This window comes from Pseudophryne corroboree, unplaced genomic scaffold (genome assembly GCF_028390025.1).
Source record: "Pseudophryne corroboree isolate aPseCor3 unplaced genomic scaffold, aPseCor3.hap2 scaffold_607, whole genome shotgun sequence".
In the NCBI taxonomy this organism is placed as follows: domain Eukaryota; kingdom Metazoa; phylum Chordata; class Amphibia; order Anura; family Myobatrachidae; genus Pseudophryne; species Pseudophryne corroboree.
Genome location: NW_026970203.1, coordinates 84,381 through 156,469, shown reverse-complemented (window position 1 = coordinate 156,469; position 72,089 = coordinate 84,381). Strand labels below are relative to the sequence as shown.

Sequence of the window (72,089 nt, the reverse complement as noted above, 5' to 3'; positions counted from 1 at the left end):
GCCACGTCCCCCGTCCCGGACACCAGGCGCGGGGCGCGTCGCCACCAATCATCAGGGGTGCGCTGGCCTCCCTGATGTAATTTGGCAGTGTGCTGTCCTGAACTGTCCCAGGGACAGCGGGAGGCGCTACCCGCTGCCCTGGGCTCATATCACTCTGCACATTAAACCCCACCTCCCCCCCCCCGCAGCTCTGCTGCGGCGGTCCTGTGCCACCAGGACGCCGCCGGGAGCCACGAGCGAGGGTGGAGGAAGGGAGCCGTCCGCGGTGCCAGGCTGAGGGTGAGTGAACGAACTTGCCGCCGGAAGCGCCGGGTCACGCGGCCCAGCCGGGTCGCGCGCACCCGCGCCCTGTGACATGCGGCTGCTGGTGGGGGACGGAGGGGGACTGGAAGAGACCGGAGCTGGAGGGCGGGGAGAGGCCCGTCCTGCTGCAAGCGCCGGGGTGCGCGGCTCGGCCGAGCCGCGCGCCCCGGAACCACGTGACGAGCGGCCGCTGGCCGCCCGTCTCCGTGCGGCAGGGGAGCGGGCTGTAACTGCCCGCCCCCGCCGCCTGTCCGCAGCAGGGGAAAGCCCACTCTGGGGAGCGACGCTCGGAGAGCGGGAGCGGAGGGCACTCCCTGCCTCCACGAGGCGCCTGGGAGGGGGAGCAGAGCGACGAGGACGAGGCATGACAGGAGGGTGAGGGGACAGTCTGCACCACAATCAAAGCACACAGCAACAGAGATAAGGCTGTTAAATAATGCCCAGTGAAGGCAACTAAAACTCACAAATATATAGCAAAGAAAAGACAAGCAGTGTGATACTTATCCTTCCTGGGCAAAACTGAAGGCAAGAGGAAGTCTGGCAAAATGGCCACCCCTTATATACTAAACTGAGACCCTCCTCTCCATCCTGATGCACAACCCTCTAATCCAATAGGAAAAAACCCAACTGGGAAACTGATCTGCCTAGCAACTGCTTAGTCATTTAACAACCAATCACAAAAAGTTGATCGCTTATATTGCCTCAGGCTTATGCAGCCTTCAGCTTATCTTCTAATGGAGAGGACGCCAGACACGTCCTCTCCCTATCAATCTCAATGCACGAGTGAAAATGGCGGCGACGCGCGGCTCCTTATATAGAATCCGAGTCTCGCGATAGAATCCGAGCCTCGCGAGAATCCGACAGCGTCATGATGACGTTCGGGCGCGCTCGGGTTAACCGAGCAAGGCGGGAAGATCCGAGTCGCTCGGACCCGTGGAAAAAAAAGTGAAGTTCGTGCGGGTTCGGATTCAAAGAAACCGAACCCGCTCATCTCTAAGTGAGTGTGGAGGGATAGGTGGTTCAGTAAAATGTAACAGCTCAAACTGCGATCATTCACTGATAAATTGATTTATAGCTCTCCCTTTTTAACCATTGCAGTCATAAAAGCAATGTTTTTTAAACTTTTAAATAAAGCTTGTTAGCATCCCCAGCACACTGTATATGCTGGGAGATGTAGTTCTCAATATGAAAACATTTAATTACTGTATGAACTCTAATTCCCCAACTGAAACCTCTCACAAACACACACTCCTAAATCTAGTACACACACACACACACACATTTCCCCAGTACTGACAACTCTCATCACTTCCACACACTGACAACTCCCTCCTGCTCCTCTCCCCACTGACACTGACAGCTCCCTCACAGTCACACACATCCTCCACCCCCCCCCCACACACACTGATAGCACACATGCACAAATCCCCCCCTCCTCGACACTAACTGTCACGGACTGCTTGGGCAGCAGGGGGCAGGCTCTGACTTGAAGTGCTGAAATTCAACAGCTCTCTCGAACTTGCAAGGCATGGCTGTGCAGCTGTCTCCAGCCATCTCCTTGCCCACTGTGTAATTTGTGGCGTTCTCTGATGTTCCCCGCTCTGCCTCTACAACCGGCACATAATGTACAGCAGTGGTGACTCCTGAGTATGGGCCTGGAGAACTCCGCCTACCGGGGGGTAGGGATTAATAATTTCAAAGGGGCAGAGCTAGGAGTGAAGCAGTGGACAGCAGTTGAGGGGCGTTTCAAACTGTAACAGGGTTGGGACAATTTCAGTATCCTTCCCTCACCGTCTAATTGGTCAGTCCCACGCTGATTGCCATAGCGCCCTTTCGAGACTGCAGAACTCTATCCCTTAGCCACGGTTGGCACAGCTGGATGGTGCCCCTGGCAAGTGCCATCCTGGCCAAGGGGTAGATACGCCCCTGAGGGTCAGGGCCAGCAACAGAAATCTCGGGGCCCAGTACACTGATATCTCTGGGGCCCCCTCAACCCCCCCTTAACTTGGCAGAGGGATCTTTAAAAAAAAATGGAGCCTTTGACTCGGACCGTCAGTTAGGCCGGCAGGTGGTTTTCATACTGGGCTATCCAGCTCTTCGGTGGCGGTGGCAGGGACATTCAGAAAAGGGCCAGCACAGCAACATGCATAATAATGGCAATACAGTATGGACCACAGGGACTGGACAAAGTGATGGGGTAAAAGGAGGGGGGAGGATTTAGTTGGCCTGTTAATTGTTTTCCTTCTTAAATTGAGCAGTTGGTGGATACACTTTAAAAAGCAATATTGGCACTGTGGCCCCATTATTTCTGTTCTTAATACTTGGAGCCCTGAACAAGTGTCCCCTTTGTCCCCCCTGTCACCGGGCCTGTTCAGGCGTTACCTATGGAGAAGCTGCGACATGACATCCTAGGACACGATACTGCACCATGCATCACCATTATATTTCAGTGTGCCTTGTCAATATTTAAATCTTGTTCTGTGTGACGTGAGTTGTAAATGGTTGAAAATCTCTGTGCTACAGTATCGTCACCATGTAGTTATAACAACACCGCAAAACCACCAAAAGACGTGTTTTGGTAGAGGGACTGCTGGAGGGGCCCATTGGGGCCCCCAGTTTGCTACCCCACCCCAGTATACCTGTGCTGTAGCCAGTGGAAGGGGCACTATCTTCCCGGTGATCTCTTCGGGAAGATGGTGCCGCACATAGAAAGCAAAGACTCTGGCTGCACTCTCCTGCCCTCGCTCTAAGCAAGGTGATCGGGCCACAAAAGGACCCCTGTCGGACCCCGGCCTGTGGGCCACAAAAGGATGCATTGGGGGCGGCATGCGGCCCATGGGTTTGACACCCCTGCCCTAGAGTATCACAATTTGTTTCACGGCACCCCTAGGCCAAAGTTTTTTTTATTGAGAAATTCAGAAAAAAATATAAAATTAAGTAAATTGTGTTTATAGCATGTCATCCTCAGGTTCAGTTATGTTGTGAGGGAATGGTTTTGCCAATTTAATAAAGTATAAATAATTTTAATTGGTCCTGGACCACCAAACTATGCTACCAGTGCAAGAACCCCAGTTTGGAAACTACTGCCATAAAATAAACCTTTTTTGTTTTTTTTAAACTACATGTAATACACCTTAGATCTCAGTTCCTAAAAGGTTTTAAACCTTTGCATACAGTAAACTACACATATTTAAAAATCCTACACCGGGCACAAGTGCTCACGGGCCAATTTCATGGCAGTCTCGGATAGGAGGGCATTGTGGATTCACCAAGGGAATGCTGATGCTGACTCCAAGAAGAAAGGGAGTCTCTTCCCTATGAAGGTGAAGCCTTGTTTGGTGACGGCCTAGTTAATTTGATCTCGGCAGCTCCCGCAGGTAAGTCATCCTTCTTGCCCTATGTTCCCTCTCAACGGATGAAGACGCATCATTATCTGACGCAGTCATTTCGGCCCAATAGATATGCAAGAAGTTAAGATTCCCCTTTCTTTGCAGGTAGAGGAAGGAAAAGAGGGAAGAGGTCTGTAGCCTCTTCAAGATCGCAGGAGCAGAGATCGTCCTCTGCTTTTGCCAAATCCACTGCATGACGCTGGGGCTCTCTTGCAGGAGCCCGCACCAGTGGGGGGCACGTCTAAAACTCTTCAGTCAGTTCTGGATTCATTCGGACCTGGACTCGTGGGCTTTACAAATAGTGTCCCAAAGGTACAAACTGGGGTTTTAAGACGTTCCCCCTCACCGATTGTTCAAATCAGCCTTAGTCAGCAGGGAGAAGGTTTTTATTCAAGCCTCTTCGTGGTCCCAAGCCGGACGGCTCAGTCAGACCAATCTTAAATCTGAAATCCCTTAATTTCTACCTAAAGAAATTCAATTTCAAGATGGAATCTCTCAGGGTAGTGATCTCCAGTCCGGGGGATAAAGGAGATTTCATGGTTTTGGTAGACATAAAGGATGCCTACTTATATGTTCCCATTTAGCCACTGCATCAAGCTACCTGAGGTTTGCAATTCAGGATTGTCATTACCAATTTCAGACGTTGCCGTTTGGTCTGTCCACGGCTCCGAGGATTTTCACCAGGGTGATGGCGGAAATGATGGTTCTCCTTCGCAAGCAAGGAGTCACAATTATCCCGTACTTGGATGATCTCCTGATAAAGGCGAGATCCAGGGACCAGTTGGTGCAAAACATCTACTCTCCCTGACAGTTCTTCAACAACATGGTTGGCTCCTAAACTTGCCAAAATCGCAGTTGGTCCCAATGACGCGGTTGTTGTTTTTGGGAGTGATACTGGACACAGAAGAGGTTTTCTTCTAGTGGAAAGGCTCTGGAGATCCAGAGTCTGGTCAAACAAATTCTGAAACCAGCAAGAGTGTTAATCCATCAATGCATTCAGTTGCTGGGGAAGATGGTTGCGGCCTACGAGGCCATTCAGTTTGGCAGGTTCCATGCCAGAGTGTTCCAGTGGGACCTGTTGGACAAGTGGTCCGGATCCCACCTACACATGCACCGGAGGATAATCCTGTCTTCCAAGACCAGAATCTCACTCCATTGGAGGCTGCATAGTTCTCACCACCTAGAGGGGCGATGGTTCGGGATCCAGGACGGGATCCTAGGGACCACGGATGCAACCCTCTGAGGCTGGAGAGCAGTCACACAGGGGGAAAACATCCAAGGAAGATGGTCAAGTCTTCCTTGGATGTTTTCATCTCCACATAAATGTTCTGGAGTTAAGGGCCATTTAATAACTGCAGACACAGTACGCACTGGGACGGGTGCCCAGCATCCTCTACGGACTAAGAGAAAAGGATTTACCGGTAGGTATTAAAATCCTATTTTCTCTAACGTCCTAGAGGATGCTGGGGACTCCGTAAGGACCATGGGGATAGACGGGCTCCGCAGGAGACATGGGCACTTTAAGAAAGACTTTAGTTCTGGGTGTGCACTGGCTCCTCCCTCTATGCCCCTCCTCCAGACCTCAGTTTGATACTGTACCCAGTGGAGACTGGGTGCTTTTCAGGAGCTCTCCTGAGCTTTCTGACAGAAAGTATTTTGTTAGGTTTTTAATTTTCAGGGAGCACTGCTGGCAACAGACTCCCTCATCGAGGGACTGAGGGGAGAGAAGCAGCCCTACTCTCTGAGTTGCAAGGTCCTGCTTCTTAGGCTACTGGACACCATTAGCTCCAGTGGGATTGGTACTCAGGATCTCACCCTCGCCGTCCGTCCCAGAGCCGCGCCGCCGTCCCCCTCGCAGAGCCGGAAGATAGAAGCCGGGTGAGTATGAGAAGAAAAGAAGACTTCAGAGGCGGCAGAAGACTTCATGATCTTCACTGAGGTAACGCACAGCACTGCAGCTGTGCGCCTTTGCTCCCATACACCTCACATACACCGGTCACTGTAAGGGTGCAGGGCGCAGGGGGGGCGCCCTGGGCAGCAATATAAACCTCTTTCGCAAAAATATAACATATATACAGCTGGGCACTTTATATATGTATAAGCCCCCACCAATTTTACAGTTTAAGCGGGACAGAAGCCCGCCTCCGAGGGGGCGGGGCTTCTCCCTCAGCACTCACCAGCGCCATTTTTTCTCCACAGCACCGCTGAGAGGAAGCTCCCCGGACTCTACCCTGCTTATACCACGTTAGACAAGAGGGTTGAAAAGAGGGGGGGGGGGCACATAATTCGCAAATTACATACAGCAGCACTACTGGGCAAACATTAAGTTACTGTTTTATTCCTGGGTTATATAGCGCTGGGGGGTGTGCTGGCATACTCTCTCTCTGTCTCTCCAAAGGGCCTTGTGGGGAAACTGTCTTCAGAAAAAGCATTCCCTGTGTGTGAAGTGTGTCGGTACACGTGTGTCGACATGTCTGAGGAAGAAGGCTATATTAGAGAGGAGCGGGAGCAAATGAATGTGGTGTCTCCGCCGACAGCTGATTGGATGGATATGTGGAATGTTTTAAATGCTAGTGTAAACTCATTGCACAAAAGATTAGACAAGGCAGAAGCTTTGGGACAGTCAGGGTTTCAACCCATGCCTGATCCTATGTTGCAGGGACTGTCAGGGTCTCATAAGCGCCCACTATCCCAGATTGTTGACACAGATACCGACACGGATTCTGACTCCAGTGTCGATTACGATGATGCAAAGTTACAGCCAAAATTGGCAAAATCCATTCGATTTATGATTATGGCAATAAAAGATGTTTTGCACATCACAGAGGAACCCCCTGTCGCTGACAAGAGGGTACATATGTACAAGGGAAAGAAGCCTGAGGTAACCTTTCCCCCCTCACACGAGCTGAACGAGTTATGTGAAAAAGCTTGGGAATCTCCAGATAAAAGACTGCAGATTTCCAAAAGGATTCTTATGGCGTATCCTTTCCCATCAACGGATAGGTTACGATGGGAATCCTCCCCTAGGGTGGACAAAGCATTAACACGCTTATCCAAGAAGATAGCCGTCCCGTCCCAGGATACGGCTACCCTCAAAGAGTGTGCTGACCGCAAACAGGAGATTACCCTGAAGTCCATTTATACACATTCAGGTACCTTACTCAGACCGGCAATTGCGTCGGCCTGGGTGTGTAGTGCTGTAGCGGCATGGACAAATACCTTATCTGAGGGGATGGATAGCCTAGACAAGGATACTATTTTATTGACCCTGGGGCATATAAGAGATGCTGTCCTATATATGTGTGTATGCAAACTACAGGTGGTGCTGCAGGGCCCACACCCTTTTACTTGTCTTGTAGAGCAGCTCTGAAGCTGTTACAGTGCCCAGCTGCTGCAAGAAATCAGCTTGAATGCTTCAGGGGCTTGGGCATGGCCAACATGAGCCCCACACCGAAGGAGGGTGGGGGTGTTTAATGCAAACTTGGGGTTATCCAAGCGCCGCAAAAGGCCGCCATGCCCTGCATGCCCCTTTTCTCTTTTCATATACAGATGAGGGTTCCAGCCAACTTTGGCCCACTGCTTGGATGACATCACCGTCTGCTGCAGACCTTCCCCCAGGAATGCTTGCAATAGTTGTTGCATATGGTTTAATGTCTGAGGGTGCTTCAGTATTAGGCAGCCTTCCGCCCTCCCATGTTCATCTGAAAAGATGTGGTCTCCCTGCAGTTGTTGTCCCCAGACGAGAGTTCCCTTGTGCTTCCTCAGTTAAATCTCCTTAACTTGACGGGGGTGTGCCCGAGCAGCCGCCCTCCCCAGCCCTATCCCAACACATACTTATCTTGCATATGAGATCTCTTGATCATGAAGATAGTTCTCACAGGTTGAGGTTCATCCTGGCCCCGCTCCCCGCTGGAGAGCGCTGATGGGGACAGCAGCGGGGCTTCAGCAGAAGGGTGAGTACGTGTGGCCAGAGACCTCCCTTCCCATGTGCAGGCCTGCAGAGTCTGCCGCGCAGGATGGTGCATGTGGCACTCTCCCTCCCAGGGGCTCTTCCAGATGTAGCTCCTCAGCAGTATTTTTCCCGGGCTGCGCGGCGCTCTCCCCGACTGGCATCCGCCCTGGAACACTGCCTTCCTCAACGCAACATCAGCAGGGGGCCCTGGCCTCATCACCATCCCAGGTCTTTCTCATGTATGTATCATGTATGTGTGTGTGATATATGTATGAATCATATATGTTTGTGATATATCTATCTATCTATCGTATGTGTGTGTATATATATGTATCTATCATGTATGTATGTATGTATCTATCTTGTATGTATGTGTTCTATCTATCTATCTATCTATCTATCTATCTATCTATCTATCTATCGTGTGTGTGATATATGTATGTATCTATCATGTATGTGTTATATGTATGTATCACACCTTCCTCTATACACATACATACATACATACATACATACACACACACACCTATATCTGTACGTACACTGACATACACACACCAACATCTATACATTAACACGCTGACCCCTAAACGTACACCAACGTACCCACACCTGCATCTATACCTACACATGCTGACACGTGGACGTACACCGGTTTACCCACATGTGAATCTATACATACATGTGCTGACACCTGGACATACACTGATGTACCCACACCTAACATCTATACATACACATGCTAACACCTGGACGTATACAGACGTACCCACATTTGCATCCATGCATATATAGATGTAGGTGTGTGTACGTCAGTGTACGTCCAGGTGTCAACGCGTGTATGTATAGATGCAGGTGTGGGTACGTCTGTGTATGTCCAGGTGTCAGAATGTGTATGTATAGATGCAGGTGTGGGAAGGTCAGTGTAGGTTCAGGTGTCAGCGCGTGTATGTATAGATGCAGGTGCTTGTATGTCCAGATGTCAGTGCATGTATGTATAGATGCAAGTGTGGGTACGTCGGTGTATGTCCATTTGTCAGCGCGTGTATATATAGATGCAGGTGCTTGTATGTTGGTGTATGTCCAGGTGTCAGCATGTGTATGTATAGATGCAGGTGTGGGAATGTTGGTGTATGTCCAGGTGTCAGGGCGTGTATGTATGGATATTAGGTGTGGGTACATCAGTGTATGTCCAGGTGTTAGCGCATGTATGTATAGATGTGTATATATACACACACATACGATAGATAGATAGATAGATAGATAGATAGATAGATAGATAGATAGATATTATAAGGGCACGGTCGTGCCCTTATATTAAGGCTGAATCGAACAAACGGAATTCTCCCATAGGGAACTTCTGAGATGGGGGCATGGTGTTTGAGGGGCTACACCTCAAAACTGATTGGACGTACTGAGCTGAAATTTGGCATGGGCGTGTAGAATCGTCACCCGGTGCTGCATGCCAAATTTCAGGGCAAAATAATAAAAAATGAGGAATTGGGAGTAACCTAAAGTTCCAACTGTCAGTTTTTTTCTGTGACTTCCTTTGTGGCTTTTTGACACCGTTTTCCTATAGAGTGAATTAGATATTTTTTGGGAAGGCATAACTCCGGATAGAGGACGAATTAAGACTTGGGGTTTGTTTTACTAGATAGAGTATGCCCCAGTGTAGTGCCTTTTGGGGTTGTGGTTTTTCAGAAAGTTATAGGGTTTTTTTAATTAAGAGAAATATGCCCCATTATAGAGATAAGGCTTTTCAATTTGTTGCGGCTGCGCAGTGGCCGCCAGGAGAGCGAGAGTGAGTGAGGGAAGGGGTCTCGTGCAGGCTGAGGTTATAAAAGTAGCTGCTGGCAGCGGGAGGAGAGCCAGCGGTTCCTGGGTGTGTGCACCTGCGGTCCCTTACAGACTGCAGCGACCCATTAGGACTGTGGAGGAGAGGGGTAGCGGCATAGCAGCCGCAGGCTTACCGAAAGTGCTCACTACTGAGCAATATGGTCCCCTTACCCGAAGTGGGAGCCGCAGCGGGAGGAATAGCTGGAGTTGCGCCGCAGGAGAAAGTCAGAGGACATCCAGAAGAGACATCCGGTGCAGCGCTGACTCCTGACTGACAGCGCTTGCCTACTGAGCGGTGTGGTACCCCCACACCTGAAGCGGGTGCGGGAGCGGCAGCCGGAGAAGACAGCTGTGCTGCACGGAAGAAGTCAGGCAGCAGCAGCACCAGCGGGCTGAGGTGGGGAGGATCAGTATGGTCCCTTACGTGCGGCTCACATTCAGATCCATCCGGCTCCCTTCCCCTCCTCCCCTGCACCCTTAGCAGCCTGCCCCCACATCTCATTCACCCACCGCCGCAGACTCCTCCCCCACACGGTTATTATAATAAGGCCACCCCCCTACCCCCTTCCCTCCCTGCTGTGTGTCCAGCCACCCCCCCCCCTCACCTGCTGTGTGTCCGGCCTACCCCCACCCCCCCTCACCTGCTGTGTGTCCAGCCCCCCCCCTCACCTGCTGTGTGTCCAGCCCCCCCCCCTCACCTGCTGTGTGTCCAGCCCCCCCCCCCCTCACCTGCTGTGTGTCCGGCCTACCCCCCCTCCCTGCTGTGTGTCCAGCCACCCCCCCCCTCACCTGCTGTGTGTCCGGCCTACCCCCCCCCTGCTGTGTGTCCAGCCCCCCCCCCCTCCCTGCTGTGTGTCCGGCCTACCCCCCCCCTCCCTGCTGTTTGTCCGGCCTACCCCCACCCCTCCCTGCTGTGTGTCCAGACCCCCCACCTCACCTGCTGTGTGTCCAGCCACCCCCCCCCTCACCTGCTGTGTGTCCGGCCTACCCCCCCCTCCCTGCTGTTTGTCCGGCCACCCTCCCCTCCCCTGCTGTGTGTCCGCGGCGGCCTACCCCCCCCCCCTCCCTGCTGTGTGTCCGGCCTACCCCCCCTCACCTGCTGTGTGTACAGCCCCCCCCCCCTCACCTGCTGTGTGTCCAGCCCCCCCCCCCTCCTCCCCTGCTGTGTGTCCGGCCTACCCCTCCCCCCTCCCTGCTGTTTGTCCGGCCACCCTCCCCTCCCCTGCTGTGTGTCTGGCCACCCTCCCCTCCCCTGCTGTGTGTCCGGCCACCCTCCCCTCCCCTGCTGTGTGTCCGGCCTACCCCCCCCTCCCCTGCTGCGTGTCCAGCCCCCCCCTCACCTGCTGCGTGTCCAGCCCCCCCCCCTCACCTGCTGTGTGTCCAGCCCCCCCATCACCTGCTGTGTGTCCAGCCCCCCCCCCCCTCACCTGCTGTGTGTCCAGCCCCCCCCCCCTCACCTGCTGTGTGTCCAGCCCCCCCCCCCCTCACCTGCTGTGTGTCCAGCACCCCCCCCCCTCACCTGCTGTGTGTCCAGCCCCCCCCCTCACCTGCTGTGTGTCCAGCCCCCCCCCCCCTCACCTGCTGTGTGTCCAGCCCCCCCCCCTCACCTGCTGTGTGTCCAGCCCCCCCCCCTCACCTGCTGTGTGTCCAGCCCCCCCCCCCTCACCTGCTGTGTGTCCAGCCCCCCCCTCACCTGCTGTGTGTCCAGCCACCCCCCCCTCCCCTGCTGTGTGTCCGGCCTACCCCCCCCCTCCCTGCTGTTTTTCCGGCCACCCTCCCCTCCCCTGCTGTGTGTCCTGCCTACCCCCCCTCCCTGCTGTGTGTCCAGCCACCCCCCCCCTCACCTGCTGTGTGTCCGGCCTACCCTCCCCTCCCCTGCTGTTTGTCTGGCCACCATCCCCTCCCCTCCCCTGCTGTGTGTTCGGCAACTCCCCCCTCTTCCTGCTGTGTTCGGCCACCCCCTACCCCCTCCCCTCCCTGCCGTGTGTCCGGTCACCCTCCCCTCTCTGCTGTGTGTCCGGCCACCCCCCCCAGACACGCAGCACCTGACACACACAGACATGCAACGCCTGACACGCATACGCATATGCAGCGCCTGACACACACGCACACACACAGCACCTGACACACACACACACACACAGCACCTGACACACACGCACACACACAGCACCTGACACACACACACACAGCACCTGACACTCACACGGACCTGACACACGCGCACACACACTCACACGCAGCACCTGACACACACGCAGCACCTGACACACGCACACACAGACGCAGCACCTGACACTCACACGGACCTGACACACACGCACACACTCACAAGCGGCGCCTGACGCACATAGAAATGCGGCGCCTGACGCACACGCGGCGCCTGACGCACACGCGGCGCCTGACGCACACGCGGCGCCAGACAGACACGCGGCGCCTGACAGACACGCGGCGCCTGACAGACACGCGGAGCCTGACAGACACGCGGCGCCTGACACGCGCGGCGCCTGACACACACGCACAGGCAGCGCCTGGCACACATGCACAGGCAGCGCCTGGCACACACGCACAGGCAGCGCCTGACACACACGCAGCGCCTGACACACACAGACACGCAGCGCCTGACACACACAGACACGCAGCGCCTGACACACACAGACACGCAGCGCCTGACGCACAGGCAGCGCCTGACACACACGCACACGCACAGGCAGCGCCTGACACACGCAGCGCCTGACACACACACGCACCTGACACTCACATGCTCCTGACACACGCAGCACCTGACATACTCACACGCAGCACCTGACACACACGCAGACACGCAGCATCTGACACACACACACGCAGCACCTGACACACACACGCAGCACCTGACACACAAACACGCAGACACGCAGCGCCTGACACACACGCAGACACGCAGCGCCTGACACACACACACACACGCAGCGCCTGACACACACGCAGCGCCTGACACACACGCAGCGCCTGACACACACGCAGCGCCTGACACACACGCAGACACGCAGCGCCTGACACACACGCAGACACGCAGCGCCTGACACACACGCAGACACGCAGCGCCTGACAGACACGCAGCGCCTGACACACACGCAGACACGCAGCGCCTGACAGACACGCAGCGCCTGACACACACGCAGACACGCAGCGCCTGACAGACACGCAGCGCCTGACACACACGCAGACACGCAGCGCCTGACACACACGCAGACACGCAGCGCCTGACACACACGCAGACACGCAGCGCCTGACACACACGCAGACACGCAGCGCCTGACACACACGCAGACACGCAGCGCCTGACACACACGCAGACACGCAGCACCTGACAGACACGCGCACACACACACACACACACACACACACACAGCACCTGACACAGATATGCAGCGCCTGACACACACACGCAGACATACTGCGCCTGACACACACACACTCAGACATGCAGCACCTGACACACACATGCAGCACCTGACAGACACACACACACACACACAGACATGCAGCACCTGACACACCCACACACACCCACACACACAGACATGCATCACCTGACACACCCACACACATATACAGACATGCAGCACCTGACACACACACACACACACACACAGACATGCAGCGCCTGACACACACACATACAGACATGCAGCACCTGACACACACACACACACATACAAACATGCAGCACCTGACACACACACACACACACACACGCAGCACCTGACACACATATATACATGTGGCATTTAACGCACACACGCACAGCACCTGACACACAATCATATACACTCAGAGCACCTAACACACACATACACTCGCAGCACCTCACACACAATCGTATACACACGCAGCACCTGCCACTCACACATATATACACATGCAGCACCTGCCACTCCCACATACATGAACAGCACCTGACACACACATACACGCGCAGCACCTGACAGTCACACACATACAGATGCGACAGCTGACACAAACACATACACGCTCAACACCTGACACCCACGTGGCAGCTGACGCATACAAATGCAGCACCTGAAATACACACATATACACGTGCAGCACCTGAGACACACACATACACGTACAGCACCTGAGACACACACACACACACACACATGTATGTACACGCGCGGCTCCAGGCACACACATACGTACGTACACACGCGGCACTTGACACACACACGTACACGCGCGGCACCTGACACACACACGTACGTACGTACTTACGTACGTACGTACATGTGTGGCACCTGACACACACACGTATGCACACGTGTGGCTCCTGACACACACGCGCGTTGCTCCTGACACACACACATGTACGTACACGCTCGGCTCCTGACACACACACGTATGTATACGCGCGGCACCTGAAACCTACACGTATGTACGTATACGCGCGGCTCCTGACACCCTCACGCATGTACACGCGTGGCTCCTGGCACACACACACACACGTACACGCGCGGCACCTGACACATACACGCGTGTACGTACACACATGCACAGCACCTGACATACACACATGTAGGTACGCGCCACCTGACACACACACACACACACGTACACGCACGACACCTGACACACATGTACGTACGTACGTACGTACGTACGTACGTACACGGCACCTGACACACACGTACATACTAGTGATGAGTGGTTTCGGTTCGTCGGAATCCGGACCCTCCGAACTTCACCCATTTTACATGGGTCCGAGGCAGTTTCGAACCTTCCCGCCTTGCTCGGCTAACCCGAACGCGCCCGAACGTCATCATCCCGCTGTCGGATTCCCGCGAGATTCGGATGTCTGCATTCGTGGAAAGGGGTCCCATGTGTAAACATGGGACCCCTTTCAGTCCGTCTGGTCCGGGTGTTCGGTTTGTTGTTTTGCCAAGTACGTGGATTTAATCTGGAACCTGGATCAGGTGAGTATAATTATCTTTTATTTTCAGGTACCCGTGGATTCTACTTGGAGAAGAGGACCGACTGCTTCGTGTCAACATAGGTAAGTATGTGTGTGTCGGCAGGTGTGAAATAAAGTTATACTTTCACGGTGTCTGTGTCCTGTTTTTATTTGGGTATTTTTTCCCCAGTAGAACTACAGGTACCAGCGGGCCCGTTTTTCTCCCGCATGCTGGTACTTGTGGTTCTCAAAGTACCAGATTGCGGGGGAGGCTTGCTGGGACTTGTAGTACTACTGGAAAAAACAATATTCTTTCAATTTTCTCAAGGCTATCAGCCTCCCATCCGCAGCCCTTGGATGGGGGGACAGCCTCGGGCTTCACCCCTGGCCCTTGGGTGGCTGGGGGGGGGACCCCTTGATTGAAGGGGTCCCCACTCCCCCAGGGTACCCCGGCCAGGGGTGACTAGTTGGATATTTAATGCCACTGTATAAAAGTGACCCCCGGCTGTGGCATTATCTGTCCAGCTAGTGGAGCCCGATGCTGGTGTAAAAATAATGGGGGACCCTACTCTTTTTGTCCCCCGTATTTTTTGCACCAGCACCAGGCGCAGAGCCCGGAGCTGGTTTTAAAAATACGGGGGATCCCCTGTCCGTTTTTCCCCCGGATTTTTAGAACCAGGACCGGCTCGAAGAGCCCGAGGCTGGTTATGCTTTGGAGGGGGGACCCCACGCAATTTTTCTTTTCCGGGTTTTTCACATTCCATTTAAAAAAAAAATAATAATAATCTTTTAAAAAATATATAAATAATACTTGTGCCTCCAAAAAAGACAAACCAAGTACCTAATCCCTTCTAATATAAATAGATATGCTATTACCCCAAAAAAAACATGTTTTAAATTTTTTTTATTAGATTCCGCCTGCAAAGTGTGGCGGATTGAAAATGACGAATTTACTGTTTAAAAGCACTGTTGTCGAATTTACAAACTTCAATTGAATATACTTTTGTTGAATTGCCGCATTTGTACCATTGCAGAAAAGTCGAATTTGTCAAATGTCGAATTTTAAAAAGTCGAATTTTGAAAGGATGCAAGAATAGGCCCCGCCCCCTTCTTCACATCAGCCGTCCCCGCCGTCCCCTTCTACCCCTGTACCTTGCTCTCTCCTGTCTGTGCTCTCTCCCGTCTGTAGGACTAGGCCCCGCCCCCTTCTTACCCTCCAGTGACTGCTCTCTCCTGACAAGTGGACCAGGCCTGCCCCCTACACACTGCTGGTGTCTTCATTGTTACTTGGTCTGGAGCTCCGTTGGGGAGAGAACTCACGTGAGCTCATTAAGAATGAGGAACTGGGATGTTTTAATTTTATTGTGAGTAGTGTAGTGTGGTGATGTAGTATGTTGTATGGGGGGTATAGTGTAACTATGAAGTGCAGCATATGGGAGGGCTATAGCATAGTGATGTAGTGTGGCATATGGGGGGTGGTAGCGCATAGGCGTGCGTACAGGGGGTGCCTGGTGCGCACAGGCACTCCCTAATGTCCAGCACCGCTGCACGCCACGCTTGCTGTGGCACAGTGATCGCTGAGTGTGTGATCGGTGGAGCCTAGCCTGTAGCTCATTTCCGTACCTCCCACCACCGCTGCGCCCGCCCCCCCTCTGCCTGCTGCTAATACTATGCTGAGTGCATTCGTCGGCGGCCTCACTGGGGGGACTGGTGTCACCTTGCAATGTGACGTGGTGATGTCCGCCTATGCTCTCCTCCCGCCCACCCGTGCTTTCCTCCCGCTGCGGTCTCTCAGTCCTAGTTTGCCGCGGCTGCCACACCACTGGCAGTGTTCCTCTAGGGGGGACTGGGAGCCGCCGGCAGACACATTCTGCTGAGACTTACTTGTCAGTGCGGGTTCCGGATGGCAGGCGGCGGGTGGGAGGGCAGACGGGGAGCAGGTGTCACAAGGAGTGTGTGGGTAACTAATTCACAATACTTCCGCTCAACGTGGCACTGCTGGTCCTTCATCTCCCATGTCTCTTCACCAGGTGGCGGGCGGCCCGGAAATTAAGTGATGTGTTGTGCAGCAGTCAGTGTGAAGTGACTGTGAGTAACACTGATGGTGCTGATGATGCTGCTGCAGAATCGGGAAGCAATTAATTCATAAATATAATGTACTCTATCAGTGTATTATACATACATAAACATGTACATACGTGTATTTGTGTATACATGTATATACATGTGTGTGTGTGTGCATATATATATATATATACAGCCAGTTCCCAGGAACAAAAGTCCTCCCCCGCTTCCGCTAAGTCCAAAGCATGACGCTGGGGCTCCACTGGTGGAGCCAGGTGCGGTGGGGGCCCGTCTCAAGTGCTTCAGCAATCAGTGGGCTTGCTCACAGGTGGATCCCTGGATTCTACAAGTAGTGTCTCAGGGATTCAAGCTGGAATTCGAGACGTCTCCCCCTCGCCGTTTCCTAAAATCTGCCTTGCCAACATCTCCCTTGGACAGGGAGGCTGTGATAGAGGCAAATTCACAAGCTGTATTTGCAGCAGGTGATAGTCAAGGTACCCCTCCTTCAACAAGGAAGGGGTTACTATTCCACAATGTTTGTGGTACCGAAACCGGACGGTTCGGTGAGACCCATTTTAAATTTTAAATCTTTGAACACGTATATAAAACGGTTCAAGTTCAAGATGGAATCGCTCAGGGCGGTTATCTCAAGCCTGGAGGAAGGGGATTACATGGTATCACTGGACATCAAGGATGCTTACCTGCATGTCCCCATTTACTCTCCTCACCAGGAGTACATCAGATTTGTGGTACAGGACTGTCATTACCAATTCCAGACGCTGCCGTTTGGTCTGTCCACGGCACCGAGGGTGTTTACCAAGGTAATGGCCGAGATGATGATACTCCTGCGAAAAAAGGGAGTTATAATTATCCCGTACTTGGACGATCTCCTGATAAAGGCGAGGTCCAAGGAACAGTTGTTGATCGGAGTAGCACTTGCTCGGCAGGTGCTACAACAGCACGGCTGGATCCTGAATATTCCAAAGTCGCAGCTGGTTCCTGCAACACGTCTATTGTTCCTGGGGATGGTTCTGGACACAGAACAGAAAAGGGTGTTTCTCCCGGAGGAGAAGGACAAGGAGTTGTCATCGCTAGTCAGAGACCTCCTAAGACCAAAACAGGTGTCGGTGCACCACTGCACGCGAGTCCTGGGAAAGATGGTAGCTTCTTACGAAGCAATTCCGTTCGGAAGGTTCCATGCACGGATCTTTCAGTGGGATCTGTTGGACAAGTGGTCCGGATCGCATCTTCAGATGCATCAGAGGATAACCCTGTCTGCAAGGACCAGGGTGTCTCTACTGTGGTGGCTGCAGAGTGCTCATCTTCTGGAGGGCCGCAGATTCGGCATACAGGACTGGGTCCTGGTAACCACGGACGCCAGCCTTCGAGGCTGGGGAGCAGTCACACAGGGAAGAAATTTCCAGGGACTATGGTCAAGCCAGGAAATGTCCCTACACATAAATATTCTGGAACTAAGAGCTATTTACAATGCCCTAAGTCAGGCAAGACCCCTGCTTCAAAGTCAGCCAGTACTGATTCAGTCAGACAACATCACGGCGGTCGCCCATGTAAACCGACAAGGCGGGACGAGAAGCAGGATGGCGATGGCAGAAGCCACGAAGATTCTCCGATGGGCGGAAAATCACGTGTTAGCACTGTCGGCAGTGTTTATTCCAGGAGTGGACAACTGGGAAGCAGACTTCCTCAGCAGATACGACCTCCACCCGGGAGAGTGGGGACTTCATCCAGAAGTCTTCCGGCTGATTACAAACCGATGGGAATGGCCACAGGTGGACATGATGGCGTCCCGCCTCAACAAAAAGCTAGAAAACTATTGCGCCAGGTCAAGGGACCCTCAGGCGATAGCGTTGGACGCTCTAGTGACACCGTGGGTGTACCGGTCGGTTTATGTGTTTCCTCCTCTTCCTCTCATACCAAGGGTGCTGAGGATAATAAGAAGGAGAAGAGTAAGAACTATACTCATTATTCCGGATTGGCCAAGAAGAGCTTGGTACCCAGAACTTCAAGAAATGATCTCGGAGGACCCATGGCCTCTACCGCTCAGACAAGACCTGCTGCAGCAGGGGCCTTGTCTGTTCCAAGACTTACCGCGGCTGCGTTTGACGGCATGGCTGTTGAACACCGGATCCTGAAGGAAAAGGGCATTCCGGAGGAAGTCATTCCTACGCTGATCAAAGCCAGGAAGGACGTGACCGCAAAACATTATCACCACATATGGCGAAAATATGTTGCTTGGTGTGAGGACAGGAAGGCCCCAACGGAGGAATTTCAACTGGGTCGATTCCTGCACTTCCTACAGTCAGGGGTGAATATGGGCCTCAAATTGGGGTCCATTAAGGTCCAGATTTCGGCTCTGTCGATTTTCTTCCAAAAAGAACTGGCTTCCCTGCCGGAAGTTCTGCAGCTTGTCACTAAAAAACATTGTTGCAATTTTAGCTGGGAGCTGCAATAATTACTCTAATACATAACACAGCCAACACTTCTATATTCACACAATATACTGCATGGTGAATATAGAAGTGGTGCTTGCTAAACAGCACCTCCTACTGCATTCCACATCACCGCTGGTCACACTCATATCAGGCCCATAATGCTGTCTACTATGCCATAGTGGTGCTTACTATATAACACCAGGTGCTGTGCAGTGGTCAAAACACACTAACTGGTCCCATGCTGTTGTTGAACTAAAGGCCTATACACACGATGAGATTCGGTCTATGCTAATAGGTTTAAAAAGGTTACATAAAAGCTACTTTATGTATTTATTCATTAAAATTTTTAAGTTGTATTTTACAACCATACAATGATATGATATATAATGTATCGTATAATCATTACATAATGTTGATGGCATTGAATTGTCTCTGCCTTGACTAGTGGCAGCAGCTTCAGCACTAGGTGGAAGTGGATCTTGATCTTTCCCTATTTTACCCTCCACCTTTTTGTTCTCCATTTTTTAATGTGTGGAATTATATGCCAGTAATATATCTGGAATTAGACGGTGGTAATGTCTGGAATTAGATACCACTAGATAGATACCAGATATCACTGTGACTGGAATGATGACATATGCACAGTGACAGGACACTACCACAGCACCCTACAGCAGCCATATGCGGCACAAGACACTGGAGTATTAGTAATGTACTGTAGTATACTGAGCACCACAAGACAATGAGCAGTGATACGGAGCACTGATGAGATTACTAGAACTGACACTGAGCAGCCAGATGCAGCACTGGACTATTAGTAATGTTCTGTAGTATACTGAGCACCACAATGCAGCACAAGACAATGAGCAGTGATACTGAGCACTGATGAGGATACTAGAGATGAGCGGGTTCGGTTTCTCTGAATCCGAACCCGCACGAACTTCATGTTTTTTTCACGGGTCCGAGCAGACTCGGATCCTCCCGCCTTGCTCGGTTAACCCGAGCGCGCCCGAACGTCATCATGACGCTGTCGGATTCTCGCGAGACTCGGATTCTATATAAGGAGCCGCGCGCCGCCGCCATTTTCACACGTGCATTGAGATTGATAGGGAGAGGACGTGGCTGGCGTCCTCTCCATTTAGATTAGGGTTGAGAGAGAGAGAGAGAGATTGACCTGAGGCTGTGATACTGTAGAAGAGAGTGCAGAGTTTAGTGACTGACGACCACAGTGACCACCAGACAGTGCAGTTGTTTGTTTTATTTAATATATCCGTTCTCTGCCTGAAAAAAACGATACACACAGTGACTCAGTCACATACCATATCTGTGTGCACTGCTCAGCCCAGTGTGCTGCATCAATGTATATATATATCTGACTGTGCTCAGCTCACACAGCTTATAATTGTGGGGGAGACTGGGGAGCACTGCAGTGCCAGTTATAGGTTATAGCAGGAGCCAGGAGTACATAATATTACAGGTTGAGTATCCCATATCCAAATATTCCGAAATACGGAATATTCTGAATTACGGACTTTTTTGAGTGAGAGTGAGATAGTGAAACCTTTGTTTTTTGATTGCTCAATGTACACAATCTTTGTTTAATACACAAACTTATTAAAAATATTGTATTGTATGACCTTCAGGCTGTGTGTATAAGGTGTATATGAAACATAAATGAATTGTGTGAATGTAGACACACTTTGTTTAATACACAAAGTTATTAAAAATATTGTATTAAATCACCTTCAGGCTGCGTGTATAAGGTGTATATGAAACATAAATGCATTCTGTGCTTAGATTTAGGTCCCATCACCATGATGTCTCATTATGGTATGCAATTATTCCAAAATACGGAAAAATCCGATATCCAAAATACCTCTGGTCCCAAGCATTTTGGATAAGGGATACTCAACCTGTATATTAAAATTAAACAGTGCACACTTTTGCTGCAGGAGTGCCACTGCCAGTGTGACTAGTGACCAGTGACCTGACCACCAGTATATATAATATTAGTAGTATACTATCTCTTTATCAACCAGTCTATATTAGCAGCAGACACAGTACAGTGCGGTAGTTCACGGCTGTGGCTACCTCTGTGTCGGCACTCGGCAGCCCGTCCATAATTGTATATACCACCTAACCGTGGTTTTTTTTTCTTTCTTTATAGTCATACTAGTTACGAGTATACTATCTCTTTATCAACCAGTCTATATTAGCAGCAGACACAGTACAGTGCGGTAGTTCACGGCTGTGGCTACCTCTGTGTCGGCACTCGGCAGCCCGTCCATAATTGTATATACCACCTAACCGTGGTTTTTTTTTCTTTCTTTATACATACATACTAGTTACGAGTATACTATCTCTTTATCAACCAGTCTATATTAGCAGCAGACACAGTACAGTGCGGTAGTTCACGGCTGTGGCTACCTCTGTGTCGGCACTCGGCAGCCCGTCCATAATTGTATATACCACCTAACCGTGGTTTTTCTTTCTTTCTTTATACATACATACTAGTTACGAGTATACTATCTCTTTATCAACCAGTCTATATATTAGCAGCAGACACAGTACAGTGCGGTAGTTCACGGCTGTGGCTACCTCTGTGTCGGCACTCGGCAGCCCGTCCATAATTGTATATACCACCTAACCGTGGTTTTTTTTTTCTTTCTTTATACATACATACTAGTTACGAGTATACTATCTCTTTATCAACCAGTCTATATATTAGCAGCAGACACAGTACAGTGCGGTAGTTCACGGCTGTGGCTACCTCTGTGTCGGCACTCGGCAGCCCGTCCATAATTGTATATACCACCTAACCGTGGTTTTTTTTTCTTTCTTTATACATACATACTAGTTACGAGTATACTATCTCTTTATCAACCAGTCTATATATTAGCAGCAGACACAGTACAGTGCGGTAGTTCACGGCTGTGGCTACCTCTGTGTCGGCACTCGGCAGCCCGTCCATAATTGTATATACCACCTAACCGTGGTTTTTTTTTCTTTCTTTATAGTCATACTAGTTACGAGTATACTATCTCTTTATCAACCAGTCTATATTAGCAGCAGACACAGTACAGTGCGGTAGTTCACGGCTGTGGCTACCTCTGTGTCGGCACTCGGCAGCCCGTCCATAATTGTATATACCACCTAACCGTGGTTTTTTTTTCTTTCTTTATACATACATACTAGTTACGAGTATACTATCTCTTTATCAACCAGTCTATATTAGCAGCAGACACAGTACAGTGCGGTAGTTCACGGCTGTGGCTACCTCTGTGTCGGCACTCGGCAGCCCGTCCATAATTGTATATACCACCTAACCGTGGTTTTTTTTTCTTTCTTTATACATACATACTAGTTACGAGTATACTATCTCTTTATCAACCAGTCTATATATTAGCAGCAGACACAGTACAGTGCGGTAGTTCACGGCTGTGGCTACCTCTGTGTCGGTACTCGGCAGCCCGTCCATAATTGTATATACCACCTAACCGTGGTTTTTCTTTCTTTCTTTATACATACATACTAGTTACGAGTATACTATCTCTTTATCAACCAGTCTATATTAGCAGCAGACACAGTACAGTACGGTAGTTCACGGCTGTGGCTACCTCTGTGTCTGCACTCGGCAGGCAGTCCATAATTGTATACTAGTATCCATCTCCATTGTTTACCTGAGGTGCCTTTTAGTTGTGCCTATTAAAATATGGAGAACAAAAATGTTGAGGTTCCAAAATTAGGGAAAGATCAAGATCCACTTCCACCTCGTGCTGAAGCTGCTGCCACTAGTCATGGCCGAGACGATGAAATGCCAGCAACGTCGTCTGCCAAGGCCGATGCCCAATGTCATAGTACAGAGCATGTCAAATCCAAAACACCAAATATCAGAAAAAAAAGGACTCCAAAACCTAAAATAAAATTGTCGGAGGAGAAGCGTAAACTTGCCAATATGCCATTTACCACACGGAGTGGCAAGGAACGGCTGAGGCCCTGGCCTATGTTCATGGCTAGTGGTTCAGCTTCACATGAGGATGGAAGCACTCAGCCTCTCGCTAGAAAAATGAAAAGACTCAAGCTGGCAAAAGCAGCACAGCAAAGAACTGTGCATTCTTCGAAATCCCAAATCCACAAGGAGAGTCCAATTGTGTCGGTTGCGATGCCTGACCTTCCCAACACTGGACGTGAAGAGCATGCGCCTTCCACCATTTGCACGCCCCCTGCAAGTGCTGGAAGGAGCACCCGCAGTCCAGTTCCTGATAGTCAGATTGAAGATGTCAGTGTTGAAGTACACCAGGATGAGGAGGATATGGGTGTTGCTGGCGCTGGGGAGGAAATTGACCAGGAGGATTCTGATGGTGAGGTGGTTTGTTTAAGTCAGGCACCCGGGGAGACACCTGTTGTCCGTGGGAGGAATATGGCCGTTGACATGCCAGGTGAAAATACCAAAAAAATCAGCTCTTCGGTGTGGAGGTATTTCACCAGAAATGCGGACAACAGGTGTCAAGCCGTGTGTTCCCTTTGTCAAGCTGTAATAAGTAGGGGTAAGGACGTTAACCACCTCGGAACATCCTCCCTTATACGTCACCTGCAGCGCATTCATAATAAGTCAGTGACAAGTTCAAAAACTTTGGGTGACAGCGGAAGCAGTCCACTGACCAGTAAATCCCTTCCTCTTGTAACCAAGCTCACGCAAACCACCCCACCAACTCCCTCAGTGTCAATTTCCTCCTTCCCCAGGAATGCCAATAGTCCTGCAGGCCATGTCACTGGCAATTCTGACGAGTCCTCTCCTGCCTGGGATTCCTCCGATGCATCCTTGCATGTAACGCCTACTGCTGCTGGCGCTGCTGTTGTTGCCGCTGGGAGTCGATGGTCATCCCAGAGGGGAAGTCGTAAGCCCACTTGTACTACTTCCAGTAAGCAATTGACTGTTCAACAGTCCTTTGCGAGGAAGATGAAATATCACAGCAGTCATCCTACTGCAAAGCGGATAACTGAGGCCTTGACAACTATGTTGGTGTTAGACGTGCGTCCGGTATCCGCCGTTAGTTCACAGGGAACTAGACAATTTATTGAGGCAGTGTGCCCCCGTTACCAAATACCATCTAGGTTCCACTTCTCTAGGCAGGCGATACAGAGAATGTACACGGACGTCAGAAAAAGACTCACCAGTGTCCTAAAAAATGCAGTTGTACCCAATGTCCACTTAACCACGGACATGTGGACAAGTGGAGCAGGGCAGGGTCAGGACTATATGACTGTGACAGCCCACTGGGTAGATGTATGGACTCCCGCCGCAAGAACAGCAGCGGCGGCACCAGTAGCAGCATCTCGCAAACGCCAACTCTTTCCTAGGCAGGCTACGCTTTGTATCACCGCTTTCCAGAATACGCACACAGCTGAAAACCTCTTACGGCAACTGAGGAAGATCATCGCGGAATGGCTTACCCCAATTGGACTCTCCTGTGGATTTGTGGCATCGGACAACGCCAGCAATATTGTGTGTGCATTAAATATGGGCAAATTCCAGCACGTCCCATGTTTTGCACATACCTTGAATTTGGTGGTGCAGAATTTTTTAAAAAACGACAGGGGCGTGCAAGAGATGCTGTCGGTGGCCAGAAGAATTGCGGGACACTTTCGGCGTACAGGCACCACGTACAGAAGACTGGAGCACCACCAAAAACTACTGAACCTGCCCTGCCATCATCTGAAGCAAGAAGTGGTAACGAGGTGGAATTCAACCCTCTATATGCTTCAGAGGTTGGAGGAGCAGCAAAAGGCCATTCAAGCCTATACAATTGAGCACGATATAGTAGGTGGAATGCACCTGTCTCAAGCGCAGTGGAGAATGATTTCAACGTTGTGCAAGGTTCTGATGCCCTTTGAACTTGCCACACGTGAAGTCAGTTCAGACACTGCCAGCCTGAGTCAGGTCATTCCCCTCATCAGGCTTTTGCAGAAGAAGCTGGAGACATTGAAGGAGGAGCTAACACGGAGCGATTCCGCTAGGCATGTGGGACTTGTGGATGGAGCCCTTAATTCGCTTAACAAGGATTCACGGGTGGTCAATCTGTTGAAATCAGAGCACTACATTTTGGCCACCGTGCTCGATCCTAGATTTAAAGCCTACCTTGGATCTCTCTTTCCGGCAGACACAAGTCTGCTGGGGTTGAAAGACCTGCTGGTGACAAAATTGTCAAGTCAAGCGGAACGCGACCTGTCAACATCTCCTCCTTCACATTCTCCCGCAACTGGGGGTGCGAGGAAAAGGCTCAGAATTCCGAGCCCACCCGCTGGCGGTGATGCAGGGCAGTCTGGAGCGACTGCTGTTGCTGACATCTGGTCCGGACTGAAGGACCTGACAACGATTACGGACATGTCGTCTACTGTCACTGCATATGATTCTCTCAACATTGATAGAATGGTGGAGGATTATATGAGTGACCGCATCCAAGTAGGCACGTCACACAGTCCGTACTTATACTGGCAGGAAAAAGAGGCAATTTGGAGGCCCTTGCACAAACTGGCTTTATTCTACCTAAGTTGCCCTCCCACAAGTGTGTACTCCGAAAGAGTGTTTAGTGCCGCCGCTCACCTTGTCAGCAATCGGCGTACGAGGTTACATCCAGAAAATGTGGAGAAGATGATGTTCATTAAAATGAATTATAATCAATTCCTCCGCGGAGACATTGACCAGCAGCAATTGCCTCCACAAAGTACACAGGGAGCTGAGATGGTGGATTCCAGTGGGGACGAATTGATAATCTGTGAGGAGGGGGATGTACACGGTGATATATCGGAGGGTGATGATGAGGTGGACATCTTGCCTCTGTAGAGCCAGTTTGTGCAAGGAGAGATTAATTGCTTCTTTTTTGGGGGGGTCCAAACCAACCCGTCATATCAGTCACAGTCGTGTGGCAGACCCTGTCACTGAAATGATGGGTTGGTTAAAGTGTGCATGTCCTGTTTTGTTTATACAACATAAGGGTGGGTGGGAGGGCCCAAGGACAATTCCATCTTGCACCTCTTTTTTCTTTTCTTTTTCTTTGCATCATGTGCTGATTGGGGAGGGTTTTTTGGAAGGGACATCCTGCGTGACACTGCAGTGCCACTCCTAAATGGGCCCGGTGTTTGTGTCGGCCACTAGGGTCGCTAATCTTACTCACACAGTCAGCTACCTCATTGCGCCTCTTTTTTTCTTTGCGTCATGTGCTGTTTGGGGAGGGTTTTTTGGAAGGGACATCCTGCGTGACACTGCAGTACCACTCCTAGATGGGCCCGGTGTTTGTGTCGGCCACTAGGGTCGCTAATCTTACTCACACAGCTACCTCATTGCGCCTCTTTTTTTCTTTGCGTCATGTGCTGTTTGGGGAGGGTTTTTTGGAAGGGACATCCTGCGTGACACTGCAGTGCCACTCCTAGATGGGCCCGGTGTTTGTGTCGGCCACTAGGGTCGCTAATCTTACTCACACAGCTACCTCATTGCGCCTCTTTTTTTCTTTGCGTCATGTGCTGTTTGGGGAGGGTTTTTTGGAAGGGCCATCCTGCGTGACACTGCAGTGCCACTCCTAGATGGGCCCGGTGTTTGTGTCGGCCACTAGGGTCGCTAATCTTACTCACACAGCTACCTCATTGCGCCTCTTTTTTTCTTTGCGTCATGTGCTGTTTGGGGAGGGTTTTTTGGAAGGGACATCCTGCGTGACACTGCAGTGCCACTCCTAGATGGGCCCGGTGTTTGTGTCGGCCACTAGGGTCGCTTATCTTACTCACACAGCGACCTCGGTGCAAATTTTAGGACTAAAAATAATATTGTGAGGTGTGAGGTATTCAGAATAGACTGAAAATGAGTGTAAATTATGGTTTTTGAGGTTAATAATACTTTGGGATCAAAATGACCCCCAAATTCTATGATTTAAGCTGTTTTTTAGTGTTTTTTGAAAAAAACACCCGAATCCAAAACACACCCGAATCCGACAAAAAAAATTCGGTGAGGTTTTGCCAAAACGCGTTCGAACCCAAAACACGGCCGCGGAACCGAACCCAAAACCAAAACACAAAACCCGAAAAATTTCAGGCGCTCATCTCTAGAGGATACTAGAACTGACACTGAGCAGCAAGATGCAGCACTGGACTATTAGTAATGTACTCTAGTATACTGAGCACCACATTGCAGCACAAGACAATGAGCAGTGATACTGAGCACTGATGAGGATACTACTGAGAACTGACACTGAGCAGGAGAGACACACTACAATTTCATCTTGCGCCTCTTTTTTTATTTATCTTTGCATCATGTGCTGTTTGGGGCTATTTTTTTAAGTGCCATCCTGTCTGACACTGCAGTGCCACTCCTAGATGGGCCAGGTGTTTGTGCTGCCCACTTGGGTCGCTTAGCTTAGTCATCCAGGGACCTTGGTGCAAATTTTAGGACTAAAAATAATATTGGGAGGTGTGAGGTGTTCAGAATAGACTGGAAAGGAGTAGAAATTATGGTTATTGAGCTTAATACTATAGGATCAAAATTACCCCCAAATTCTATGATTTTAGCTGTTTGAGGTTTTAAAAAAAAATCACCCGAATACAAAACCCGAAAGGGTGGTTTTGCCAAAACGCGTCCGTATCCAAAACACAACTGCGGATCCGAAACCAAAACCAAAACATGAAACACGAAAAATGCCCGCTGCACATCTCTAGTTAGGGGAGAAGCATGTAGCCTTGTAGACTATGCACAGCTATATCTAGAAAAATATACGATCTAATCTTTAACCAACCAATGCAAGAAAGTATTTAATGTGAAAATACGAAACACTAGACTAATTGGAGGTGCGCCCTAAAGCAAATTACAATGTTAGGATTAGGGGGTTCGGAAAGACCTCTAGTGTAAACACTACTATATACATTTTAAGATAGGAAGGTACAAATTACATATTCACATTGCATCTATGGGCTGGATTCAAATGTCCCTTTCCTCCCTCAATCGTGCCCGTCAGCAGCTATTCTAATGTTGCTGCCAACGGGTGCGACATGTTTATTTCAGCTCGCTACCCCCAGGGGAAACAAGCTGAAATGTGTGCAAAGAGACCCATTTGGGCAACCAAACGGTGTCTTTTCATGATCGCGCCCATTACTTTATTCAGGTTTAGGTGCTTTGTGCACCTAAACCAGAGTGTAATGGGCGCAATAATTGAGGGCATTTGAATTTCCCTTATATGTGTGTGTGTGTGTGTGTGATATACACACAGACACACATACTGTATTTCTTTATATAATGGACACCTCAGTTTCTATTCATTCATGTCCTGCCCCCTACTCTGTCAGACCCCTTCCCCTCTACTTTTCTGACCCCAAACGCCACTCATTCTTGTTGAGTGCTGGTGGGCCCATTCAGAATTTTGCTATGGGGCCCACAAAGGTCTAGTTACGCCACTGGGCAGGGTTGTAGAGGAGGCGGTGCAAGGCATCCTGGGAACAGTCAAAGCTTTAGCCTGTTGGTGCCTTGGATCAAGATCCAACTCTACACCCCGATGTTAGTGTAGTGCCTTTTGGGGTTAAGGTTTTACAGAAAGTTACAGGTTTTTTTAATTTAGTAAAATATGCCCCATTTTAAAGATAGGGCATTTACATTTGTTGCACCTATGCAGTACATAGCAGCCTGCAGGGCATGTACAGTGGCTTCATTTGGGTGCACATACATTGCCGGCTCCTGGTCGCAAACTGAAATTATTGTGTGTAAGTGGAATTAGCGGTGTTTATGTCATACAGGGGGTGGGGGAGGTTTGTGGTTGGTGGGGGGCACGCTGTGTGATTATTATCCTGCATCTATACATACATGCGCTAACACCTGGACATACACTGATGTACCCACACCTAATATCCATACATACACGCCCTGACACCTGGACATACACCAACATTCCCACACCTGCATCTATACATACACATGCTGACACCTGGACATACACCAACATACAAGCACCTGCATCTATATATACACGCGCTGACAAATGGACATACACTGACGTACTCACACTTGCATCTATACATACATGCACTGACATCTGGACATACAAGCACCTGCATCTATACATACACGCGCTGACACCTGAACCTACACTGACGTTCCCACACCTGCATCTATACATACACATTCTGACACCTGGACATACACAGACGTACCCACACCTGCATCTATACATACACGCGTTGACACCTGGACGTACACTGACGTACACACACCTACATCTATATATGCATGGATGCAAATGTGGGTACGTCTGTATTAGAGATGAGCGGGTTCGGTTTCTCTGAATCCGAACCCGCCAGAACTTCATGTTTTTTTTCACGGGTCCGAGCGACTCGGATCTTCCCGCCTTGCTCGGTTAACCCGAGCGCGCCCGAACGTCATCATGACGCTGTCGGATTCTCGCGAGGCTCGGATTCTATCGCGAGACTCGGATTCTATATAAGGAGCCGCGCGTCGCCGCCATTTTCACACGTGCATTGAGATTGATAGGGAGAGGACGTGGCTGGCGTCCTCTCCGTTTAGAATAGATTAGAGAGACACTTGATTTACTAATTTTGGGGAGCATTAGGAGTACTCAGTACAGTGCAGAGTTTTGCTGATAGTGACCACCAGTTTTATTTATAATCCGTTCTCTGCCTGAAAAAAGCGATACACAGCACACAGTGACTCAGTCACATACCATATCTGTGTGCACTGCTCAGGCTCAGGCCAGTGTGCTGCATCATCTATTATCTATATATAATATTATATATATCTGTCTGACTGCTCAGCTCACACAGCTTATAATTGTGGGGGAGACTGGGGAGCACTACTGCAGTGCCAGTTATAGGTTATAGCAGGAGCCAGGAGTACATAATATATTATATAGTGAGTGACCACCAGACACACAGTGCAGTTTATTTAATATATCCGTTCTCTGCCTGAAAAAAGCGATACACACAGTGACTCAGTCAGTCACATACCATATCTGTGTGCACTGCTCAGGCTCAGGCCAGTGTGCTGCATCATCTATATATATTATATATCTGTCTGACTGCTCAGCTCACACAGCTTATAATTGTGGGGGAGACTGGGGAGCACTACTGCAGTGCCAGTTATAGGTTATAGCAGGAGCCAGGAGTACATAATATTATATTAAAATTAAACAGTGCACACTTTTGCTGCAGGAGTGCCACTGCAAGTGTGACTAGTGACCAGTGACCTGACCACCAGTATATATAATATTAGTAGTATACTATCTCTTTATCAACCAGTCTATATTAGCAGCAGACACAGTACAGTGCGGTAGTTCACGGCTGTGGCTACCTCTGTGTCGGCACTCGGCAGCCCGTCCATAATTGTATATACCACCTAACCGTGGTTTTTTTTTCTTTCTTTATACATACATACTAGTTACGAGTATACTATCTCTTTATCAACCAGTCTATATATTAGCAGCAGACACAGTACAGTGCGGTAGTTCACGGCTGTGGCTACCTCTGTGTCGGCACTCGGCAGCCCGTCCATAATTGTATATACCACCTAACCGTGGTTTTTTTTTCTTTCTTTATACATACATACTAGTTACGAGTATACTATCTCTTTATCAACCAGTCTATATTAGCAGCAGACACAGTACAGTGCGGTAGTTCACGGCTGTGACTACCTCTGTGTCGGCACTCGACAGCCCGTCCATAATTGTATATACCACCTAACCGTGGTTTTTTTTTTTTTCTTTCTTTATACATACATGCTAGTTACGAGTATACTATCTCTTTATCAACCAGTCTATATATTAGCAGCAGACACAGTACAGTGCGGTAGTTCACGGCTGTGGCTACCTCTGTGTCGGCACTCGGCAGCCCGTCCATAATTGTATATACCACCTAACCGTGGTTTTTTTTTCTTTCTTTATACATACATACTAGTTACGAGTATACTATCTCTTTATCAACCAGTCTATATATTAGCAGCAGACACAGTACAGTGCGGTAGTTCACGGCTGTGGCTACCTCTGTGTCGGCACTCGGCAGCCCGTCCATAATTGTATATACCACCTAACCGTGGTTTTTTTTTCTTTCTTTATACATACATACTAGTTACGAGTATACTATCTCTTTATCAACCAGTCTATATATTAGCAGCAGACACAGTACAGTGCGGTAGTTCACGGCTGTGGCTACCTCTGTGTCGGCACTCGGCAGCCCGTCCATAATTGTATACTAGTATCCAATCCATCCATCTCCATTGTTTACCTGAGGTGCCTTTTAGTTGTGCCTATTAAAATATGGAGAACAAAAATGTTGAGGTTCCAAAATTAGGGAAAGATCAAGATCCACTTCCACCTCGTGCTGAAGCTGCTGCCACTAGTCATGGCCGAGACGATGAAATGCCAGCAACGTCGTCTGCCAAGGCCGATGCCCAATGTCATAGTACAGAGCATGTCAAATCCAAAACACCAAATATCAGTAAAAAAAGGACTCCAAAACCTAAAATAAAATTGTCGGAGGAGAAGCGTAAACTTGCCAATATGCCATTTACCACACGGAGTGGCAAGGAACGGCTGAGGCCCTGGTCTATGTTCATGGCTAGTGGTTCAGCTTCACATGAGGATGGAAGCACTCAGCCTCTCGCTAGAAAAATGAAAAGACTCAAGCTGGCAAAAGCAGCACAGCAAAGAACTGTGCATTCTTCGAAATCCCAAATCCACAAGGAGAGTCCAATTGTGTCGGTTGCGATGCCTGACCTTCCCAACACTGGACGTGAAGAGCATGCGCCTTCCACCATTTGCACGCCCCCTGCAAGTGCTGGAAGGAGCACCCGCAGTCCAGTTCCTGATAGTCAGATTGAAGATGTCAGTGTTGAAGTACACCAGGATGAGGAGGATATGGGTGTTGCTGGCGCTGGGGAGGAAATTGACCAGGAGGATTCTGATGGTGAGGTGGTTTGTTTAAGTCAGGCACCCGGGGAGACACCTGGCCGTTGACATGCCAGGTGAAAATACCAAAAAAATCAGCTCTTCGGTGTGGAGGTATTTCACCAGAAATGCGGACAACAGGTGTCAAGCCGTGTGTTCCCTTTGTCAAGCTGTAATAAGTAGGGGTAAGGACGTTAACCACCTCGGAACATCCTCCCTTATACGTCACCTGCAGCGCATTCATAATAAGTCAGTGACAAGTTCAAAAACTTTGGGTGACAGCGGAAGCAGTCCACTGACCAGTAAATCCCTTCCTCTTGTAACCAAGCTCACGCAAACCACCCCACCAACTCCCTCAGTGTCAATTTCCTCCTTCCCCAGGAATGCCAATAGTCCTGCAGGCCATGTCACTGGCAATTCTGACGAGTCCTCTCCTGCCTGGGATTCCTCCGATGCATCCTTGCGTGTAACGCCTACTGCTGCTGGCGCTGCTGTTGTTGCCGCTGGGAGTCGATGGTCATCCCAGAGGGGAAGTCGTAAGCCCACTTGTACTACTTCCAGTAAGCAATTGACTGTTCAACAGTCCTTTGCGAGGAAGATGAAATATCACAGCAGTCATCCTACTGCAAAGCGGATAACTGAGTCCTTGACAACTATGTTGGTGTTAGACGTGCGTCCGGTATCCGCCGTTAGTTCACAGGGAACTAGACAATTTATTGAGGCAGTGTGCCCCCGTTACCAAATACCATCTAGGTTCCACTTCTCTAGGCAGGCGATACAGAGAATGTACACGGGCCTTGTTCTTCTTTCGAGAGTTCCCTTGTGCTGCCTCAGTTGGATCTCCTTCACTTGACAGGGGGGTGCCCGAGCAGCGACCCTCCCCAGCTCTAGCCCAACTCCTACTTACCTGCCAGGTGAGATACGATGATCATGTAGGTGCTTCTCCCAGGGCAAGCCTCACCCATTGCACTCTGGGTGTGCTGCCCCTTTGATTTCCCCAAATGTGGGAAACTTGACTGCATAATTTGTGTTTCCCCTGGTCGGCTCTCATATAATTCAGATCTCTTTGTCTCAGGTCTCTCTTCAGCCTAGTTTGCTGTCTGTTTCCACTTCTCTTTTCTTGAGCCGCTCCCTTCTATGCCCTTGCGCACTATCCTGACTTCTCCCATCTGCTTACTTTGTGCCTTCCAACGCACAATGCGAACTACAGGTAGTGCTGCAGGGCCCACACCCTTTTACTTGCCTTACAGAGCAGCTCTGGAGCTGTTACAGTGCCCAGCTGCTGCAAGAAATCAGCTTGAATGCTTCAGGGGCTGGGGCATAGCCAACATGAGCCCCACACCGAAGGAGGGTGGAGGTGTTTAATGCGAACTAGGGGTCATCCAAGCGCCGCAAAAGGCCGCCATGCCCTGCACGCCCCTTTTCTCTTTTCATATGCAGACGAGGGTTGAAGCCAACTTTGACCCACTGCTTGGATGGCATTACCATATGCAAATCAATCTGCTGCAGGCCTTCCCCCAGGAATGCTTGCACTAGTTGTTGCATTTGGTTTGTTGTTTGGGGGTGCTTCAGTATTAGGCAGCCTTCTGCCCTCCCATGTTCATCTGAAAATATGTGTTCTCCCTGCAGTTGTTGTCCCCAGATGAGAGTTCCCTTGTGCTGCCTCAGTTGAATCTCCTTTACTTGACAGAGATGTGCCTGAGCAGCGGCCCTCCCCAGCCCTATCCCAAATCATACTTATTTTGCATAGGAGATACCATGGTCATGAAGATTGTTCTCCCAGGGTGAGGTTCATTCATTGCATTCTGGGTATGCTGACCCCTGTGATTTCCCCAAATGTGGGAAACTCGACTGCATTATTTGTGGTAGTGGGGGACTGTGTTTGTGCTTTCCTCTGGTCAGCTCTGGTAAAAGTCAGATTTCTTTGTCTCAGATCTTCCTCTAGCCTTGTTCTTCTTTCGAGAGTTCCCTTGTGCTGCCTCAGTTGGATCTCCTTCACTTGACAGGGGGGTGCACGAGCAGCGACCCTCCCCAGCTCTAGCCCAACTCCTATTTACCTGCCAGGTGAGATACTATGATCAGGAAGGTGCTTCTCCCAGGGCAAGGCTCACCCATTGCACTCTGGGTGTGCTGCTCCTGCGATTTCCCCAAATGTGGGACACTTGACTGCATAATTTGTGTTTCCTCTGGTCGGCTCTCATATAATTCAGATCTCTTTGTCTCAGGTCTTTCTCCAGCCTAGTTTGCTGTCTGTTTCCACTTCTCTTTTCTTGAGCCGCTCCCTTCTATGCCCTTGCGCACTATCCTGACCTCTCCCGTCTGCTTACTTTGTGCCTTCCAACGCACAATGCGAACTACAGGTAGTGCTGCAGGGCCCACACCCTTTTACTTGCCTTACAGAGCAGCTCTGGAGCTGTTACAGTGCCCAGCTGCTGCAAGAAATCAGCTTGAATGCTTCAGGTGCTGGGGCATAGCCAACATGAGCCCCACACCTAAGGAGGGTGGAGGTGTTTAATGCGAATTAGGGGTCATGCAAGCGCCGCAAAAGGCCGCCATGCCCTGCACATCCCTTTTTTCTTTTCATATGCAGACGAGGGTTGAAGCCAACTTTGACCCACTGCTTGGATGACATCACCATATGCAAATCCATCTGCTGCAGGCCTTCCCCCAGGAATGCTTGCACTAGTTATTGCATTTGGTTTGTTGTTTGGGGGTGCTTCAGTATTAGGCAGCCTTCTGCCCTCCCATGTTCATCTGAAAATATGTGTTCTCCCTGCAGTTGTTGTCCCCAGATGAGAGTTCCCTTGTGCTGCCTCAGTTGAATCTCCTTTACTTGACAGAGATGTGCCTGAGCAGCGGCCCTCCCCAGCCCTATCCCAAATCATACTTATTTTGCATAGGAGATACCATGGTCATGAAGATTGTTCTCCCAGGGTGAGGTTCATTCATTGCATTCTGGGTATGCTGACCCCTGTGATTTCCCCAAATGTGGGAAACTCAACTGCATTATTTGTGGTAGTGGGGAACTGTGTTTGTGCTTTCTTCTGGTCAACTCTGGTAAAAATCAGATTTCTTTGTCTCAGATCTTCCTCTAGCCTTGTTCCTCTTTCGAGAGTTCCCTTGTGCTGCCTCAGTTGGATCTCCTTCACTTGACAGGGGGGTACCCGAGCAGCGACCTGATAAAGCTAAATATTTATCGTATATAAAACACTTTAAGAGGTCTAAGAACACTATACGCTATCTACGTAAGAAGTACCGTAAGGGTACGCAAGTTGTGTAGCGATCGCTCAACCGTAGTCGAGACGCTCAAGCGTCACGTTCGCTTACGGCCCAGTGATCACAGGCAGGCACGCTATTGGCTGCCGACTAACGTAATGATTCGCTATAGCGTAGCGTACGCTCGGGACCACGAGGAGATCACCAGCGGTGCAGACGCTTACAACGTTTAAACCTTTATCTCTATACCTTTAACGATGAGATACACAGTATACCTTAGTGTAGAGACAGAGTGTAAGTGCAACCTGGTGTAACCTGATTAACTACAAAGCTGCTTGAGCGTCACCGGCGCTCAGAGAATACTTAACACTATAAAGAATACACAGATACCTGGGCTTAGGGTCCGAAACCTATTATATGTATTATGACTATTATACTTGCAAAAAGAATCACAGTACAAAGCATACACTACAATATAACATAAACCAACTAACCAGATAAACTACACAGGAAATACAATACAATACAATTAAAGGAAAATACGAGAGAAAGAGAAGAGAGAGAGAGATAGAGAGAGAGAGAGATGGCTCACAGTAAGACAATATGATTACGGAGAAAACTTACGCACAAGGGGAACGATCGCATGCGCCTCGATATCCAGCTCCCGATTATCAGCAATGAGAACCGTTGAAGAGAGAGAGAACTGGATACGGTCGGCCTGCCTATTTATGCCCCACACACAATACAATTCAATGGTCCCTACAATCTCATTGTTCATTGGACACAGGAATTCGGCTTCGCATTATAACAAAAGGTCATAGGTTGATTCATACAGGTGGGCTGTGACTATTTCCAACTGCTCAGGTGGGAGGGAAACTGGGTATCCCGCCGCATGGGTAATAAAGTGCAAATAAAGTAAATGTTCATAAACTTCTTATGTCCATAACTATTCGCACGAGCGATTGATCTGCTTCAAACCAACACCGGAATATTTCTAATTAAATATTCTTCCGATGGATACTAAACACCACTGTATTACTCCTGTCTGACCCTTCGTATCAAACAAAGAGGGATTCCTCTGTTCATAAACATTCTATATTAACCAAACTTTCAGAATCTATCAAAGGGACCATGATCTACAAAATACATTATTAGTGAAAATATGTTACGATTGGGTCGCACGCTACAACCACATAAACTCTACCGTAAATACGCATACCATGCGCCTGCGGGTGCCCGCGACTGTGAGTATGCGCACGTACGGGAGAGCGTACGCATGCGCAGCACGGACCTGGGTGAGGTGCAAATATGGTAGTGTGCATAGAGATATTTTTCTGACTTTGACAGTCCACCCTTTGGCAGTCAATAATAACTGCCACTTCCTGAAAACATTTCAAAAGGAGAAAAATATATGTTAGGGGTTAATTCATTTCCATGGTTGGGTAAGGGAGGAGAGAGGAGTAGGTGTGAAGAGGGTATGACCTAGTGAGATAGCAGAAGCATGTGTGTATGAATCCGTGTTTGGGGGGTCATGTATCATCGTGCCGTACGTGTTGTAAATCAAGCTTCGAGGTATTGCGAAGTATACATTTGAATTCCTTCTTATCCCGTGGTACGGGTCTGTGGATGGGCTGTCAAACTTTACCGAGCTCTTTTCGGATTTTGAACAAAATGGGGAGCACATTTTAGTTGATGATACATGAATGGGGGAATATGTGATTGCTGATATCTGTGCCTGTATTCCCTATACTATGTGTGTCATTACCTGAGGGTTGTAGAAATGAAGAAAAGACATAATTACGGTAAATGCGGTGGTATTCTATGTCAGGTTAATGTATATCTGTCGGTTGAAGTTTTGTTCGGTATCAGTTGAAAGTCGTCTTCTTTGCGCTGTGTTGCCCATTAGGGGTGAGCAAAAAGCTTAGTCAATGCCATTAGATTTACAAAAAATGTTGGGCTAGCGTAAGTTTAAGAATTCTAGGGAAACTGGGGATCCCTGGCAAAGTTCATCAAATGTCCATATCTCAAGTGGTCAAAACTTCTTCTTTGGTCTATCCGTTGTCTGTATAGCGTCTCGTCAACTTCCTCGTCCAAGTGGGTCTTTTTATCTTGGAGAAAAACCAGAAAAACAGGTGAAAGAAACGGACCGTAGAAATCGCATTTTCATCACATCATTGTTTCTATCATTGGGTCATAAATCAAATCCAGGTTAATTACAGTTTCCTCACTCCTCAAACTCATTACCTTAGTACGACGATTGCACCTCATTAAAGCCTGACCGCATCTAAATATCAAGCCAATGGTTATGATAACACCTAAGATACATAGGAGAAACTTCCCAACATCCATTATGACTCCTTGAGCCCAGTCTCCCAAACCGGAGAACCAATTTCGCGGGTTCAACCATGACACCCAACCAGTCAGCTCATTACCTACAGCAGCAAGAGTGAGATTGTGTTTTCGGCGAAATTCCCACTTCAATTGGAGAATATCGTCCATCTTTTGGTCTATGACCTCGACCGGATCCTCGGTGCTATTCGTGATATACGTGCAACACTTCACGCCGTACTGTGTTGCCAATGTAACACAATATCCGCCTGTCACTGCTGTGAGGTAATTAAGAACCATTCTATGCTGCACCAGTTCTGTTTTATAAGCTTGAAGTTCCCTTCCCGTATATCTAAATGTGTCATCATACATTTCAGTGATATTGTCTAACAAATTTGCGAGCGCCAATATGTATTTATAATTTAGCACTCCTCTAGCGGTGCGGGTGAAATCTAACGCGATTAAGAATTGAATCCCGGTGGATTCACTTATCAGATCAGAGGCCGGATGCTCTGTCTTCTCTATCAGGTGTCTTTTAACAACGTGCTCGTAGTGGGTGTGAGTATAAGGAGCTTGGGCACCACGATGTATGTCCTTCATTTTGTCATGTGTTACAGTCATTACTTCAGGCAATACTTTTCCAATATAACACAATCCTTCAGAGTTTGGGGCAAGCCACTTGTACGCCTTTCTCCCGCATATGAAATATGCATCATCGGGGAGAACATATGGGACGGAGAAGGACATAACCATATTACACACCTTCCAGGTGAAATCTCCTAACCCTAATTCTTCCATCTGCTTAATACACGTATCAGGTTGTACGATATGTGCACAGTATCCTGGTGATACTTCTCCAACTCTCGTAATCCTATTTCCTAAGGTGTACCTATACCGGAAAGATTTTCCTCTACTGGCTATGTGGCGTACAAGCTCTGTATCTGTAGGCATTCTATCTGCTCTATGCGAAAAGGTCATGGTGTGGTTACTCCATGACACTTCCCAATTTCCCGGCTTTCTGGGATTGGAGATGTTGAAACATAATAGGGACCTATCCACATGGTATTGGTGGAGCTTCAAACTAGGAGGGCTGGAGATATTAAACCTCCTGTCCACCGGTCTCCCACCATTTAACTCAAGTACCTCCCCTATCGTTAAAGGAAATGGTACTAGCCCTGATTTGCTATGACCTTGAGGTACTTGAGAGCATACCCAACAATCTGTTTTGTTTAACACATTACCCACTAAGGAGTGATAGTCACTCAATGGATGCCGGTCCATATGGATATTAAAACTGGATTGGCATTTCTTAATGCACCCATCTTCAATGACATTGTTACAGAGCCTACAGATACAGTTTTCTTCAGCTAACAATCCGTCACAATTTCTTCTATGGTCAATGCTATCGGATCGTTTTCTGATACTCGCCTTTGCTTGTTGGTTAGGTTGATCCTGGAAAACTACGCCTCCATCTTTATCATCAGAACCCATTCCAGAACCTCTATCGACCTCCATGGTACTCTCGCCGGAACAGACTGCTCTGGTCAACATCATGGTCAACAGGAAAATCCGGATCACAGTCTCTTGGGGCAAGTCCATCTTATAGGAGGAAATGGAGAAGAATGAGAAGGAGGAAAAAGAAATTTGAGGGAGAGGGGATGGGAAGTGGAGGAAAATAATAAAAGGGAGTGGGGAGTCGACAACAGCTCTCGGTCTTCAAGGCTCAGGTGCCGCCTCAGTCCTCCTGGAACAGACACTCCAGTGATACAACCTCTACCGTCTGTTTCTTATCACGGGACTTCTCTGGATCAGCAACCTTCTTGCAGTGGGATGAATGGACCCAAGTCTCTCTCTCAGCAACCTTCAATGCCGTAGTGCTAGTCAATAAGACCTGGTATGGTCCTTCCCATCTGTCAATAAGGCAACCTGAGCGTAGAAAATTCCGTATCATTACATAATCCCCAGGTTCAATGTCATGACAATTACTATCTGGTAAATCAGGAATCACTAACTTCAGATTATCATTTTGATTCCTCAACTGTTTACTCATGTTAATCAAGTACTTTACAGTTACTTCATTGTTACATTTCAAATCATCCTGAGGGTTAATCATGGCATGCGGTTGTCGACCAAACAAGATTTCAAAGGGAGACAGATTAAGAGGGGACCTGGGAGTGGTTCTGATACTGTACAATACAATGGGTAAAGCTTCTGGCCATGTCAATCCTGTCTCTGCCATCACTTTACTCAATTTATTTTTAATAGTGCTGTTCACTCTTTCGACCTTCGCACTCGCCTGTGGACGGTACGGAGTGTGCAGCTTGCTATCAATTCCCATCAACTTACACATTCCTTGAAAGACATCACCTGTAAAATGGGTACCCCTATCACTTTCGATTATTCTAGGGATACCATATCTACATACAAATTCCTGCACAATTTTCTTAGCAGTAAACATAGCGGTATTTGTTGTCGCTGGAAATGCTTCGACCCAATTTGAGAAAACATCTATACAAACAAGTACATATTTCAAATTCCGACAAGGGGGTAATTGTATAAAGTCAATTTGTATTACCTGGAAAGGGCCGCCGGCAGGTGGGATATGGGATGGTTCTGTAGGTATTGCCTTTCCAATATTCTTTCTCAAACAGGTAAGGCATGACATTGCTCTTTTACTCGCATGAGAGGAGAATCCTGGGGCGCACCAGTATGCTCTTACCAATTTGCACATTCCTTCCTTGCCTAGATGAGTCAGCCCGTGAGCTGCTTCAGCCAGACATGGAAGATATGCTCTGGGGGCCACTGGTTTACCATGTCCATCCGTCCAGAGTCCTGAGGACTCCTGGCCACATCCCTTTGCCTTCCAGACTGCCCTTTCCTGTGTGGAACACAAATTTTGCATTTCACACAACTTCTGTGTGTTAATGGTATTAAATACCATTAATTGTGTGGTGTCTGTCTGTATGGGGGTAGCAGCTGCTAACTTAGCAGCTTCGTCTGCTCGGCTGTTACCAAGTGATACCGGGTCTTGGCTATATGTGTGTGCTTTACATTTGATAACAGCCACTCTGTCGGGTTCCTGTATCGCTGTTAGAAGCCTTTTTATGTGAGCTGCATGCGCTACCGGTGTACCAGCGGCCGTCATGAAATTTCTGAGGCGCCATAGGGCTCCGAAATCATGGACTACCCCGAATGCGTATCTAGAATCGGTGTAGATATTGGCTGACTTACCCTTAGCCAATTCACATGCTCTGGTTAGGGCGACCAGTTCAGCAACCTGGGCTGAGTGAGGTGGGCCTAGCGGTTCCGCTTCTATGGTGTCTTGGTCATCTACGACTGCGTATCCAGTACACAAGTCTCCCGAGTCTGACTGTCTATGACAACTACCGTCCGTGTAGAACGTGAGTTCTGCATCTTCCAGTGGGTTGTCACTGATGTCAGGCCTTGCGGTAAAATTTTGGGTCAAATATTCCATACAATCATGTGTATCTTCCTTTGTATTAAATCCTCCTTCCCCATCACTCTCACCTTCCACCCTTTGTGCCTGACCAGGCACACCTGGGAGATACGTTGCAGGATTTAATGCACTGCATCTCCTTATGGTGATGTTTACGGGGGCCATTAGTGCCAATTCCCATCTTGTAAATCTCGCTGATGAGACGTGTCTGGTTTGGGCAGAATTCAATAAGGCTGATACTGCATGTGGCGTATGGATTGTGAGGTTGTGGCCTAGCACGACGTCTTCGCTTTTTGTCACTAGCAATGCTATTGCAGCAACGCTTCGCAAGCATGTGGGGAGGGATCGCGCTACCGTGTCTAGCTGAGCGCTGTAGTATGCAACTGGCCTACTGGCATCACCGTGTTTTTGGGTTAGTACACCTGCCGCGCAACCAGCACTTTCTGTTCCGTATAGTTCAAAGGGTTTCCCATAGTCTGGCATACCTAGTGCTGGTGCCTGCGTTAGGCACTGTTTGAGTCTCTCAAATGCTGTTTCGGACTCGTCTGTATGCGAAATCCTATCAGGTTTGTTTGAGGAGACCATTTCCTGCAAAGGTAACGCCAAAATGGAAAACCCTGGGATCCAATTACGGCAATACCCACACATTCCTAAAAACGTTCTGATCTGTTGCTGGGTTTGTGGCAGAGTCATGTCTCTAATTGCTTGGATTCTATCAGCGGTCAGGTGTCTCAGTCCTTGTGTTAGACAGTGTCCCAAATATTTTACCTTAGTTTGGCATAATTGTAACTTGTCTTTGGACACCTTGTGTCCGGTGTCTGAAAGATGAAACAGGAGCTGTTTCGTATCCTTCAGAGATGCTTCCAGTGAATCTGAACACAGTAATAAATCGTCCACATACTGTATCAATACTGATCCACTGTCTGGTTGCAAAGACTGTAAACAATCATGCAAAGCCTGAGAAAATATACTTGGACTATCTATGAAACCTTGGGGTAATCGAGTCCACGTGTATTGGACTCCTCTGTATGTGAATGCAAACAAATATTGGCTGTCAGGGTGCAGAGGTACCGAAAAGAAAGCGGAGCAGAGGTCAATAACAGTGAAAAATTTGGCAGTGGGAGGGATTTGCATTAGGATGACAGCTGGATTTGGCACTACGGGGAACTGACTCTCAACTATTTTGTTAATCCCCCTTAGATCCTGCACTAGTCTGTAACCCCTCCCCCCACTCTTTTTCACAGGGAAGATGGGACTATTAGCAGTGCTGGACGTTCTTACCAGAATGCCCTGTTGTAGCAAGCGCTCTATTACTGGGTAAACTCCTAACTCCACCTCTGGCTTCAGAGGGTACTGTGGGATTTTTGGAGCTATCCTACCATCTTTTACTTGTACAACTACTGGAGCTACGTTTGCCATTAATCCAGTGTCTTGTCCGTCTTTTGTCCAAAGTGACTCTGGTATCTGAGATGTCATCTCTTCTATTTGGGATGGATTCCTATTTGTCATAATGGTATGTGACATTAATTTTGATGGGGAGTCTAACATGTCTCGCACTTCCTGAGCGTGTTTCTCAGGTATGTCCAAGAATACACCTTCAGGAGTACAATAAATGACGCACCCCATTTTACACAGTAAGTCTCTTCCCAGGAGATTGGTTGGTGCCGATGCAGCCAGCAAAAAGGAATGCTTGGTATGCAAAGGCCCTATTGTAATCTCGGCTGGTTTGCTAACAGGGTAGTGCTGGACTACTCCTGTTACTCCCATGGCTGGAATTGTCCTACCAGTGGTTCTCATGCCCACTGTCGAATTTATCACTGACCTGTGTCTACAAGAAAGTTTAAAGTTTTACCAGCTACATTAATTGCGATCTCGGGTTCACTTCCAAGATTGGCAATTAATTTTACTGGCTGCAGATTACAGGTATGGCCACACCCCTATTGGGTATGGTGACCTCCCTGAATCCCGCTGGCAGCAACTACTTGTGAGGGAGATAGTTGGGAACTACCAGAGGCATGCCAGTCTCTGTTTGGGGGATATCTTTTTGTTTCCCCTGTATGTGGCTCATAACTCCGTTTCTGCGGACCTTGCTCCCAATGTCGTGTGTCGTGTCGTTGTCTAGGGGTTTGGTATGAGTTTCGTGGATTCTTTACTCTACAATCTCGTGCCATGTGTCCCTGTTTGTGACAAGAATAACAAGTAACCATACTTGACTTACCCACAGGATTTGGTGATACAAACAAAGGCTGCCTTGTGGTCAGAGCCTGTATACTTACTGACATTAATTTGTCACCTTGTTGTTCCCTGTGTCTGGTGATGTTTCTGTCGTGATCAATAGCAGCCTCTCTCAAAGTAGCCACAGACAGACCTCGCCAACATGGTTGCGTGGTCTGTACCCTAGTCTTCAATGACTCTTTTAAACCATCCATCAGTACCGATACTGCTACTTCCCGATGGTTTGTGTCTGTTTTAATGTCCTCTATGCCTGTGTATTTGGCATTTCTAATAATGCTCTGTGAAAATACTCTGCAGCTGTCTCTGACTCCTTCTGTTTAATGGAGAATATCTTATTCCATTTAGCTACTGCTGGGAAATACTCTTTTAACTGCAAGTTTATTCTTTTCACATTATCTTGGTTGTACACATCTGTAAGAGGTACATCATGACCTAGTCCGCAATCAGCTAAAAATTGAGTTGCGTCGACATTTGAGGGTAAACATGCTCTCAGCAATATCTGCCAGTCTTTATTGTTGGGCTCTACAGTGTTACCTAAGTCTCTGATGTATTTTTGACTGGCAACTAAGTCTTTTCTAGGGTCAGGAAATTCAGACACTATGGTCCTTAATTCCATTCGGGAAAATGGAGTGTACATGGCAATGTTCCTAATGGGAGTGGCTCCTGATGCGTCTGTTTTCCCATTTGGCACTGCTATTACTCTAACAGGTGTAATTCTAACAACCTCATTCTGTGTAGATTCTACAGGCTGTGGTGAAATAGTTTCAGCATAATGCATGGTGCCGTACTTACCAGTTGATACGACCTCACCTATCCCTCCGCTAGGGGCCTTTACTAATCTCGTGGGTGGAGCTGTGCCTACTGTGGTCTCTGCTATGGTGGCTGCTAGAGAGAGCGCTGAAATTGTTGCCGATTCGTCCTCTTGATCACACTCCGGAGGAAAGTTCAAAACAGGGTACAACTTGCACGGGTTAATACTTGCATGGGTTAATGGGTTAACATTATCATTAACATTTACACAGTTACTAAGTGATTTTGTGTTACACCTTAGTGCGTCTTTCTCCGCAATCAACTTCTCTCCTGATATGTATGGTGGCGGCGGGGCCGTGGCAATCAGTTTTCTGTTAGAGCCAGATCCCGCCGCCTGAGCCAAACCTCTCTGTATCTCACCTTCCTGTTGCCACAACTGTAAATAATCATAATGCTGGATTCGTCTCTTTGTTGATTTTATGAGACATATCCTCCTCCTTAAATTTTGTAACACTTCTGAGCTGAAGCTCCCTACTCTTGGGAATTTCTCCCCGTCATGTACAGTCATTCTCTCCCATTCATCACATAAAGTTTCTGTGTGACTTCCATATTTCTCACACATTATATACCTGGCCGACCCAATTGGCCGGACCACTGAATCAACCCGAACCGAGGTTGATCGCCCCCTACCTGAACAAGTGGCCCCCATAGTTCGAAAGTGTTGCTTTATTTAGCCAACCCTTTACGCAAAACCAAATGCCAACAATAGGCTGACGGTGGCGGTTTACCGAGTACCCCACTCACTCGCCCACGCCGACCAATACGACCTGATCACACCGATATGGTGCTGGCGTACTCGACCTAGGGCCCCTGCGACCTGAACCTCTATTTACTGGAACCTGCAAGGGTTATCCGAAGAACACTTACTCTTTCCAGTAACTATTGGTTGCTGGATAGTTCCTGAGTGAGCAGCGAACTTCCCTTAAAATAAAAAAATTACACAAATCACGTTAGAGTGTACAGATAGCGTTTGTGACCCCTTTACTCTAATGGTATTAGGTCAGATTACTAACTACTGCACACACTTACGTGCGGTCCAGTCGTTCAGTACACAAACAACTAAGCTTATGTACGGAAAGACCAATGGAATCGAAACTTACGACTGCGAATTCCTTCAGCCAGAGCTTATATGGCCTATATGGGTGTTGCACCAACCCTTTTCGGTGTTGTGCCTGTGAACTGTATAGCAGACTTCCTTGTCAGCTGTACCTGGACCTCCTGGTCTGTTATGACCTCCTGGTCTTGTTACAGTATGACCTCCTGGTCTGCTATACTCTAATGCTCAAAATTGTATATTTAACCAGAGATGCCTCCCTAGCCACCGTGCACGTCACTTACACGCATGTACCTCACGAGTACTCGACTTTTCTTGTGGTTCAACCTTTAAAAATTGTAAAAACACTCACTCATCACATGTACACTTTTGTTTCTATTTCTATTTCTGCGCAGAAATTTTTCTTCAGATCAGGTGTGTTACCAATTAGGAGCAGGATCTGTTAACTAAATTTCGGACACCCAAAAATAGACTTGCGTTATTTCTCGCCTCGCGTTATTTATCGCTTTGCGTTAAAAATCAACTTATCGTGACTTGAGCTACGTGGGCGTAACCGGACGCTCCGTTGCGTAACGTACGCTGCGTGCGTCGGCCTTTGGATTGCGTACGCAAGTCTTTGTTAGAGACACGTATACGCAAAGCAAAGATCCACCGTAACACAATTTATACTTTTATCAATGTAGATGATCCTTGATCATCTACCACACAAACACACTTACTTCGCCTTATCTCCCAGGCGAAACTGTGTGTTTGTCTATCTTTTAACTATATTACCTTTACTCTTAAACTATGAAATAACGGCAACTCTCTTTTTAGCACTTCTATCAACTATAAAAACTGGCAGACAGGAGAGTGATATACGAAAATGAAAAAGAAAAAGAAATGCAGATATATATATGTGTGCGTGCGTGTGTACGCAAGACAGAAAAATAAACAGTTTTAAAAGACACTAGCGTTTTGTTCTTACCTCCGGTTCCCGGATTCCTTCAGCACTCTTTACCTAAGTGAAGCAGACGCTTATCCTGTCAGCACTACGAGGGATACAACCTCCCGCCCTTTGCTGAGGGATAATGTCTGCTGATCTACCTAGTGCAGATATGTGAAGGACGGGCGAGCCGCCAATTGATAAAGCTGAATATTTATCGTATATAAAACACTTTAAGAGGTCTAAGAACACTATACGCTATCTACGTAAGAAGTACCGTAAGGGTACGCAAGTTGTGTAGCGATCGCTCAACCGTAGTCGAGACGCTCAAGCGTCACGTTCGCTTACGGCCCAGTGATCACAGGCAGGCACGCTATTGGCTGCCGACTAACGTAATGATTCGCTATAGCGTAGCGTACGCTCGGGACCACGAGGAGATCACCAGCGGTGCAGACGCTTACAACGTTTAAACCTTTATCTCTATACCTTTAACGATGAGATACACAGTATACCTTAGTGTAGAGACAGAGTGTAAGTGCAACCTGGTGTAACCTGATTAACTACAAAGCTGCTTGAGCGTCACCGGCGCTCAGAGAATACTTAACACTATAAAGAATACACAGATACCTGGGCTTAGGGTCCGAAACCTATTATATGTATTATGACTATTATACTTGCAAAAAGAATCACAGTACAAAGCATACACTACAATATAACATAAACCAACTAACCAGATAAACTACACAGGAAATACAATACAATACAATTAAAGGAAAATACGAGAGAAAGAGTAGAGAGAGAGAGATAGAGAGAGAGAGAGATGGCTCACAGTAAGACAATATGATTACGGAGAAAACTTACGCACTAGGGGAACGATCGCATGCGCCTCGATATCCAGCTCCCGATTATCAGCAATGAGAACCGTTGAAGAGAGAGAGAACTGGATACGGTCGGCCTGCCTATTTATGCCCCACACACAATACAATTCAATGGTCCCTACAATCTCATTGTTCATTGGACACAGGAATTCGGCTTCGCATTATAACAAAAGGTCATAGGTTGATTCATACAGGTGGGCTGTGACTATTTCCAACTGCTCAGGTGGGAGGGAAACTGGGTTTCCCGCCGCATGGGTAATAAAGTGCAAATAAAGTAAATGTTCATAAACTTCTTATGTCCATAACTATTCGCACGAGCGATTGATCTGCTTCAAACCAACACCGGAATATTTCTAATTAAATATTCTTCCGATGGATACTAAACACCACTGTATTACTCCTGTCTGACCCTTCGTATCAAACAAAGAGGGATTCCTCTGTTCATAAACATTCTATATTAACCAAACTTTCAGAATCTATCAAAGGGACCATGATCTACAAAATACATTATTAGTGAAAATATGTTACGATTGAGTCGCACGCTACAACCACATAAACTCTACCGTAAATACGCATACCATGCGCCTGCGGGTGCCCGCGACTGTGAGTATGCGCACGTACGGGAGAGCGTACGCATGCGCAGCACGGACCTGGGTGAGGTGCAAATATGGTAGTGTGCATAGAGATATTTTTCTGACTTTGACAGACCCTTCGCAGCTCTAGCCCAACTCCTACTTACCTGCCAGGTGAGATACTATGATCATGTAGGTGCTTCTCCCAGGGCAAGGCTCACCCATTGCACTCTGGGTGTGCTGCCCCTGTGATTTCCCCAAATGTGGGAAACTTGACTGCATAATTTGTGTTTCCCCTGGTCAGCTCTCGTCAGATCTCTTTGTCTCAGGTCTCTCTCCAGCCTAGTTTGCTGTCTGTTTCAACTTCTCTTTTCTTGAGCCGCTCCCTTCTATGCCCTTGCGCACTATCTTGACTTCTCCCATCTGCTTACTTTGTGCCTTCCAACGCACAATGCGAACTACAGGTAGTGCTGCAGGGCCCACACCCTTTTACTTGCCTTACAGAGCAGCTCTGGAGCTATTACAGTGCCCAGCTGCTGCAAGTAATCAGCTTGAATGCTTCAGGGGCTGGGGCATAGCCAACATGAGCCCCACACCGAAGTAGGGTGGAGGTGTTTAATGCGAACTAGGGGTCATCCAAGCGCCGCAAAAGGCCGCCATGCCCTGCACGCCCCTTTTCTCTTTTCATATGCAGACGAGGGTTGAAGCCAACTTTGACCCACTGCTTGGATGACATCACCATATGCAAATCCATCTGCTGCAGGCCTTCCCCCAGGAATGCTTGTACTAGTTGTTGCATTTGGTTTGTTGTTTGGGGGTGCTTCAGTATTAGGCAGCCTTCTGCCCTCCCATGTTCATCTGAAAATATGTGTTCTCCCTGCAGTTGTTGTCCCCAGATGAGAGTTCCCTTGTGCTGCCTCAGTTGAATCTCCTTTACTTGACAGAGATGTGCCTGAGCAGCGGCCCTCCCCAGCCCTATCCCAAATCATACTTATTTTGCATAGGAGATATCATGGTCATGAAGATTGTTCTCCCAGGGTGAGGTTCATTCATTGCATTCTGGGTATGATGACCCCTGTGATTTCCCCAAATGTGGGAAACTCGACTGCATTATTTGTGGTAGTGGGGGACTGTGTTTGTGCTTTCCTCTGGTCAGCTCTGGTAAAAGTCAGATTTCTTTGTCTCAGATCTTCCTCTAGCCTTGTTCTTCTTTCGAGAGTTCCCTTGTGCTGCCTCAGTTGGATCTCCTTCACTTGACAGGGGGGTGCCCGAGCAGCGACCCTCCCCAGCTCTAGCCCAACTCCTACTTACCTGCCAGGTGAGATACGATGATCATGTAGGTGCTTCTCCCAGGGCAAGCCTCACCCATTGCACTCTGGGTGTGCTGCCCCTTTGATTTCCCCAAATGTGGGAAACTTGACTGCATAATTTGTGTTTCCCCTGGTCGGCTCTCATATAATTCAGATCTCTTTGTCTCAGGTCTCTCTTCAGCCTAGTTTGCTGTCTGTTTCCACTTCTCTTTTCTTGAGCCGCTCCCTTCTATGCCCTTGCGCACTATCCTGACTTCTCCCATCTGCTTACTTTGTGCCTTCCAACGCACAATGCGAACTACAGGTAGTGCTGCAGGGCCCACACCCTTTTACTTGCCTTACAGAGCAGCTCTGGAGCTGTTACAGTGCCCAGCTGCTGCAAGAAATCAGCTTGAATGCTTCAGGGGCTGGGGCATAGCCAACATGAGCCCCACACCGAAGGAGGGTGGAGGTGTTTAATGCGAACTAGGGGTCATCCAAGCGCCGCAAAAGGCCGCCATGCCCTGCACGCCCCTTTTCTCTTTTCATATGCAGACGAGGGTTGAAGCCAACTTTGACCCACTGCTTGGATGGCATTACCATATGCAAATCAATCTGCTGCAGGCCTTCCCCCAGGAATGCTTGCACTAGTTGTTGCATTTGGTTTGTTGTTTGGGGGTGCTTCAGTATTAGGCAGCCTTCTGCCCTCCCATGTTCATCTGAAAATATGTGTTCTCCCTGCAGTTGTTGTCCCCAGATGAGAGTTCCCTTGTGCTGCCTCAGTTGAATCTCCTTTACTTGACAGAGATGTGCCTGAGCAGCGGCCCTCCCCAGCCCTATCCCAAATCATACTTATTTTGCATAGGAGATACCATGGTCATGAAGATTGTTCTCCCAGGGTGAGGTTCATTCATTGCATTCTGGGTATGCTGACCCCTGTGATTTCCCCAAATGTGGGAAACTCGACTGCATTATTTGTGGTAGTGGGGGACTGTGTTTGTGCTTTCCTCTGGTCAGCTCTGGTAAAAGTCAGATTTCTTTGTCTCAGATCTTCCTCTAGCCTTGTTCTTCTTTCGAGAGTTCCCTTGTGCTGCCTCAGTTGGATCTCCTTCACTTGACAGGGGGGTGCACGAGCAGCGACCCTCCCCAGCTCTAGCCCAACTCCTATTTACCTGCCAGGTGAGATACTATGATCAGGAAGGTGCTTCTCCCAGGGCAAGGCTCACCCATTGCACTCTGGGTGTGCTGCTCCTGCGATTTCCCCAAATGTGGGACACTTGACTGCATAATTTGTGTTTCCTCTGGTCGGCTCTCATATAATTCAGATCTCTTTGTCTCAGGTCTTTCTCCAGCCTAGTTTGCTGTCTGTTTCCACTTCTCTTTTCTTGAGCCGCTCCCTTCTATGCCCTTGCGCACTATCCTGACCTCTCCCGTCTGCTTACTTTGTGCCTTCCAACGCACAATGCATACTACAGGTAGTGCTGCAGGGCCCACACCCTTTTACATGCTTTACAGAGCAACTCTGGAGCTGTTACAGTGCCCAGCTGCTGCAAGAAATCATCTTGAATGCTTCAGGGGCTGGGGCATAGCCAACATGAGCCCCACACCGAAGGAGGGTTCATCCAAGCGCCACAAAAGGACGCCATGCCCTGCACATCCCTTTTTTCTTTTCATATGCAGACGAGGGTTGAAGCCAACTTTGACCCACTGCTTGGATGACATCATATGCAAATCCATCTGCTGCAGGCCTTCCCCCAGGAATGCTTGCACTAGTTGTTGCATTTGGTTTGTTGTTTGGGGGTGCTTCAGTATTAGGCAGCCTTCTGCCCTCCCATGTTCATCTGAAAATATGTGTTCTCCCTGCAGTTGTTGTCCCCAGATGAGAGTTCCCTTGTGCTGCCTCAGTTGAATCTCCTTTACTTGACAGAGATGTGCCTGAGCAGCGGCCCTCCCCAGCCCTATCCCAAATCATACTTATTTTGCATAGGAGATACCATGGTCATGAAGATTGTTCTCCCAGGGTGAGGTTCATTCATTGCATTCTGGGTATGCTGACCCCTGTGATTTCCCCAAATGTGGGAAACTCGACTGCATTATTTGTGGTAGAGGGGGACTGTGTTTGTGCTTTCCTCTGGTCAGCTCTGGTAAAAGTCAGATTTCTTTGTCTCAGATCTTCCTCTTGCCTTGTTCCTCTTTCGAGAGTTCCCTTGTGCTGCCTCAGTTGGATCTCCTTCACTTGACTTTTTAAAGTTTTTCTAGGAAACGTTCTAGATGAATGCTTATTAGCCTTTGTCAGTATGTACTTTTTGCAAAGTGTCTCTGTGGCGCAATTGGTTAGTGTGTACGGCTATTAACCAAAAGGTTGGTGGTTAAATCCTACCCAGGGACGTAATTGACCTTGTGATCAGATTTTGGTGATATTTAAGTAGACAAGTCAAAATTTCAAACCCCCTCTTATTGTGTAGGGTACCTAGCCTTCTCTGATGTAATCAGAGTTAGATTTGATTCAGTGATTTTATAAAAACAGCTAGGAAGCACAATTTAGCAGTGGGTTGCAGAGAAAAAGAAATATGCTGGCAAAAAAATCCAATTGAGTGATTAAACAGCTCTTCATTTCTGGCTTTATTTTTATGCTAACAAATTTGTTCTCTGAAAAGTGTCCACAAAGCCAAGTCTCTGATTAACACCTTTGTAGGGATGGTTTTTCACATATTACTAAATTAAACTTGCTTCATTGTAAAGGCAGCAAGATGCATCCTCATTTCAATGTCTACTGAAATAATACAAGTTGACACCAGGAAACATTAACGCCACTGCATCCTTGCTGCTTTCTCATGTGGAAGTCTGTTTAATGTGAAAACAAGGTGATATCTAATTAGCACACAAGTAAGGAATTAAGAAAATCTTTATTTAAGGGTGAAGATGTTTCTCACAAAATCGTTGCCCTAATGCATCATTGAAATTCAAGCTGGAAAGATGATTTTAATATATCACTTGTACATTTTGTATTGCTCTTCTGGTGACAATGTAGTTTGTTTTTGTCAATTACCATTTTAATAATAGGGTAAAGAAAATTAAGTGGATTTTTGAAAGAAAACAATACTGTCAATATACTATTAAAACAAATTAAAATGGTAAAAGAAATTGTACTTTAAGTAAAAATAAAAGAGGCAAAATATCAATCCCAGTTTTGGATTACTTTAATTAACAAAAAAAAAATGCATATAGCAGAGGATAGTTTCAATCTGCCTACCTCTGGGTTATGGGCCCAGCATGCTTCCATTGCTGTACTCTGCTGCACATGTAAGTGCAAGAGATCCTGAAGCACTCACTCATCATGGGAAAGTACCAATGTGTTTCTTCGTTGGTTGATGGAAGAAACATCTTACAAAAACTCTCCAGATTATTGACTTTTTAAAGTTTTTCTAGGAAACGTTTTAGATGAATGCTTATTAGCCTTTGTCAGTATTTACTTCTGCAAAGTGTCTCTGTGGCGCAATCAGTTAGTGTGTACGGCTACTAACCAAAAGGTTGGTGGTTCAATCACACCCAGGGACGTAATTGACTTTGTGTTCAGATTTTGGTGATCTTTAAGTAGACAAGTCAAAATTTCAAACCCCCTGTTATGGTGTAGGGTACCTGGCCTTCTCTGATGTAATCAGAGTTAGATTTGATTCAGTGATTTTATAAAAACAGCTAGGAAGCACAATTTAGCAGTGGGTTGCAGAGAAAAAGAAATATGCTGGCAAAAAAATCCAATTGAGTGATTAAACAGCTCTTCATTTTCTGGCTTTATTTTAATGCTAACAAATTTGTTCTCTGAAAAGTGTCCACAAAGCCAAGTCTCTGATTAACACCTTTGTAGGGATGGTTTTTCACCTATTACTAAATTAAACTTGCTTCATTGGAAAGGTAGCAAGATGCATCCTCATTTCAATGTCTACTGAAATAATACAGGTTGACACCAGGAAACATTAACGCCACTGCATCCTTGCTGCTTTCTCATGTGGAAGTCTGTTTAATGTGAAAACAAGGTGATATCTAATTAGCACACAGGTAAGGAATTAAGAAAATCTTTATTTAAGGGTGAAGATGTTTCTCACAAAATCGTTGCCCCAATGCATCATTGAAATTCAAGCTGGAAAGATGATTTTAATATATCACTTGTACATTTTGTATTGCTCTTCTGGTGACAATGTAGTTTGTTTTTGTCAATTACCATTTTAATAATAGGGTAAAGAAAATTAAGTGGATTTTTGAAAGAAAACAATACTGTCAATATACTATTAAAACAAATTAAAATGGTAAAAGTTATTGTACTTTAAGTAAAAATAAAAGAGCAAAAATATCAATCCCAGTTTTGGATTACTTTAATTAACAAAAAAAAATGCATATAGCAAAGGATAGTTTCAATCTGCCTACCTCTGGGTTATGGGCCCAGCATGCTTCCATTGCAGTACTCTGCTGCACATGTAAGTGCAAGAGATCCTGAAGCACTCACTCATCATGGGAAAGTACCAATGTGTTTATTCGTTGGTTGATGGAAGAAACATCTTACAAAAACTCTCCAGATTATTGACTTTTTAAAGTTTTTCTAGGAAACGTTTTAGATGAATGCTTATTAGCCTTTGTCAGTATTTACTTCTGCAAAGTGTCTCTGTGGCGCAATCAGTTAGTGTGTACAGCTACTAACCAAAAGGTTGGTGGTTCAATCACACCAAGGGACGTAATTGACCTTGTGATCAGATTTTGGTGATCTTTAAGTAGACAAGTCAAAATTTCAAACCCCCTCTTATTGTGTAGGGTACCTGGCCTTCTCTGATGTAATCAGAGTTAGATTTGATTCAGTGATTTTATAAAAAACAGCTAGGAAGCACAATTTAGCAGTGGGTTGCAGAGAAAAAGAAATATGCTGGCAAAAAAATCCAATTGAGTGATTAAACAGCTCTTCATTTTCTGGCTTTATTTTTATGCTAACAAATTTGTTCTCTGAAAAGTGTCCACAAAGCCAAGTCTCTGATTAACACCTTTGTAGGGATGGTTTTTCACCTATTACTAAATTAAACTTGCTTCATTGGAAAGGCAGCAAGATGCATCCTCATTTCAATGTCTACTGAAATAATACAAGTTGACACCAGGAAACATTAACGCCACTGCACCCTTGCTGCTTTCTCATGTGGAAGTCTGTTTAATGTGAAAACAAGGTGATATCTAATTAGCACACAGGTAAGGAATTAAGAAAATCTTTATTTAAGGGTGAAGATGTTTCTCACAAAATCGTTGCCCCAATGCATCATTGAAATTCAAGCTGGAAAGATGATTTTAATATATCACTTGTACATTTTGTATTGCTCTTCTGGTGACAATGTAGTTTGTTTTTGTCATTTACCATTTTAATAATAGGGTAAAGAAAATTAAGTGGATTTTTGAAAGAAAACAATACTGTCAATATACTATTAAAACAAATTAAAATGGTAAAAGTTATTGTACTTTAAGTAAAAATAAAAGAGCAAAAATATCAATCCCAGTTTTGGATTACTTTAATTAACAAAAAAAATGCATATAGCAAAGGATAGTTTCAATCTGCCTATCTCTGGGTTATGGGCCCAGCATGCTTCCATTGCAGTACTCTGCTGCACATGTAAGTGCAAGAGATCCTGAAGCACTCACTCATCATGGGAAAGTACCAATGTGTTTCTTCATTGGTTGATGGAAGAAACATCTTACAAAAACTCTCCAGATTATTGACTTTTTAAAGTTTTTCTAGGAAACGTTCTTGATGAATGCTTATTAGCCTTTGTCAGTATGTACTTTTTGCAAAGTGTCTCTGTGGTGCAATTGGTTAGTGTGTAAGGCTATTAACCAAAAGGTTGGTGGTTCAAACCCACCCAGGAACGTAATTGACCTTGTGATCAGATTTTGGTGATATTTAAGTAGACAAGTCAAAATTTCAAACCCCCTCTTATTGTGTAGGGTACCTGGCCTTCTCTGATGTAATCAGAGTTAGATTTGATTCAGTGATTTTATAAAAAACAGCTAGGAAGCACAATTTAGCAGTGGGTTGCAGAGAAAAAAAATATGCTGGCAAAAAAAATCCAATTGAGTGATTAAACAGCTCTTCATTTTCTGGCTTTATTTTTATGCTAACAAATTTGTTCTCTGAAAAGTGTCCACAAAGCCAAGTCTCTGATTAACACCTTTGTAGGGATGGTTTTTCACCTATTACTAAATTAAACTTGCTTCATTGGAAAGGCAGCAAGATGCATCCTCATTTCAATGTCTACTGAAATAATACAAGTTGACACCAGGAAACATTAACGCCACTGCATCCTTGCTGCTTTCTCATGTGGAAGTCTGTTTAATGTGAAAACAAGGTGATATCTAATTAGCACACAGGTAAGGAATTAAGAAAATCTTTATTTAAGGGTGAAGATGTTTCTCACAAAATCGTTGCCCCAATGCATCATTGAAATTCAAGCTGGAAAGATGATTTTAATATATCACTTGTACATTTTGTATTGCTCTTCTGGTGACAATGTAGTTTGTTTTTGTCAATTACCATTTTAATAATAGGGTAAAGAAATTTAAGTTGATTTTTGAAAGAAAACAATACTGTCAATATACTATTAAAACAAATTAAAATGGTAAAAGTTATTGTACTTTAAGTAAAAATAAAAGAGCCAAAATATCAATCCCAGTTTTGGATTACTTTAATAAAAAAAAAAAGCATACAGCAGAGGATAGTTTCAATCTGCCTACCTCTGGGTTATGAGCCCAGCATGCTTCCATTGCTGTACTCTGCTGCACATGTAAGTGCAAGAGATCCTGAAGCACTCACTCATCATGGGAAAGTACCAATGTGTTTCTTCGTTGGTTGATGGAAGAAACATCTTACAAAAACTCTCCAGATTATTGACTTTTTAAAGTTTTTCTAGGAAACGTTTTAGATGAATGCTTATTAGCCTTTGTCAGTATGCACTTTCGCAAAGTGTCTCTGTGGCGCAATCAGTTAGTGTGTACGGCTATTAACTAAAAGGTTGATGGTTCAATCCCACCCAGGGATGTAATTGACCTTGTTATCAGATTTTGGTGATCTTTAAGTAGGCAAGTCAAAATTTCAAACCCCCTCTTATGGTGTAGGGTACCTGGCCTTCTCTGATGTAATCAGAGTTAGATTTGATTCATTGATTTTATAAAAACAGCTAGGAAGCACAATTTAGCAGTGGTTTGCAGAGAAAAAAATATGCTGGCAGAAAAATCCAATTGAGTGATTAAACAGCTCTTCATTTTCTGGCTTTATTTTTATGCTAACAAATTTGTTCTCTGAAAAGTGTCCACAAAGCCAAGTCTCTGATTAACACCTTTGTAAGGATGGTTTTTCACCTATTACTAAATTAAACTTGCTTCATTGGAAAGGTAGCAAGATGCATCCTCATTTCAATGTCTCGTGAAATAATACAAGTTGACACCAGGAAACATTAACGCCACTGCATCCTTGCTGCTTTCTCATGTGGAAGTCTGTTTAATGCGAAAACAAGGTGATATCTAATTATCACACAGGTAAGGAATTAAGAAAATCTTTATTTAAGGGTGAAGATGTTTCTCACAAAATCATTGCCCCAATGCATCATTGAAATTCAAGCTGGAAAGATGATTTTAATATATCACTTGTACATTTTGTATTGCTCTTCTGGTGACAATGTAGTTTGTTTTTGTCAATTACCATTTTAATAATAGGGTAAAGAAAATTAAGTGGATTTTTGAAAGAAATCAATACTGTCAATATACTATTAAAACAAATTAAAATGGTAAAAGTTATTGTACTTTAAGTAAAAATAAAAGAGCCAAAATATCAATCCCAGTTTTGGATTACTTTAATTAACAAAAAAAAAGCATATAGCAGAGGATAGTTTCAATCTGCCTACCTCTTGGTTATGGGCCCAGCATGCTTCCATTGCTGTACTCTGCTGCACATGTAAGTGCAAGAGATCCTGAAGCACTCACTCATCATGGGAAAGTACCAATGTGTTTATTCGTTGGTTGATGGAAGAAACATCTTACAAAAACTCTCCAGATTATTGATTTTTTAATGTTTTTCTAGGAAACGTTCTAGATGTATGCTTATTAGCCTTTGTCAGTATGTACTTTTTGCAAAGTGTCTCTGTGGCGCAATCGGTTAGTGTGTTCGGCTATTAACCAAAAGGTTGGTGGTTCAATCCCACCCAGGGACTTAATTGACCTTGTGATCAGATTTTGGTGATATTTAAGTAGACAAGTCAAAATTTCAAACCCCCTCTTATTGTGTAGGGTACCTGGCCTTCTCTGATGTAATCAGAGTTAGATTTGATTCAGTGATTTTATAAAAACAGCTAGGAAGCACAATTTAGCAGTGGGTTGCAGAGAAAAAAAATATGCTGGCAGAAAAATCCAATTGAGTGATTAAACAGCTCTTTATTTTCTGGCTTTATTTTTATGCTAACAAATTTGTTCTCTGAAAAGTGTCCACAAAGCCAAGTCTCTGATTAACACCTTTGTAAGGATGGTTTTTCACCTATTACTAAATTAAACTTGCTTCATTGGAAAGGCAGCAAGATGCATCCTCATTTCAATGTCTACTGAAATAATACAGGTTGACACCAGGAAACATTAACGCCACTGCATCCTTGCTGCTTTCTCATGTGGAAGTCTGTTTAATGTGAAAACAAGGTGATATATAATTAGCACACAGGTAAGGAATTAAGAAAATCTTTATTTAAGGGTGAAGATGTTTCTCACAAAATCGTTGCCCCAATGCATCATTGAAATTCAAGCTGGAAAGATGATTTTAATATATCACTTGTACATTTTGTATTGCTCTTCTGGTGACAATGTAGTTTGTTTTTGTCAATTACCATTTTAATAATAGGGTAAAGAAAATTAAGTGGATTTTTGAAAGAAAACAATACTGTCAATATACTATTAAAACAAATTAAAATGGTAAAAGTTATTGTACTTTAAGTAAAAATAAAAGAGCCAAAATATCAATCCCAGTTTTGGATTACTTTAATTAAAAAAAAAGCATACAGCAGAGGATAGTTACAATCTGCCTACCTCTGGGTTATGAGCCCAGCATGCTTCCATTGCTGTACTCTGCTGCACATGTAAGTGCAAGAGATCCTGAAGCACTCACTCATCATGGGAAAGTACCAATGTGTTTCTTCATTGGTTGATGGAAGAAACATCTTACAAAAACTCTCCAGATTATTGACTTTTTAAAGTTTTTCTAGGAAACGTTTTAGATGAATGCTTATTAGCGTTTGTCAGTATGCACTTTCGCAAAGTGTCTCTGTGGCGCAATCAGTTAGTGTGTACGGTTATTAACTAGAAGGTTGGTGATTCAATCCCACCCAGGGATGTAATTGACCTTGTTATCAGATTTTGGTGATCTTTAAGTAGACAAGTCAAAATTTCAAACCCCCTGTTATGGTGTAGGGTACCTGGCCTTCTCTGATGTAATCAGAGTTAGATTTGATTCATTGATTTTATAAAAACAGCTAGGAAGCACAATTTAGCAGTGGTTTGCAGAGAAAAAAAATATGCTGGCAGAAAAATCCAATTGAGTGATTAAACAGCTCTTCATTTTCTGGCTTTATTTTTATGCTAACAAATTTGTTCTCTGAAAAGTGTCCACAAAGCCAAGTCTCTGATTAACACCTTTGTAGGGATGGTTTTTCACCTATTACTAAATTAAACTTGCTTCATTGGAAAGGCAGCAAGATGCATCCTCATTTCAATGTCTCGTGAAATAATACAAGTTGACACCAGGAAACATTAACGCCACTGCATCCTTGCTGCTTTCTCATGTGGAAGTATGTTTAATGCGAAAACAAGGTGATATCTAATTATCACACAGGTAAGGAATTAAGAAAATCTTTATTTAAGGGTGAAGATGTTTCTCACAAAATCATTGCCCCAATGCATCATTGAAATTCAAGCTGGAAAGATGATTTTAATATATCACTTGTACATTTTGTATTGCTCTTCTGGTGACAATGTAGTTTGTTTTTGTCAATTACCATTTTAATAATAGGGTAAAGAAAATTAAGTGGATTTTTGAAAGAAATCAATACTGTCAATATACTATTAAAACAAATTAAAATGGTAAAAGTTATTGTACTTTAAGTAAAAATAAAAGAGCCAAAATATCAATCCCAGTTTTGGATTACTTTAATTAACAAAAAAAAAGCATATAGCAGAGGATAGTTTCAATCTGCCTACCTCTGGGTTATGGGCCCAGCATGCTTCCATTGCTGTACTCTGCTGCACATGTAAGTGCAAGAGATCCTGAAACACTCACTCATCATGGGAAAGTACCAATGTGTTTATTCGTTGGTTGATGGAAGAAACATCTTACAAAAACTCTCCAGATTATTGACTTTTTAAAGTTTTTCTAGGAAACGTTTTAGATGAATGCTTATTAGACCTTGTCAGTATATACTTTTGCAATGTGTCTCTGTGGCGCAATCAGTTAGTGTGTACGGCTATTAACCAAAAGGTTGGTGGATCAATCCCACCCAGGTACGTAATTGACCTTGTTATCAGATTTTGGTGATCTTTAAGTAGACAAGTCAAAATTTCAAACCCCCTGTTATGGTGTAGGGTACCTGGTCTTCTCTGATGTAATCAGAGTTAGATTTGATTCAGTGATTTTATAAAAACAGCTAGGAAGCACAATTTAGCAGTGGGTTGCAGAGAAAAAAAATATGCTGGCAGAAAAATCCAATTGAGTGATTAAACAGCTCTTTATTTTCTGGCTTTATTTTTATGCTAACAAATTTGTTCTCTGAAATGTGTCCACAAAGCCAAGTCTCTGATTAACACCTTTGTAAGGATGGTTTTTCACCTATTACTAAATTAAACTTGCTTCATTGGAAAGGCAGCAAGATGCATCCTCATTTCAATGTCTACTGAAATAATACAGGTTGACACCAGGAAACATTAACGCCACTGCATCCTTGCTGCTTTCTCATGTGGAAGTCTGTTTAATGTGAAAACAAGGTGATATCTAATTAGCACACAGGTAAGGAATTAAGAAAATCTTTATTTAAGGGTGAAGATGTTTCTCACAAAATCGTTGCCCCAATGCATCATTGAAATTCAAGCTGGAAAGATGATTTTAATATATCACTTGTACATTTTGTATTGCTCTTCTGGTGACAATGTAGTTTGTTTTTGTCAATTACCATTTTAATAATAGGGTAAAGAAAATTAAGTGGATTTTTGAAAGAAAACAATACTGTCAATATACTATAAAAACAAATTAAAATGGTAAAAGTTATTGTACTTTAAGTAAAAATAAAAGAGCCAAAATATCAATCCCAGTTTTGCAGTGGCAAACGCAGGATTTGCATGGGGGGGGTTTCCAGAACTGGGCGGAGCCAATCACGGGGGTGGGGACTGAGGTGACCCAGTATATGCTGGGTCCGTAAAACTAGTGTGTCTGTGTGTGTGTATATATATATATATATATATATATATATGTACACATATATATATATATATATATATATATACACATATATCTACACACACACACATATATATATATATATATATATATACACACACATACACACACACATACATATACATATACACGGGTGGTCTTCAGTATGCCGGCGGTCGGGCTCCCGGCGACCAGCATACCGGCGCCGGGAGCCTGACCGCCGGCATACCGACACTTATTCTACCTCGTGGGGGTCCACGACCCCCCTGGAGGGAGAATAGAATAGTGTGGCGCACGTAGCATGGCGAGCGCAGCGAGCCCGCAAGGGTCTCATTTGCGCTCGCCACACTGTTGGTAAGCCGGCCTCCCGGCACCGGTATGCTGGTCGCCGGGAGGCCGGGAGATCATAGTGAATCCATATACACATATACATAGCATATTAAACATGCATACATATATATATATATATATATATACACACACATACAGTACACATATATATACACATGTATATATATATATATCATATGTGTGTGTGTGTGTGTGTTTATATGTATGTATGTACGTACGTACGTACGTACGTACATACGTATGTATATACATGTGTATATATGTAGGCACATGGATATATATGTACTATAATTAAAAAAAAGTAAACTTTTATTGCACTTGCAAGTGCCACCAGGAAGACAGCAGGCTGCAGAGGACGCTAGACAGTCATTAATAATACTCATGCATTTAAAACCCCCCCTGGGTGCGCCACTGTTTTGGATTACTTTAATTAACAAACAAAAAAATGCATATAGCAGAGGATAGTTTCAATCTGCCTACCTCTGGGTTATGGGCCCAGCATGCTTCCATTGCTGTACTCTGCTGCACATGTAAGTGCAAGAGATCCTGAAGCACTCAATCATCATGGGAAAGTACCAATGTGTTTCTTCGTTGGTTGATAGAAGAAACATCTTACAAAAACTCTCCAGATTATTGACTTTTTTAAGTTTTTCTAGGAAACGTTTTAGATGAATGCTTATTAGCCTTTGTCAGTATGGACTTTTGCAAAGTGTCTCAATCAATTAGTGTGTACGGCTATTAACCAAAAGGTTGGTGGTTCAATCCCACCCAGGGATGTAATTGACCTTGTTATCAGATTTTGGTGATCTTTAAGTAGACAAGTCAAATTTCATACCCCCTGTTATGGTGTAGGGTACCTGGCCTTCTCTGATGTAATCAGAGTTAGATTTGATTCAGTGATTTTATAAAAACATCTAGGAAGCACAATTTAGCAGTGGGTTGCAGAGAAAAAGAAATATGCTGGCAAAAAAATCAAATTGCGTGATTAAACAGCTCTTCATTTTCTGGCTTTATTTTTATGCTAACAAATTTGTTCTCTGAAAAGTGTCCACAAAGCCAAGTCTCTGATTAACACCTTTGTAGGGATGGTTTTTCACCTATTACTAAATTAAACTTGCTTCATTGGAAAGGCAGCAAGATGCATCCTCATTTCAATGGTAAGTCAACCTTCTTGCCCTATGTTCCCTCTCAACGGATGAAGACGCATCATTATCTACCGCAGTCATTTTGGCCCAATAGATATGCAAGAAGTTAAGATTCCCCTTTCTTTGCAGGTAGAGGAAGGAAAAGGAAGAGGTCTGTAGCCTCTTCAAGATCGCAGGACCAGAGATTGTCCTCTGCTTCTGCCAAATCCACTGCATGACACTGGGGCTTTCTTGCAGGAGCCCACACCAGTGGGGGCACGTCTAAAACTCTTCAGTCAGTTCTGGATTCATTCGGACCTGGACTCGTGGGTTTTACAAATAGTGTCCCAAGGGTACAAACTGGGGTTTCAAGACGTTCCCCCTCACCGATTGTTCAAATTGGCCTTAGTCAGCAGGGAGAAGGTGTCACAACTGAGGGCCTGAGCTGACGGGAGGCAGCCTCAGTTGTAGGGGCTGAGATGTACCGGAACCCGGGAGGTTGTATCAGACCCCTGGACATGTAAGTAACATGAATAATAACTGCCCGAAGGCGTGACCACGACAACTTGGATAAAAGTCAATGATGTTTATTATGACAACTCCGCAACACAGCAGCAGTAAAAGAAAACATAAAAGTCAGCAAAGAATAAATACAGTTCCTGGGTACTACAGGGTGGCAGGAGCCACAGGGCACTGGTAGTGTGAGATAGTTCTTATAATCTTCTAGATGGAAAGTCCTTACCAGGCCCGACTGTAGCAATGGAGATAACCCAGGATAGTACCAGCTGGTGTTCCAGGAAAAGCTGGGTTGCTGAAGATAAAACAGCTGCTGTGGATACTGGCTGGAACCAGACTGTTGTTAACACGGAGTGGATACTGGCTGGAACCAGTTAAATAATAAATGAAGCTTGAGAGCGATGCAATATGAGTAAAATGTAGAGTTTGAGAGCGGAGAAATAATAATACCGGTGGAGAGTGGTAAAGTGTAGAAAGGACACCGGCCCTTTAAGAGAAGCTGTACTCTGCTGGAAGCTGAGCTGGAAGCAGGTAATGTTGAAGCTGGAAACAGATGAATCCACAATGGATCAGAGAGTCAGGCTACACCGCAGGTGGAATGCTGGTGCGGGTCTCTATGGTGGAAGTCTTGAGACAGGAGCTGGAACCTGGAAGACAATCACAGGAGAGAGACAAACAGGAACTAGGTTTGACAACCAAAGCACTGACGCCTTCCTTGCTCAGGCACAGTGTATTTATACCTGCAGCAAGGAAGGGATTGGCTAGGCAATTATGCAGATTAACAATACTGACAACAGATTGGAGGAAATGATCAGCTGACAGAGTCCAAGATGGCTGCGCCCATGCAGACACTTGGAGGGAAGTTTGGTTTGTAATCCATGTGGTAATGAAAACAGTAATGGCGGCGCCGGCCACTGGAGACAGGAGACGCCCGGCTGACAAGTGCACATCCAACCACGCGGACACAGCGGAGACCGCGGCTGACGTAATCGCCACTCTGACACTCTGCATGCAGAAGCTCAGGGACGGCGGCGGAGGCCGCGGGAGACGCCATGCCAGATGTAATAAGGCGTTACTGTGACAGCGTCTCAGAGAGACAGGAGAGGATGCAGGAATGTGAACATTAGGATAACAGATGGGATCCGGTCCTGGAGCGCTGAGCCAGCCTTAGGAGGCATCTGATGGGTAAGAAATGGTGTCCAGATACCCGGATCGTGACAGAAGGTTTTTATTCAAGCCTCTTCGTGGTCCCGAAGCCGGACGGCTCAGTCAGACCAATCTTAAATCTGAAATCCCTCAATTTCTTCCTAAAGAAATTCAATTTCAAGATGGAATTTCTCAGGGCAGTGATCTCCAGTCCGGAGGACGGAGATTTCATGGTTTTGGTAGAGATGAGCGGGTTCGGTTTCTTTGAATCCGAACCCGCACGAACTTCACTTTTTTTTTCACGGGTCCGAGCGACTCGGATCTTCCCGCCTTGCTCGGTTAACCCGAGCGCGCCCGAACGTCATCATGACGCTGTCGGATTCTCGCGAGGCTCGGATTCTATCGCGAGACTCGGATTCTATATAAGGAGCCGCGCGTCGCCGCTATTTTCACACGTGCATTGAGATTGATAGGGAGAGGACGTGGCTGGCGTCCTCTCCATTTAGATTAGATTTAGAAGAGAGAGAGAGAGAGAGATTGCTGTGATACTGTAGATTAGAAGAGAGTGCAGACAGAGTTTAGTGACTGACGACCACAGTGACCAGTGACCACCAGAGACAGTGCAGTTGTTTGTTTTATTTAATATATCCGTTCTCTGCCTGAAAAAAACGATACACAGTCACACAGTGACTCAGTCTGTGTGCACTGCTCAGCCCAGTGTGCTGCACATCAATGTATTGTATATAAAGCTTATAATTGTGGGGGAGACTGGGGAGCACTGCAGGTTGTTATAGCAGGAGCCAGGAGTACATGATAAATAATATTATATTAAAATTAAACAGTGCACACTTTTGCTGCAGGAGTGCCACTGCCAGTGTGACTAGTGGTGACCAGTGCCTGACCACCAGTATATTAGTAGTATTGTATACTATCTCTTTATCAACCAGTCTATATTAGCAGCAGACACAGTACAGTGCGGTAGTTCACGGCTGTGTCGGCACTCGGCAGGCAGTCCGTCCATCCATAATTGTATTATAATATATACCACCTAACCGTGGTTTTTTTTTCATTCTTTATACCGTCGTCATACTAGTTGTTACGAGTATACTACTATCTCTTTATCAACCAGTGTACAGTGCGGTAGTTCACGGCTGTGGCTACCTCTGTGTCGGCACTCGGCAGGCAGTCCGTCCAACCATAATTGTATTATAATATATACCACCTAACCGTGGTTTTTTTTTCATTCTTTATACCGTCGTCATACTAGTTGTTACGAGTATACTACTATCTCTTTATCAACCAGTGTACAGTGCGGTAGTTCACGGCTGTGGCTACCTCTGTGTCGGCACTCGGCAGGCAGTCCGTCCATCCATAATTGTATTATAATATATACCACCTAACCGTGGTTTTTTTTTCATTCTTTATACCGTCGTCATACTAGTTGTTACGAGTATACTACTATCTCTTTATCAACCAGTGTACAGTGCGGTAGTTCACGGCTGTGGCTACCTCTGTGTCGGCACTCGGCAGGCAGTCCGTCCAACCATAATTGTATTATAATATATACCACCTAACCGTGGGTTTTTTTTTCATTCTTTATACCGTCGTCATACTAGTTGTTACGAGTATACTACTATCTCTTTATCAACCAGTGTACAGTGCGGTAGTTCACGGTTGTGGCTACCTCTGTGTCGGCACTCGGCAGGCAGTCCGTCCAACCATAATTGTATTATATACCACCTATCCGTGGTTTTTTTTTCATTCTTTATACCGTCGTCATACTAGTTGTTACGAGTATACTACTATCTCTTTATCAACCAGTGTACAGTGCGGTAGTTCACGGCTGTGGCTACCTCTGTGTCGGCACTCGGCAGGCAGTCCGTCCAACCATAATTGTATTATAATATATACCACCTAACCGTGTTTTTTTTTTCATTCTTTATACCGTCGTCATACTAGTTGTTACGAGTATACTACTATCTCTTTATCAACCAGTGTACAGTGCGGTAGTTCACGGCTGTGGCTACCTCTGTGTCGGCACTCGGCAGGCAGTCCGTCCATCCATAATTGTATTATAATATATACCACCTAACCGTGTTTTTTTTTTCATTCTTTATACCGTCGTCATACTAGTTGTTACGAGTATACTACTATCTCTTTATCAACCAGTGTACAGTGCGGTAGTTCACGGCTGTGGCTACCTCTGTGTCGGCACTCGGCAGGCAGTCCGTCCAACCATAATTGTATTATAATATATACCACCTAACCGTGTTTTTTTTTCATTCTTTATACCGTCGTCATACTAGTTGTTACGAGTATACTACTATCTCTTTATCAACCAGTGTACAGTGCGGTAGTTCACGGCTGTGGCTACCTCTGTGTCGGCACTCGGCAGGCAGTCCGTCCAACCATAATTGTATTATAATATATACCACCTAACCGTGGTTTTTTTTTCATTCTTTATACCGTCGTCATACTAGTTGTTACGAGTATACTACTATCTCTTTATCAACCAGTGTACAGTGCGGTAGTTCACGGCTGTGGCTACCTCTGTGTCGGCACTCGGCAGGCAGTCCGTCCATCCATAATTGTATTATATACCACCTAACCGTGGTTTTTTTATACCACCTAACCGTGGCAGTCCGTCCATAATTGTATACTAGTATCCAATCCATCCATCTCCATTGTTTACCTGAGGTGCCTTTTAGTTCTGCCTATAAAATATGGAGAACAAAAAAGTTGAGGTTCCAAAATTAGGGAAAGATCAAGATCCACTTCCACCTCGTGCTGAAGCTGCTGCCACTAGTCATGGCCGAGACGATGAAATGCCAGCAACGTCGTCTGCCAAGGCCGATGCCCAATGTCATAGTACAGAGCATGTCAAATCCAAAACACCAAATATCAGAAAAAAAAGGACTCCAAAACCTAAAATAAAATTGTCGGAGGAGAAGCGTAAACTTGCCAATATGCCATTTACCACACGGAGTGGCAAGGAACGGCTGAGGCCCTGGCCTATGTTCATGGCTAGTGGTTCAGCTTCACATGAGGATGGAAGCACTCAGCCTCTCGCTAGAAAACTGAAAAGACTCAAGCTGGCAAAAGCACCGCAAAGAACTGTGCGTTCTTTGAAATCCCAAATCCACAAGGAGAGTCCAATTGTGTCGGTTGCGATGCCTGACCTTCCCAACACTGGACGTGAAGAGCATGCGCCTTCCACCATTTGCATGCCCCCTGCAAGTGCTGGAAGGAGCACCCGCAGTCCAGTTCCTGATAGTCAGATTGAAGATGTCAGTGTTGAAGTACACCAGGATGAGGAGGATATGGGTGTTGCTGGCGCTGGGGAGGAAATTGACCAGGAGGATTCTGATGGTGAGGTGGTTTGTTTAAGTCAGGCACCCGGGGAGACACCTGTTGTCCGTGGGAGGAATATGGCCGTTGACATGCCAGGTGAAAATACCAAAAAAATCAGCTCTTCGGTGTGGAGGTATTTCACCAGAAATGCGGACAACAGGTGTCAAGCCGTGTGTTCCCTTTGTCAAGCTGTAATAAGTAGGGGTAAGGACGTTAACCACCTCGGAACATCCTCCCTTATACGTCACCTGCAGCGCATTCATAATAAGTCAGTGACAAGTTCAAAAACTTTGGGTGACAGCGGAAGCAGTCCACTGACCAGTAAATCCCTTCCTCTTGTAACCAAGCTCACGCAAACCACCCCACCAACTCCCTCAGTGTCAATTTCCTCCTTCCCCAGGAATGCCAATAGTCCTGCAGGCCATGTCACTGGCAAGTCTGACGAGTCCTCTCCTGCCTGGGATTCCTCCGATGCATCCTTGCGTGTAACGCCTACTGCTGCTGGCGCTGCTGTTGTTGCCGCTGGGAGTCGATGGTCATCCCAGAGGGGAAGTCGTAAGCCCACTTGTACTACTTCCAGTAAGCAATTGACTGTTCAACAGTCCTTTGCGAGGAAGATGAAATATCACAGCAGTCATCCTACTGCAAAGCGGATAACTGAGTCCTTGACAACTATGTTGGTGTTAGACGTGCGTCCGGTATCCGCCGTTAGTTCACAGGGAACTAGACAATTTATTGAGGCAGTGTGCCCCCGTTACCAAATACCATCTAGGTTCCACTTCTCTAGGCAGGCGATACCGAGAATGTACACGGACGTCAGAAAAAGACTCACCAGTGTCCTAAAAAATGCAGTTGTACCCAATGTCCACTTAACCACGGACATGTGGACAAGTGGAGCAGGGCAGGGTCAGGACTATATGACTGTGACAGCCCACTGGGTAGATGTATGGACTCCCGCCGCAAGAACAGCAGCGGCGGCACCAGTAGCAACTCTTTCCTAGGCAGGCTACGCTTTGTATCACCGCTTTCCAGAATACGCACACAGCTGAAAACCTCTTACGGCAACTGAGGAAGATCATCGCGGAATGGCTTACCCCAATTGGACTCTCCTGTGGATTTGTGGCATCGGACAACGCCAGCAATATTGTGTGTGCATTAAATATGGGCAAATTCCAGCACGTCCCATGTTTTGCACATACCTTGAATTTGGTGGTGCAGAATTTTTTAAAAAACGACAGGGGCGTGCAAGAGATGCTGTCGGTGGCCAGAAAAATTGCGGGACACTTTCGGCGTACAGGCACCACGTACAGAAGACTGGAGCACCACCAAAAACTACTGAACCTGCCCTGCCATCATCTGAAGCAAGAAGTGGTAACGAGGTGGAATTCAACCCTCTATATGCTTCAGAGGTTGGAGGAGCAGCAAAAGGCCATTCAAGCCTATACAATTGAGCACGATATAGGAGATGGAATGCACCTGTCTCAAGTGCAGTGGAGAATGATTTCAACGTTGTGCAAGGTTCTGATGCCCTTTGAACTTGCCACACGTGAAGTCAGTTCAGACACTGCCAGCCTGAGTCAGGTCATTCCCCTCATCAGGCTTTTGCAGAAGAAGCTGGAGGCATTGACGAAGGAGCTAACACGGAGCGATTCCGCTAGGCATGTGGGACTTGTGGATGCAGCCCTTAATTCGCTTAACAAGGATTCACGGGTGGTCAATCTGTTGAAATCAGAGCACTACATTTTGGCCACCGTGCTCGATCCTAGATTTAAAGCCTACCTTGGATCTCTCTTTCCGGCAGACACAGGTCTGCTGGGGTTGAAAGACCTGCTGGTGACAAAATTGTCAAGTCAAGCGGAACGCGACCTGTCAACATCTCCTCCTTCACATTCTCCCGCAACTGGGGGTGCGAGGAAAAGGCTCAGAATTCCGAGCCCACCCGCTGGCGGTGATGCAGGGCAGTCTGGAGCGACTGCTGATGCTGACATCTGGTCCGGACTGAAGGACCTGACAACGATTACGGACATGTCGTCTACTGTCACTGCATATGATTCTCTCAACATTGATAGAATGGTGGAGGATTATATGAGTGACCGCATCCAAGTAGGCACGTCACACAGTCCGTACTTATACTGGCAGGAAAAAGAGGCAATTTGGAGGCCCTTGCACAAACTGGCTTTATTCTACCTAAGTTGCCCTCCCACAAGTGTGTACTCCGAAAGAGTGTTTAGTGCCGCCGCTCACCTTGTCAGCAATCGGCGTACGAGGTTACATCCAGAAAATGTGGAGAAGATGATGTTCATTAAAATGAATTATAATCAATTCCTCCGCGGAGACATTGACCAGCAGCAATTGCCTCCACAAAGTACACAGGGAGCTGAGATGGTGGATTCCAGTGGGGACGAATTGATAATCTGTGAGGAGGGGGATGTACACGGTGATATATCGGAGGGTGAAGATGAGGTGGACATCTTGCCTCTGTAGAGCCAGTTTGTGCAAGGAGAGATTAATTGCTTCTTTTTTTGGGGGGGTCCAAACCAACCCGTCATATCAGTCACAGTCGTGTGGCAGACCCTGTCACTGAAATGATGGGTTGGTTAAAGTGTGCATGTCCTGTTTTGTTTATACAACATAAGGGTGGGTGGGAGGGCCCAAGGATAATTCCATCTTGCACCTCTTTTTTCTTTTCTTTTTCTTTGCATCATGTGCTGATTGGGGAGGTTTTTTTGGAAGGGACATCCTGCGTGACACTGCAGTGCCACTCCTAGATGGGCCCGGTGTTTGTGTCGGCCACTAGGGTCGCTAATCTTACTCACACAGCTACCTCATTGCGCCTCTTTTTTTCTTTGCGTCATGTGCTGTTTGGGGAGGGTTTTTTGGAAGGGACATCCTGCGTGACACTGCAGTGCCACTCCTAGATGTGCCCGGTGTTTGTGTCGGCCACTAGGGTCGCTAATCTTACTCACACAGCTACCTCATTGCGCCTCTTTTTTTCTTTGCGTCATGTGCTGTTTGGGGAGGGTTTTTTGGAAGGGACATCCTGCGTGACACTGCAGTGCCACTCCTAGATGTGCCCGGTGTTTGTGTCGGCCACTAGGGTCGCTAATCTTACTCACACAGTCAGCTACCTCATTGCGCCTCTTTTTTTCTTTGCGTCATGTGCTGTTTGGGGAGGGTTTTTTGGAAGGGCCATCCTGCGTGACACTGCAGTGCCACTCCTAGATGGGCCCGGTGTTTGTGTCGGCCACTAGGGTCGCTAATCTTACTCACACAGCTACCTCATTGCGCCTCTTTTTTTCTTTGCGTCATGTGCTGTTTGGGGAGGGTTTTTTGGAAGGGACATCCTGCGTGACACTGCAGTGCCACTCCTAGATGGGCCCGGTGTTTGTGTCGGCCACTAGGGTCGCTTATCTTACTCACACAGCGACCTCGGTGCAAATTTTAGGACTAAAAATAATATTGTGAGGTGTGAGGTATTCAGAATAGACTGAAAATGAGTGTAAATTATGGTTTTTGAGGTTAATAATACTTTGGGATCAAAATGACCCCCAAATTCTATGATTTAAGCTGTTTTTTAGTGTTTTTGGAAAAAAACACCCGAATCCAAAACACACCCGAATCCGACAAAAATAATTCGGTGAGGTTTTGCCAAAACGCGTTCGAACCCAAAACACGGCCGCGGAACCGAACCCAAAACCAAAACACAAAACCCGAAAAATTTCAGGCGCTCATCTCTAGGTTTTGGTAGACATAAAGGATGCCTACTTACATGTTCCCATTTAGCCACTGCCTCAAGCTACCTAAGGTTTGCAATTCAGGATTGTCATTACCAATTTCAGACATTGCCGTTTGGTCTGTCCACGGCTCCGAGGATTTTCACCAGGGTGATGGCGGAAATTATGGTTCTCCTTCGCAAGCAAGGAGTCACAATTATCCCGTACTTGGATGATCTCCTGATAAAGGCGAGATCCAGGGACCAGTTGGTGCAAAACATTGCACTCTCCCTGACAGTTTTTCAACAACATGGTTGGCTCCTAAACTTGCCAAAATCGCAGTTGGTCCCAATGACGCGGTTGTTGTTTTTGGGAGTCATACTGTTAGGCGCCGGGGTCCGCTTGATGGTCTGCGCGGCCCGGCGCCTAGCAACTAGAGACGCCGTGCACGTACAGCCGCCGGCTCCCTAGCAACGCTAGACGCCGGGCGCGCTGAGCCGCACGGACCCTAGCAACGGGGACGCCACTGGCGGACCGCGTTCCCCGTTGCTAGGCTTTAGGAAATTAAGATATTCACCTGCTCTCTGGCCGTGCAGCAAGGCAGCTGCACGGCATTTATTCTAATCAGCCATTAGCAGCTGATTGGAGGACTCCTTGTTAAATACACTCCCAGGGCTTCTCACAGACGCCGGTAATAGCTTCCTGCATGCTGCCTTTGTTTGCCGAGAGTCTGTTTCCAGTCCTGCTGTATCCGGTCATTCCAGTCCGCAGAAGTCCGGTATTCGGGAGTTGTCATCTCATCCCAAGAGGTCGTTTGGTTCCCTGGAGTCCTGACTGATCACCGTTTTATATCCAGTGGTGTTCGTGAGTTGCGGCTCTGCCGTGTGTTGCGGCTCAGCCGCTTTACCTTTTATATTTTGTGTTTGGAGCATTTGCGGAGGGTTCCGCTTCCACAAGTCCTCTCTGGTACTTGGCGGTGCCGGGTAGGAGAATTGGACAAGTGGATATTTTGGTTGTCCTTTTTCCTGGCGGTTTCTCCGCACATATTATAGTTTTGAGTTTGCTTAGCCCCTGGCCTGGTTGTTTAGTTAGAGGGCCTCTTGTTATCACCCTGTCTCGGGTTTCCCTTTGTCTCTCATTAAGACCGGGGGGCATCGAAGTTGGGCAGACATAATCCGCCCTTCAAAAGCGGCTGCCAAGGGCTCAAGAAACCATAGTCTCGCAGGGGATTTCTGACAACACGGGTGAGACAACAGAGTTAGGGTGCCAGGGGCTATTTTCCTGTCCTGCTCCCTTCCCCAGCATTCAGTTCCAGTGCTCCAGTCCTTGCCATAAGATCTTCTCTGACCAGAGTGCTGGAATCATAACATTATTACCGGCCATACCAAAACTTAAAATTAAACGGGGTTTAATTTTTTCTCATTCAGTTTTGTGAGAGTTTATCGGCCTCATGAATCCAACAGGTTTAGGGCCAAATCCTGGTCAGCTCTTAGTCAGCCAGATTCAAGAACTTACTCAGATGGTTCAGGATCTTTCTCTTCGGGTGAAGTCGCAGGAAGATCTTTTGCGAGCTTCCCCAAGGGTAGTCCCTGAACCAAAGATGCATTTGCCTGACCGTTTTTCTGGTGATAGAAAAGAGTTTTTTAATTTTAAAGAATCCTGTAAACTTTATTTTCGTTTAAGACCGACTTCCTCGGGTACTGAATCTCAGCGGGTAGGGTTTATTATTTCTTTGCTCCAGGGGGATCCTCAGACCTGGGCATTTGGTTTAAGAGCA

The 72,089-nt window shown here is 46.6% G+C and overlaps 8 non-coding genes and 2 pseudogenes across 8 annotated transcripts; all 10 read left to right on the top strand.

Annotated features, from left to right (window-relative positions):
* The first annotated feature begins 32,761 nt into the window (after window positions 1–32,761).
* LOC135035632 (U1 spliceosomal RNA) lies at window positions 32,762–32,903 on the top strand (annotated as a pseudogene).
* A 692-nt stretch (window positions 32,904–33,595) lies between these two features.
* Window positions 33,596–33,759, top strand: LOC135035624 (U1 spliceosomal RNA). Its single transcript, XR_010230630.1, has one exon. It is a non-coding gene; the product is annotated as a U1 spliceosomal RNA (small nuclear RNA).
* Window positions 33,760–33,911: 152 nt separating this feature from the next.
* Window positions 33,912–34,074, top strand: LOC135035630 (U1 spliceosomal RNA). The gene has a single exon (XR_010230636.1). It is a non-coding gene; the product is annotated as a U1 spliceosomal RNA (small nuclear RNA).
* A 671-nt stretch (window positions 34,075–34,745) lies between these two features.
* On the top strand, window positions 34,746–34,909 carry LOC135035626 (U1 spliceosomal RNA). The gene has a single exon (XR_010230632.1). It is a non-coding gene; the product is annotated as a U1 spliceosomal RNA (small nuclear RNA).
* A 12,587-nt stretch (window positions 34,910–47,496) lies between these two features.
* On the top strand, window positions 47,497–47,653 carry LOC135035628 (U1 spliceosomal RNA). The gene has a single exon (XR_010230634.1). It is a non-coding gene; the product is annotated as a U1 spliceosomal RNA (small nuclear RNA).
* A 671-nt stretch (window positions 47,654–48,324) lies between these two features.
* Window positions 48,325–48,488, top strand: LOC135035627 (U1 spliceosomal RNA). The gene has a single exon (XR_010230633.1). It is a non-coding gene; the product is annotated as a U1 spliceosomal RNA (small nuclear RNA).
* A 152-nt stretch (window positions 48,489–48,640) lies between these two features.
* LOC135035631 (U1 spliceosomal RNA) lies at window positions 48,641–48,782 on the top strand (annotated as a pseudogene).
* Window positions 48,783–49,474: 692 nt separating this feature from the next.
* Window positions 49,475–49,638, top strand: LOC135035623 (U1 spliceosomal RNA). The gene has a single exon (XR_010230629.1). It is a non-coding gene; the product is annotated as a U1 spliceosomal RNA (small nuclear RNA).
* A 152-nt stretch (window positions 49,639–49,790) lies between these two features.
* LOC135035629 (U1 spliceosomal RNA) lies at window positions 49,791–49,953 on the top strand. Its single transcript, XR_010230635.1, has one exon. It is a non-coding gene; the product is annotated as a U1 spliceosomal RNA (small nuclear RNA).
* Window positions 49,954–50,596: 643 nt separating this feature from the next.
* Window positions 50,597–50,760, top strand: LOC135035625 (U1 spliceosomal RNA). The gene has a single exon (XR_010230631.1). It is a non-coding gene; the product is annotated as a U1 spliceosomal RNA (small nuclear RNA).
* Window positions 50,761–72,089: the final 21,329 nt, after the last annotated feature.